General features: G+C 37.9%; 1 protein-coding gene across 1 annotated transcript; it reads left to right on the forward strand.

Annotated features, from left to right (window-relative positions):
- Positions 1-4,764: 4,764 nt before the first annotated feature.
- On the forward strand, positions 4,765-52,617 carry LOC113756006. The gene is made up of 9 exons (XM_027299832.1): positions 4,765-4,792; positions 47,002-47,055; positions 47,519-47,590; positions 47,721-47,866; positions 49,367-51,648; positions 51,739-52,047; positions 52,139-52,226; positions 52,305-52,535; positions 52,600-52,617. The coding sequence occupies exons 1-9, from the start codon at positions 4,765-4,767 to the stop codon at positions 52,615-52,617; spliced, it is 3,228 nt and encodes a 1,075-aa protein (XP_027155633.1).
- Positions 52,618-72,089: the final 19,472 nt, after the last annotated feature.

Genomic DNA, 72,089 nt, shown 5'->3' on the forward strand with positions numbered 1-72,089 from the left:
GTTACAACTTTCATGAAGACACCTCAACCCAGTTTTTAGTGTATCTAAGTCAAATTTGCAAAATACAGAACTAGAACTCCAAAGACCGGTTTATACCTCTAGTGAAAATTTGGCGGCATGCCCTTTGTGTTTACCTATTTTTCAGCCATTTATGGCTTCAATATTTTCCTCAAATCAGTCCCAAATTCACACACAAAATAATCTCATTTAAATAGCCGTTCAATAGGCTCAATGTCGTACAAGTTCAAAATCAAGCAAGGAAAATATCCGGAAATGAAGTTTAAGTCATAAAACAAAAGATAGATTTGACGTCGCTTAGCATATCAGACACAACTGAAGCTACGCTTATTGGATTGGGGTGTAACTTATACCATTTCTAAGCTAAGATAAAGGGCTACAACTTTGATGAAGACCACTCAGTCCAGTTCGTAGTGTATCTAGGTCAAAATTGCAAATTATAGAACTAGAATCTCACAATCAGGCTAGTTAACTGCACTATGCGTAAATGACAATAACTCAAGCTACCGAAGTCCGATTGAGACATTTTTCGGTCCGTTGGAAAGCTAAGACACAGCACTACAACTTCTGTGTTTTGGCCAAATGCTAATTCAGTACGAATCAGGGTGAACAGACTCGGTCAGATTGGTGAAATGTCAAAACTGGCCACAGAGCTTTACCTATGGCAGTCAGGGGTATTTTTGTCTTTTCACGTGCTACAGTGCTCGGATTGAGCTGAACTTTTACAGGAAGCTATAAAATATCATTCCCTACACCTTTCATGTTTTGTACTAAAGCCTAATTCGGCCCCCATCATGGTCAAACAGAACCGGGCAGAACAGAACAAGGAAGAATCTCAATTCTGGAATTTAAGGCATTCAAGATATAACTTCCCATTTCTAGCTTAAAACCACTACTCCTGATGTGAATCCCCGATCTAGACAACCAAATCACCATGGCTTAGGCAGCGGAAATTTGACCCAACTAATCTCTAGAAGTCACAAACAATTTTGATATTATCTCAACCCGCGACTACTCGAATTAACGAACCAAATTGGAGGTAATAGAACGCCACAATCATGGAACTACTCGATTGATAAGTTCGGGTGAATAACTTGAGAAGATTCTCAAGTATTCAAAGGAAACTCTCTTGCCAAAGAAAAAGTGAAAACTCACTAATTGTATTTAATAGCCAAAAACTGATCCCAAAACAAAGAGGAAGTGGGGCTATTTATAGCCCTTACAAGCATTAACCCTAATCCAAAAATTGACCAAACTATCCTACATACTTAAGGAATATTTTGGGCCTCACTTACTAACAAATGGGCCGCAATTAAACTAGCTTAATTACCTAGACTTTCTAAAGCGAGAAATAACCAAAATCAACGAGGAAAATCAAATAATCCTACTAAACTCAAGTATTCGTGCAATCAACTGGTCTTCACTTGAATCTTCCAATTCCCCATGTGCTTGAATGGGCCTTGGTCTTTATATTCTCATCATTCCCCTCCTCTTAAAGGCGATTTGTCCCCAAATCATGACTCTCTTACAAAACAAAAGTGATGAGAGCATGTGTATAGTCACCAAGCAGCCTGCATGTCGCCTTCTTAAGCGAAGAATGATCATGACATCCTTGTGTGGAACAAGGACAACTCGTGGTGGTGGTAGATACATGTTGCGGACAGTAAGATTTCCATGACAATGGTCACACAAGCGACGTCTCAACTCTATGGGTGGATCGTGAGCGGACGCCCGGTGAACCAAGGTTTGGTTGGCTGCGAGTTGTACGCATCAAGACGTGCAAACACTGCATCAAAGGCCAATGTAACTCGACTAGTGTTGGTTGGAATTACTTGACCAGCACTCTCTTCGCAGATCTCTATGGTTGCGGGTATTGTACACTGCAAGATGAAGGATATCTGACCACGAACAACCTGCACAAATGAAAACACGTTAAACACCACCAAGGTGGAACGATCCAGCTCCCAGTGCCCGATGATGTCCTCAGGCTTAGCGAGCAGGATCAATGTTCGCCCTTTCTTTTCCTCGCCTTCTAATCGATCCAACTCCCATTCCCTCTGTAAAACATTTTGGTCATCTCGAACTTGTGTAGGTGAGAGTGGAACAAGTATGATCCTTATCCCTTTATGCATGAACGAGTATTTGTTGGAATGACCTTCATAAGTAACCTCGCGATCAAATTGGCAAGGTCTTCCAAGAATAAGATGGGCAGCTTGCATAGGAACCACGTCACACACCAACTCATCCTCATATCTCCCAATGTTAAACTTCACAGAAACCTGCTTGGACACTCGCACTTCGCCGCAATCACTAAACCATTGAAGCTTATATGGTGTAGGGTGATCTTGGACAGGTAGGTGTAACTTCTTGACAAATAAGGAACTGGCGACATTGGTACAACTTCCTCCGTCGATAATCAAGCTACACACTTTCCCGTTAACTAGACATCGGGTATAGAAGATGTTGGTACGCTGCTCTTCTTCATTTGTGCGTTGAGCACTCAATGCCAACCTTGTAACAAGGCCTAGTCCAACTGGTTGGTCAGGGGCAATTATCTCTTCTTCCTCAACCAATGGTGGCATGCCTTCATACTCATCCTCCTCATCCGTTAGCACTTCACCACTTGGAAGCATGAGCATGGTCCTTCGGTTTGGGCATTGGGACGCGATGTGACCGAAACCTTGACACTTAAAGCACTTAGTGTCGCGGTTTCTAGGTTTAGATGCCCCTAGATCAGCCTTAAATTCGGCCCTTTGGGTCGGTGTTGAAGATGACGAACCAGGCACCCATGCTCCATTCGAAACCCCACTTGCCTTAGCGGACTTTTGCTCGCTCGTGTGGGTAATCTCGCCTTTATACTGCGGAGTTCTCCAATTTCCAGATTGGGCGTTGGAGCTTTGGTGGGGGATACCCCTCCTCTTGAGCCTCCTTTCCACCTTGATAGCTTTGTCCAATAATTCATCCATGTCAAGGTAATGTTGGAGCTCCACAACATCTGCAATTTCAGCGTGTAGTCCTCTCAAGAAACGTGCCATGGTTGCTTCTATATCCTCCCGAACATCAGCCCGCAGCATGGCCATCTCCATCTCCTTGAAGTAATCCTCAACCGTCATACTACCTTGGGTGAGAGTTTGCAATTTATGGTGCAAATCCCTGTGGTAATACGCTGGTATGAAGCGCTTCCTCAGGATCCTTTTGAGTTCTTCCCAAGTGCGAATGAGTGGTTCTTCATGTCTCCTTTGTCTGGTGCGAATCTGATCCCACCAAACGGCTGCGTATTCAGTGAACTCAATGGTTGCCAACTTCACTTTTTGGGACTCTGAGTAGTGGTTGCAGTCAAAGAGCATCTCAATCTTCCTCTCCCATTCCAAATATGCTTCAGGGTCCGACTTGCCTGGGAAGGTAGGAATTTTGAGCTTGATTCCCTTTAGTTCATCATCCCCTTGATTAGGGATGCGTTTATAATTCCGGAATCGGTTTCCATCTGCCATGTCCTCCTCATTGTTCGAATCACCTAACTCCTCCACGTATGGTTGTCTCTTGGAGGCATTCTTGCCTAGGGTTGATTGCTCCACCTTATCCTCCAGTGTATCAATTCTCTGAGCCATGCGATCAATGGCGCCTGTTAATGCTTCAAGAACATGCTTCATGTCATAAGGGTCACCTGTCGCATGAGTGTGAGACATGTTTATAGAGTACCTGCAAGGCTCAACAAACAGTTAGTAGAAACTGCCTCACTCACTCCCTTAGTGTATCACTCACCCTCGTGTATGTCACTCAAAGCGCTCCAATGGACTTACCAAACACCTTTACCTGTTGGGTTAGGTAGTTTGAGAAATGCTGCTCAAGCCCAAATAATTGTCACCAACTTCTTCCTCAAGAGTAATCACAAAAATGTAGGAGAAAATGTAGGAAAGTGTTCCTAGAATCTAGGAAGAGAATATAGGAGAGTTTCCTAAAGTGGATGAGAGAATATAGGAAAGGTCCTAAAAATGGATGAGAGAATTTTAGGAGAGTTTCCTAAAAAATGGATGAGAGAATTTAGGAAAGTTTCCAAAAAAATGGATGAGAGAGTTTAGGAAAGTTTCCTAAAAAGGTAGGAGAGAGAGTGTCCAAGTGAGTACAAAGAGTTATCCAAGTGCTTTACTTAGTTTCCTAATTGATTTTGGAAACAAGTTAGTTTTTGGAAACCTTTTGAAAATCCTCTTCCTCTTGAATAACTTTTGGTAACCTTCTTGAAACAACTTTTGGTAACCTTCTTGAAACAACCTTTGGTAATCTTCTTGAAACAACTTTTGGTAACTTCCAAATTCTACTCCAAGAAAGATTGCTCAAATCAGATTTGGTTCTCTATTCAAAACAATTCGGTTGCCCCTTTCTTTCCTTTCCTTTTTTTTTTCTCTTGCCAACCAATTCCTCTTTTCTTTCTTCTTTTTTTTGACAACAACTATCAACCACGACACAAAACAAGGAAGTCCACAAATAATAACTACCAAGAACTCCAAGATCTTTCAAGAACTTTCAAGGAAGTTGTCAGGAACTTCAAAAATTTCAAAATTGTGATCAAGAATGCAAGAAGCTCAAGATTATTGTAAGTTCTTTTCAAGATTCACAAAATTCCAACAAGTTTTGCCAAAATCCAGATTTGAAAACCAAGTAAACAAGTTGGATAACACAAACAACAAGGCTGGACAGATTTGTATTCGGATGAACAGTAACTATGAACAGTGTTGGTGAACAGTAACGATGAACAGTGTTGGTGTGAACAGTACCGGTGAACAGTGACTCTTTTTTGTTTTTTTTTTTGGTTCTAAACAAACGAACAGATTGGGATAAACATATATGACTCGAAATAAACGAAAGAAAAAAAAAAGATATAACCTAGTGGTTGTCGACTAGCTCTGGTACCAACTAATGTGAAACCCCGATCTAGACAACCAAAACACCATGGCTTAGGCAGCGGAAATTTGACCTAACTAATCCCTAGAAGTCACGAACAATTTTGATATTATCTCAACCCGCGACTACTCGAATTAACGAACCAAATTGGAGGTAGTAGAACGCCACAATCAAGGACATACTCGATTGATAAGTTCGGGTGAATAACTTGAGAAGATTCTCAAGTATTCAAAGGAAACTCTCTTGCCAAAGAGAAAGTGAAAACTCACTAATTGTATTTAATAGCCAAAAACTGATCCAAAACAAAGAGGAAGTGGGGCTATTTATAGCCCTTACAAGCATTAACCCTAATCCAGAAATTGACCAAACTACCCTACATACTTAAGGAAGATTTTGGGCCTCACTTACTAACAAATGGGCCGCAATTAAACTAGCTTAATTACCTAGACTTTCTAAAGCGAGAAATAACCAAAATCAACGAGGAAAATCAAATAATCCTACTAAACTCAAGTATTCGTGCAATCAACTGGTCTTCACTTGAATCTTCCAATTCCCCATGTGCTTGAATGGGCCTTGGTCTTTATATTCTCATGAACTCCTACCGCCTATATAAGGCTACATGCACCATATACCATCCAAACAACAAGAATTACAAATGAACCATTCAAAACCCTAACTCAAAATTCATCACTACAATCATCAAAATCACTTAAATTAGATATCACCAAGCATGAATTCAAGCTACTACATAACTCAAACAAGAGTAAGGGAAAAGGAAAGGATGGTCAGCCATAATACCTCAATAAAAGGGGCTTGAAGAGTTATCCTTCACCTCTCCTTGTGAAATTTAGCTCCCTAAGCTTCCCAAGCTCTCAATTTGCAAGTTAATCGATTTAGTTTTCTTGTTTTCTCACTCAATCAAGCAAAACCCAAGATGGATTTGAAGTTCTCTTCTCCCTTTTTTTCTCTCCTAGGTTCGGCCAAGAGGAATGAAAAATGAAGGGAAAATGAAGTCCAAGAAGGTTATAAGGCTTAGTCCTAATTTGGGTCAAAGATGCATGGATTGATGCCACTTGTCACCACCAATTTCCATCTCAATTTTGTTTCTTTTCCTTTGCTTTAAATGGTCAAAATTTTCGGCCACCTTGATCAGCTTTAGAGCTGATATTTAGGCTCTAATAACAATGAGATTAACTTGATAAAATATTGGTCAAATGGTGTGACAGCCCTACCTCACCCTAAGGCGAACCAAAGGGTTCGGCGGACTGCCTGCCCAACTCTCGCCGGGACTACAGATTTGGAACAAACGTAAACCCTACCAGACGCTCAAAAGAACGTCGAGAAGAAAGCATTCACCGTCCGAAAATCCAAACAAGCATAACAACTTTCTACAACCCTAGAACAGAACATTTCCAAACCAAAATAACTCATGAACATGGTTAAACACTTTTGTATACACATGTTTGCAAATTTACAATTCAAAAGGAAAACGTTGGACACATTTAAGGTTTTCCATACATCGAGGAGCTACACAAAAGAAGATTTAAACTAGCTCAACTCATGCTTCAAAATATCAGAGTCTCCAAAAAGTGATTTCCTGTAAGGAAAACAAGGATAACGGAACGGGGTGAGCTAGAAGTTCAATGAGGTACCAACAGTATAAACAGTAGAATCAGTAGAATTCATGTGAAAGCACTTTGGAGGCACATATTCACATCAAATATGAGAAATGAATGAATGTCACAATGTAAAGGATACAGGTGGCTCTCAGGAGCCAAATCCCCGTTGCTATACTTGATCCAGTCTTGTTGACCCTCCGTCAACGTTCAAATAAAGGAACCAGTCCAGTAGATTACCACTTTAACGCCAAAATCCCGTTCACCAAACATACCCCTTACCGGGCCCGAATGCCAAACAGGAACAGGAATGGTAATACTCGAGTATACCGGAATCAAGAGTCTCAATACCCAAAGATTCCCCCAGGAACAGGCACCCATGGTTTGTCAATTATCTCGACAAAGCCCTCGCTGGCTCGATTTAATTAACTCTCCATGAGGTTGAGCTCAGGTTTAACAGGAAGGTCGTTGGATACTCTTCCAAATGACATCATAACAAGTGCAAGTAACAAGTTCAAGTACATGACAAGTACAAGTAATAGATTCCAGTTTGTTCGGTACAGGCAAGAGAACGAGTGTGATAAAGTACACCCTCGTCTCATACAAGATAAGCAGTCAGGAAAGACATTCAACTAGCAATTGGCAAGTACAGGAAACCAGTTTAGCAATAATTCAGGGGAGTGGTACACTCACCTGATCAAACAAGGATAATTTCAAAAGTTTCCTTCCCAAGTGTGGCTTTACTCGCCGGCACCTCCTAGAACAATCAAGGCAAACACTTAAGACTCGACTCCAAGACCGAGTATGGAATTCGCAAGTGAGACTCGGCTACGAGCCATATGCCTAGTCAAAAGAACCATTAATGCAAAGCAAAGAGGTAATCTCGGAGTGAAAAGGTAACAATTAGTCTTAAAGGCATGAACAACCTCAAAGCCCTACCTACAATGACTGACCAATTCCAAATTTGAAGTAGATAATGAAAGCAAGATCAATACTAGGAAAACAGGATTTTCCAGTTTCGCGCAACCCTATATGAAAAATCATATCTCAAGTTTTGTAAGTCCAAAATTAGTAAAACTTATACCGTTGGAAAAAACAATCAAAGGGTTATAACTTTCCAGAAAACATCCTTATAAGATTCAGAACGCAAGTCAGTCAAATTCAAGCTTCAAATTGCTGCTTTATCCAGTGAAAGACAGAACAGGTACAATATTTCAGTCAACTTTGAAAAATCACCATAAATGGTACAGACATTAACAGGGTCCAAAATTTATACAGTTTATACCGCTATGAATCTAGTTTAAAACGCAATAAACAGAACTCAATTCTGACATTCCTACATCAAGATATAGTAAATTTCCCGAGACTGTGCAGAAGCTCCGCAAAAATTTTGACAACATTTCCCTTGTCTTTCTTTACTTTCCAACCAAACCTCAACACCCACAAATCACAAGCTATCAAACACCTTTAATTAGAGCCACCATAATGCTCGAATACGAGTCATAAACCAAATCCACATTGTAGACACCAAATTTTTAGTGTATTTTTATTTACTATTATTTTTATTTTTCTTGTTAGTTTTTATTTACTTTTAGTCTTTTATTTTTGTTTTAAGTCATTTTAGCATAGAATTTTTGAAAAAAAAAAAAGAAGGAAAACCCGATAGCGGGTTTTGGGCCATTTAAGAGGTTCTAAAAAAAAAAAAAAAAAAAAAAGCTCATGCACCATGCTGCACTGGATCCAAGCCCTTCCTCAGCTTCATATCAGAAACCAGATACGCGCATGTATAAAAAAAAGGGCAGCTGGCTTTTTCTTCGGATTTTCATTGGTTCCTCTAGAGGATTCTCAGTACAAGCGGGATCAAAGGGGCAAGAGCAGGCCACATAAACCCATTTTTGGGGTTTGAGATCTGAGCCTTCGATCGTAGGTTTAGGTTTTGGGGTTCCTTTAAATGCTTGAAGCCGCAGCTAAGAAAAGGGGGGAGCGGGGGAGAGTTTTATGACGGCTGGAGTCTTGGGAGATAGAGAGAGAGTTTCGGAGAGGGGAGAGCCGAGAGAAAGAAACGAAGCAGGGAAAAAAGAGTGAATAGCAAGAGGGTTCTGGGCAAGAGAGCTTCGGTCAGGAAAAAAGAGAGAAAAGGAAAACACTGAGTGAGAGAAACTGAGAAGGAAACCCGAGAGCGGGTTTTCGGCTGTGAAAGCTGGGGAGAGGGATAGACCGAGGGCTTTGTGAAGGAAGAAAGGGCAGCCCAACAAGCTAAGTAGGAGGGAGTTGCAATTGGACAAAAGCTTGGAGATTTCTGGCCAAACAGAGAAGAGAGGAAGGAGCTGCTACTCGAGTTTTGCTGCTAAAAAAAAATCCATCAGAAAATAGCATTGTAAGGCTTCTTTCCTTTTCCTTGCTAAACTATGAGTCGATTCATGATCTACTGCCCCAAGATGTTGCCTTTCTACATTAGATTTTTCCTCGATTGTGTGTTTAGTAGTGATTCGTGAGGGTCGTAGGGAGTCTGTGAGCACGAAGGAAAATCTGGTTACAGCAGCCATTTCCTTACCGTTAGTTGTAAAGCTACGGTCTTTTGTTGCTATTTTACTTGATAGGCTATGATAGGGTCTGAAACTTGTTTGGTGTGAATCATATTCCATCCCTAGGCCATAGTTTGGTAGCAAGACCCCAGCTTTGAAAGGAAAAGACATTTACATAGCCTGTATGTTTGAAACGCTGTATCTTAGCCCGTCCGGATGTCGAAGTCATGCTCTGGTTGTTTGCTGGAACTTTTGATGTGATTGAAATCTGGGATTTGTTGTTCAGTTCATATACCACATGCATGTCCAAACCAAGTTTATCCTCGTACATCTTTGCTGCATCAAAATTGCAGAAAGCATCATTGTGAATGAGAAGTTTTTCGAACCATTTTTGCATGAAAAGTTTTTCCAGAACTTATATAATTTCTTGTGAAGTTTTGTTCGTTGGGATGGTGGTAGTTTATGTGTTTTGTTGCTTAGTGTAACTGCGTGAAGTAAACTGCAGTTTTGCAGCAGATCCTCACGTTGCCTGCTGCATTTTACCCCTACTGCCTTTTGTTATGCTGTCTTCATTCCACTTGCTCCTGTTTGTTTATTTGCTCAAGTAGCTGTTTTCTTGGGTTTCGGTGGAGTTTTGTTGATTGCTCATAAGCCTGCTGTGTTTAGAAGGCACGCAGCTTCCTTTTTTGTTTGCAAAAGCCGAGAAGAAAAATGAATAAAGGGGGGACGTTTGAGCCATGCAACTTGTTTTTTCTGGTTTGGTTTGCTTAAAAGCAACGCATCTGGATTTAGGCTCTGTCAGTTGCACACTGGTGTTGTTTTCCGTTGCTCCCATTTCATTTCCTCCTATACGTGGTTCTGTCCAAAAAGCTGTACCTCATCCTCACGCTCTGCTGCTGTTCTTTTACCGCAGCAGCCCACCAAAAACTGGTTTTAGTCATTCTAGTTTACTAATTAAGCTTTGTGCCTAAATGATCAATGATGAAGTTGCACGCTTTAATTCAAAACTATGAATGTTTTGGTGTGTATGCCGCGTGGGTTGAAGCTGCCAGTTTGCAGCAGGGAAAAACATTTGCAGAAGGCTTCAAGAGTTTACGAAAGTTTGTTGCAGAAAGTTTGTTTCATTCGTAGAGTTTGCATGCATGAAAATCTTCCCTTGTGTGTATGATAATTGATGAGAATCTGAAGTTGGTTTGTGGTTCGAGGAGTTGGTGAATTTATGTGGTATGAATTTGCTGAAGATTAGTAGAAGGAAGTGCAGCAAATTGTTGCAGAAGCCATCTTCGTAGCTTTTGCATGAATTTTGCATGGAAAATCTTCTAAGAATCGCACTTTGACCTCTTGGCTTCCAACCAATGCTGCTATGACCCAATCAATTGAATAATCTCCTCAATTTGGTCCTTGGTAGTTTTAATTTTATAACTTCATTGCTTGTTTGTTTAAATTAATTACTATGCTTTGTTTCAATTGCACTTAAGTCATGACTTTAGGGGCTTTATGATCAAGTGAGCTTTGTTTTGCACATTTCTTTTAATTTTTCTTAATTAAAGTGGTACCTTGACCTTTTTATTGTTTTGAAGCCATTTTTCCTTCATTTGATTACCATCGCGAGGGAGGTATAACTTCTTTTATCTTTTTTGTCTCTCCTCTATGTGATCCAACGTGCTAAGTGAGAATTGCATGTCTACTTTGCTTTCCTTGCCCTTCTTTAATTCCTTTCATTTATTTCATTTACTTTTGCTTTTATTAAGTTATTCTTTTATGGGGTATGTGTACACCTCTTGGCTTGTAATAGATAGGGCTTGGAGAGCATTTTTATTCACTTTTCCCGTTCCCCATTTGTTTTAGTTAGCCAATGTAATGGGTTCATTAGTGTGATTTACATGCCTACGTGCTACGTGTTACTTGCTTTCTTAGGGTCTTGCATCTAGATACCATGCTTATGTGTTATGTGCAATATGTGATTTATGTGTTTATTTGCTTTATTAGCCTTCACATGATTTATTTGGTTTATAATGAATGTGTGGCGTCACCGTGGCTAGTCCAACGCTGGTCATGGTCTTTCCCCTCGAGCTCTCGCAAGTCCAGTGCTTGTGAGAGAATTTTAGAAAAGGGCTAGTCCAATGCTAGACCCAATAGGCCGTCCCCTCTCGTTAGTACATACTTGCATGTCTCACTACATTTCATGCATTTTTCTTAGTTTTCTAGCATTTGGTATGCTCCTCTAATCATTCCCCCTTCATTTTAGGTTTTTGCATCCTCATGCTAGTTATAGGGTACATTTGCTTGAGAGTCCCCTTTTGGTAAGGGAAACGAGCGAGTGTGGCTACAAAATAGCCTTAGCACGCTAGTTCTTACTTCTAATCAAAGGGAAAATTAAAATCATGAAGTTAGGAGTCATTCCCGTACCCGACTTGATGCATTCCTCTAGGTTCATACACTCTCATTTTTATCATATCACTTCCTCACTTTTTTTATCCACATTTTCTCACTACTTATATTTTTCTCAATCCACATGCCATGTTCGCACATTTTTCTTATCACTTATTTATTTTCTACCTCACAAATTGCACCCAATTGCACTTATATGCATCTACTACTATTTTACCATATTTTCATCCACTTGCACACAAACACCTTTATTTGCTCAATTGGCACACATGCACTTTTCTTACATTTGCACACATGCACTTTTCGTACATTTGCACACATGCACTTTTGTTACATTTGCACACATGCATATTTTCTTACATTTGCACACATGCACTTTTCTTACATTTGCACACTTGCACTTACATTTGTATTTTCATTTTCTTTTGCATCCCTCTTACATTTTCACACTTGCACTCATATTTGGATCTTCATTTGCATTACCCGTGACCTCTATGAGAGTTTTCCTTATTGGCCATCACAACTCATGTAATTGGGACCAAAAAGCCTCATAAGAGACATTTTAGATTTAGCATTGCATTTTTCGCATCCATTAGTCATATCCAACATGCAACACATACTTTGGGTAGAAGAATTAGGAAAAGAAGGGCTAAGTCACGCAACTAGCTTTGGCTAGGGTAGGGGAGTGCCTTAGGCTTTGCCTTTGCCTTCTCCCTTATCAAATGTGACCCCCAATCCCTTTCTTTGGTTACGTAGACCTAAAAGTTCTTTAAAAATGGTTTGTTTGCTTTTCTTTCCAAAAAATCACTTTTTCTTGGGTGACTTGGTACACCCTAACTCTATACCAAGTGGCGACTCCATTTCTATCTAAAACCCTTTGTTTGGCCAAACCGTCGCATTTCACAATCCCACGGCCTTTTGTTTTCACTTTCACACACGTTCACATACATATCCCACACACTACTTTCACACCTTCAAAAAGTGGGGCGCGACACACATATCACTAGAGTAAAATCATATGGAACGTATAAGTGAAAAATCAAACTAGGACATATGCGGAAACGAAGTTTGGGTTGGAAAACAAAAGGCAGATTTGCTATTGCTTAGCGGAGCGGAATTAACACAACTGAAGGTATCCTCGTCGGATTGAGGTGTAATTTACACCATTTCGAAGCTAAGAGAATGGGTTACAATGTTGAAGAAGGCCACTCAGTCCAGTTTGCAATGTATCTAAGTCAAATTGACCAAAACAACCCCAGATTATCCAATTCGAAGTTTACTGTGGCAGTCCGGATTCATTCAGTCATATCTCAGCATATACAACTCCAATTCAAGTGATTCCAAAGCCATTTGAAAGATACGATACAAGGCTATAAGTCTTAAGAATACATAATCAACCAAATCAGTAGTATTCCTGGTCAAACTAACCAATTACAGAAGCGGATTAGCAGGTTCGGACATAAACAAGGCAGCAGGGGTATTTCAGTCTTTTCATAGGCTACGTTGGTCCAATTGAGCTGAAAGTTTGCAGGAAACTATAAAATACCATCCTCTAGAACTTTTATGTTTTAACCCAAGGCTAATTCGGCCTCTAACCTAGTCGAATAGTACCGGGCAGAACAGGCTTCATAGAAACCCTAATCTGGAATTTTTGCTTCAAACCAGAAATTTTCCACTAATCATTACAATTATCATACCAAAGCTTCATTCTAACCCATACTAGACCATCATACATGGCCAAACAACATTAAACATATAAAAACAGAAAAATTTTGCATAAAATAAAAAATTCATCAAACACCACCAAAAGTCATGAAAACCTCCACAAAATCACCTAACTAACCTTCACAAGTCATGAATTTATCATTATCAAAGCCAAAGATGGAATTTCTTGACTACTCACCTTGAAATCTCAAGAAAGGAAGCAACTTACACCACTATCTTTCAAACCACTTCACCTATTACTTCACTACCACCTAGCTAAGGGTTTTTATGGAGTGATTTGAAGTTTTATCGGTTAAGTTGTGAGATTGAGCAAGATTGAGTAGAAGAAATTTGATAGCTTTTCTTTCTTTTGTTCTCCAAGAAATTCAGCCAAGAGAGGGAAAAATAAGAGGATTTTTGGCCAATTTTTGGTATTTATTTGGTAAAGGTGGTAAGATGGTCTTATGGTCAAATTCCAAGTCCAATAGCAAAGTGACATTTGTCCCTCTCTTTAATGCTAGGTTATCCTTTTGTCTCTCCACTCTTATCCATACAACAACCTCTAATTATCTCATAACACCCGATAAATTAAACCCAGATCCAAAACCTAACCTAACGGGCCGAATTTTTCTGAACTTTTCGCACTAGCGGGTCCCATGTCCGGTATACGCTCTTAATTTCTCAAAAACTAATCGATACTAGAAAAATCATTTAAAAACTATATTTACTCATAAAAATTATTTTTAAAATTTTTCCGAATAAAGAAAATGTGGAAAAACGTGCAATTAAAAGAAAATAAAACCTAGAAGTTCAGAAAATTACGGGTCCTCACAAATGGTGTGTTCAATCGGTAGTGAACGGTACCCGTCGATTCGGGCCGATTTTCCTTAAATCGCGTATACTAGGGTTTTATCTAATAATTCACTAACTTATTATTATCACTTCTAATCACACACTTAATATCATCTAAAACTCACTCTTAATCACCAAATTTGATACACATTTTGTACCGAATGGTCACACTACGAAAAGGCGAAAAAAAACCCTAATTTACGATAACTCGAAAATGAAAGGGAAAACCCTTAATTCTATGGTTGATTGCAATTACTGAGGGTGTGAATGAGTAGTAAAGCGATTAGAAAGGAATAAATGCCAAATAAAAGGAATTTTAAGCAAAATGTGAGGGATTTTACAATTCCATTGATTACAATTATGGTTTCGATTAAAAATGAGAGATTTAAGAAAACCGGTTAGTCACAAGTAAACTAGGGTTTTTGATTAGACTTTAGGGTTTCTAGTCCCTTTAAAACAAATTTAAGGTTTTAAATCAAACCCAAAAAAAACAATCTCCTAACATTCGGTGTATCACAATTGCAGATGAAGAGGACACGATTCAAGCTCCAAAGGACAAAATCCAACACAACCAGTGAAGGAAACCACTCCAATGCAATATGGATAGCAAGTTCCCCAAGGTCCTTCTATGAGGACTTGAAAATTCATTTATATTTTCTTATAATTCTCTTTTATTTTGAATAAGTTAATTTATAATTCCTTTACTACTAATTTACTTCCCTTAATAGTTGTAATAAATAATAGAGCTGAGAGTTTTACTTTTACATTTATAATAGAGGCGAGAGGTTTTATGGGGTATTGTAGTAGTGTGATCAATTAGTGAGGGGTGTGTACTAAATTTGGTGGATAAGAGCATGTATTAAGTAAGAGGAAGTATGTGATTAAAAGCGCTAAGAGTTAGTTAGTGAATCATAAGTTCAAACAAAAGTACAAGAGAGGCAAAGAAATAGGCTTGAACCGACTCGCGCCGTTTGTTACCTGAAAAAGACACCACTTGACCAAGACTTTCTTTCCTTAATCTTGTTATTTTTCTTTCATTTTCCTTTACCTAATTTTTACCCTAGGTTGGCCAAAATTCTTGACCAAGAAAGAGGGGAAAAGAAAAAAAAACAAGAGGAAAAATGGATGATTGCCAAGTGTTGGCAATCAAAGCTATTTTTGACCAAGAACCTTTCTTCCATCTATATCTTTCTTTTCCCCAAAAATCCCTTCACTTTTCACCCTTCTTGGCCGAACCTTGAGAGGAAAAAAAGAGGGAAGAAAGCTTCAAGTTTCGTCTTCATCTTGTCTTGGTTGAGTGAGGAATCAACAAGAACCACCAATCTAAACCGAACAAAGTTGCAACAAGGTGTTAAGAATGCTTGTAGAGGAGTTATTTATAGAGGAAAACCTTGGTTTTTCAATTTCTTTTGGAGGTTTGAAGGTATTAAGTTGGAAAACTTTCATTCTCTTTCTTATCTTGCAATTTATTGGGAAGCTGACTTGAAAATTGGAAGTTTTATGGAAGATAACCTAGATTTGTGAAGATTGGTGAAATTTTCAGCCTAGGGTTTAATTTTCTAGCCTTGTTTTGCATTTTTCAGCTATAATGTTATGGTATCTAGTCTTGTTATGGACTTGTCTGAAGATTTGTAGTTTTAATGTGACTTTTTAACTACCAAATAAGAATTTTCAGCTTTGGTTGTAAAATTCCAGCTTTAGTAGAGAATTTTTCAGCTTAAATTTATGATGTTTATATGCTAGAGATAAGCTTAAATTAGTTGGTTTTGTAGCCTAGTATAAGAACCCTTTTTATCTTATAACTTGTGGAGTTGATTTGAGCTATTTTACCATGAAGTTTAGCTTGGGAAATTTGAGGAAAAGTTAAGGAAAAATTGGGGAGGTGCTGCCCAATTTTTTTTCTAGGAGGGTAAGTGAGTGAAAGTGGAAGTAGAGGTGTGATTTGAGATCGATTTGGACCTAACTTGCATAAGGATATTTAGGTCACCTTTGATGGTGATTCATAAGTTGAAATTTTGCCAAAAGTACACATTTCTCAAAGAAAAAGTAACGGTCACTTTAAACGAGATTTTCTAATCGCATATCACAAGCTATAAACTTAAAGGCTTCAATCGTTTCTTTACCAAAACCAAAAGAGCGGGCATGTATTTTCTTATGATTTATCAAGTATTATAATGACTATTTAAATGAGTTTTATTTACTTGGTTTATCCTTGATATTATTAAGGCCAAGTCCAGCCTGTGAGGACCCAAAAATTTTCTTATTTTATCTTATTTTACTGGTTTATTTAATTATTTATTTACCTGTTTTCTCCGAATAATTTATTTCAACCATTTTAAATCCATTTACACGAAACAATGTCTCATTTACATTTTTAAAAAAAATCCCGTTAGCAAATTTAATTTTTCGGAGACTCGTTTAGTAAGAAATAGCGAATACACGTTTTTAGAGGTAAAATTCGATCCGAGAGTGTAATAATCTTGGAGATTTGAGAACTCATGTTTTTATTTCTAAAATAATTATTTTTATGATTATTTACCCTCGTATTAGTTAAATATATTATCGTTACAAGAATTCCTTTTAAGTTTCGCTTTATCACGCGCAAATCGGAAGTTCGCGTATATCGAGTCGGAACGGTTAAATGGCGAATTAAGAAATTTATACCAGACTACTAAGAGTGAATAATTATAGTGTTAAAGGAATTACATTGGAGGTTTAGTGCACCAGTGAAACAAACCCGAGAGGAATCGGATACGAAACGCGTGCGCGCGAGCAGTATTCCTAGTTGACTTTTGTAGGATTTTTGGCCACAAAACCCTCAATCTTCCAAAGGAAGATTCACACAACAAACCTCTCTTTTCTCTCTCTTCTTGGCTGGCCAAAAACAGCAAGAGAAGAAGGAAGAAAGCTCACCATTTTATTCCAAATTCATGCTACCATTTCACCTCAAATTTCTCATACAACTCACATATCACTTGGAGAGCAACTTTACCTTGGAGGAGGACACCTTCTTGCGGTTTTCTTGCGAGATTTTTGGTCCAAAATTTCTAGTTTCAAGCAAGGCTAGAGGTATCCACATCAACTCATCCAATCCCTCCATTTGATTCAAGATTTATGATTGTTGGTGAAAGGGTTTGAAACCCAAAGCTTGAACTAGGTAGAGGACTTGAGGAAATTTATTTTTCTTGCTTTTATTGTTAGGCTAGAGGACTTGATGAGACCTCAAGGTATCTGCCTTGGGATCTAATGTGTTGTTTGTGTTGTTTATGTGTTAAACAAGATGATACTGGTTAGGAAAGTGAAAGGAAAAATCGAAGGAAGTTGCGCAAGAGTGATGGCCGAATCTGTCCAGTGAATTTTGTGCATGTATTTCAAATTTTTGTGGGTTGTTTTGCTGTGAAATTGGTTGATATATGTTATATATTGTGTGTAGAAAGTTTCTACCAAAAATCATTTGAATTGGTTGAGCAAAACTTGAAATTTCGAAATTTGAAGAAAACTGGAAAAAGTGTTCTGGCAGTCCTAACAGTACCACTTTGATCGAACATAACTTTTTGTAAAAAAGTCAAAATTGAGTGCCATTTGTGGCATTTGAAACTAGACACTTGTAGCTTTCCAACAGTATAAAAATCACTTTCTAGTTCAAACGGAGTAAACCGTAGTGAATTGATAAAGTCGGCTGTTCTGTTCGGCCTGTTCTGCCTGTCCCATTTGGATGGACATGAGAAGCTGCAACTTGTGGCTTAAATTTGAACTACTTGTGAACTGATTTTGAAAACGTTTTCTTCTGATGAAATGTGGAATTTTGAACATTTTCAATGCCACCAACCATTCTTAATTTAAACTTGTATTGAATGAGATATGGCCGGATTTTCAAAGTGCAATAAAGCTGGAAAACTGGGAAGCTTTTCCTTCTTGTTGGCCGACTGGTCTATTTTGTTATGGGATTTTTATTTCAAAAATTTTGATGTAAATCAACCATAAAGTGTTCATTAAAGGTTTCTAGGACCTTGGTTTCAAAAATGGATAGAATTGGAGTTGATTTCATTGGGTAAAATGTTTGAAAAAGGAAAAGAAAGCAAGAAGACAGATTTGCTCTAAGAATTTCCTAAACTTTGGTAGTTTTGTTAACTACCTTTCCTTACGATTTTTTTTGTGAAATTTGATAGAGGAGTAGTCCTCATATGGAAGTTGAATTCTACCAAATTTGGTGTTATTTCGATGAACCTTCGACATCCAAATAACGCTCCAAAGTTTGCTTTTCAAATCTGAAAATTTATGAACACTGTACAGATTTCACCCAACTTTGAGCTACTATATCTTTACGTTCCAAACTCAAAATTTAGTTCTGTTTGACCTGTTTGAAACTCTGGTAGAAAATCGTAGTATGTTATGAATTTCAAAGGCTAGTTCACTTTCTCTGAATTTTGCCGAATTTTCAAAGATTACCGAAAAACATGACTAAAACTGCCTTGCTTGCTCAGATCAGCCACTTTGAGCTAAAAATTGAATGCCTTCCGTTTGGAATCGTGGGAAAATATCTTCTAGGAACTTTTAGTACTTTGAAATAAGATTTCAACAGTATAAAGTTTTCCATTTTTGGACATACTGAACTCAAGATCTGATTTTTCAAAGATCGTCATGCAAAACTGAAATTTTCCGAATTCATAAGAAATGAGTTTTAAAGAACTTGTTACTCTCGCACGATATTGATAAACTGTTTTAAACTTGATTTCACGGAGGAGACAAGTTTCTCTAGAGACTTTAATTCTTCACTTTTGAACTTCAATTTTCGAGAAATTTAGGTTCTCTTTTATGACATTGACTTAGTCTAAACAAGTGTGCATTTTTCTTGGTTAATGACACTTTATTTTATACTTGAACCTTGGAACATTAGTTTCGATATTTTTCTATGAAATGAGTAGATTTTTGGATATGTTTGACTCCATTAGTTTGGAAAAAAAATATGAATACTCTTTATCTCCCAGAATTTGGATATGAGCTTTAAAGTTTTAGGAAACGAGAACCATTTACTCTTTTCTAGATTTTCGTGCTGAAAGTGAATATAGTACTTTCTTTTAGAATTGAAATTTACTTACCACAACTTGAATCAAAAAATGACTTTTGAGTTCTCTTCGAACATTATTCCAATATTTTAGCTAGAAAAGCTTCTTTAACATGACTTGATTTGAAATAATGCATTCTTAGATATTTTCAAATGCTACCCTCGTGGATTAAGTAGTAAGTGATATTTGCATTCGATTTGAACGTGTTATCTCTTGTGTGAGGGTAACGGGAATATTATTCGACCTTGGCGGAATACCTAGGCGATTTGTGATTGTGCATGTCTCAGGTGATCAAGTGGATCCCGAGGAGCTCGTTTGATTTTGCCTTGCCTTGCTCTACACTCTTGATTTTGGTGAGTGTCAAGTGTATGACTGGTTGCCTAATACTTGAAATGCATCTAGTTGAATACGTGAATGTAACTTGTCGAGACGAGTGTGTACTTTATCGAACTTGCTCTCTTTACTTGACGTGTTACTTGATTTACTCGACTCGTTACTCGATTTACTCGACTCGCTACTTGCAAATATACTTGTACTTGTTGTTGTGTTGTCGAGCGGAGTGAACCTCCTCGACTTATGCTTGTACTCGGGGGACGCCCAAACTCATCGGCTAACTCTGCGAATCGAGCCAGCATGGGCTTGGTCAAGAAGCTTAGTAAACCAAGAGCAGAAACGAAGCTTGATCTATTGGAGAGATCTTGCTTGGCATACTCGCGTAGTATTGCCATGATATACTCGAGAAATATCAAACCCTTGACGAGCGGGCCCGGTAAGAGGTGTAAAGGAGACGGGTTATGAAGTAAGTGGTGATTCTACAGATTTGTTACTTATGTGGTTGACGGAGTGTCAACTTGGAAGTTGATCAAGACATTGACTCGACTACGTGGAATCTAGTTCCTGAGAGCTACGGTATCCTTGAATTGTTTCTGGTTGCTTTTCCTACTTGAAATGTTAATTACTTGAACTCTATAGCCTCTCTTACTGTATAATTGTTGTGACTACTTGGACTACGTGCTTGCATGTGTGTTTCTTCACCTCACAAGCATCAGCTCACCCCGTTAGATTTGTTTTCCTTACAGGAGATTGAAATGGAAAGAATTTTGGATAAGCTGGTTTGATTACTTTTCATTAGTATTTTGGGTTGTATTTGATTAGTCGACTTCTTGTGATTGTACTTTTGGGTAAAGTGATATATTTTGAGAACTTGTGATGTGAGATTGAACACTGGTGTATGGAAGCGACTTTGTTCTTCTGTTCGACTTTTATTATTTGGTTATTATCCTTTAAGTTTGAATTGGAATTATATCGAGTCCTGGCGAGAGCTGGGCAGGCATTCTGCCGATACCCTTGGGTTCGCCCTTAGGAGAAGTGGGGGCGTCGCAGTTGGTATCAGAGCTTAGGCTTCAGATCTTTGTAGTGTATCTTAGGCTAAAAGTTTAGGATACCGGACTGTGGGACTGGTTTGAAAGTTGAATGATTGCTTGTAGGGACGAAAATTAGAGCCTAGGTTTGAATTAGTGGACAATTAGGAATCTTAATTTTGTGAGAAGATATGTGGGATAGTACAAAATGATCAAATCTAGTTTATTTAGTATACTTGGATCCATCTAATCTTTTAACTTTAAATGTAAGTTATGGAGGGTAATGGTGGTATTGAGCCGTCTCGGGGTCGCCTTTCGGTTGTCCATTATCGAGAAGAGTCTAGGGAAGCTCCTTGGAGATATAACTCAACACGCCGAACTAGGACTCCATATGACTACTAGAGGACTTACTCGTACCCAAATAACGTTGTGTTAGCGGTAATCGATGACCGGAGGTAGTTATCCGAGGAAACTAGGGTAGTTCGAGGGGATAATCGAGAACTGAGGGCAACGGTGGATGCCATACTACTAGAGTCCATGAATTAGAGACGGAGATACTTGAGGGGCGAAAAGAGACTGAGGCTCCTTGTGAGCAGCTTCGGGAGGTTGAGAGCCGACTTACTAGGGTAGTACATGAAGTTAGAGACCAGACGGATGAGTCGATGGCTGGGTATGTTACCTTGGTCGAATAAGTGGTGGACGGCAAGATACTTGATGGGGAAAGTGAGGAAGAAATTCCTAGTGCTGAAAATGCAAATAATTCTACTAAAGTAGTAGAGATTTCTGACTCCGCTAATCACTAAGCTAGTGATCTAGTTTACTTTAGTGGTTCTTGTGTAAGATAGTCGGGGTGATGCTTGTTCAAAGGACATTGTATTTTGTTTAACTGTATTATCTATCTTTTGGCGCAATTGAATGTTACTTATGAGATACTTGACTTTATTGCTCTATGATTTCAAATTTATGCTATGGGTTGTACACATTTACGATTATTTCGGTGTCTCTCTTTTTATTTTCGTTTTGCATGATCAAAATGTCATTTTTAAACTTTGCTTATGTGTACTTGAATTACGTCATAATGTTAAATTTATGGATGGCCAAAAAGGTGAAAATGGCCGAGAGCGAGGGATGAAACAACCCCAAACTCAAGGGGATGATTAGGGAACGACTGTTGGATCAAACCAAAACCCTAGAGATGAAGGGGATAACCAAGGATGATAACACGACTAATGTAAATGAACCATCAAGTGCTCATTAAAGGTTTCTAGGACCTTGGTTTCAAAAATGGATAGAATTGGAGTTGATTTTGTTGGGTAAAATGTTTGAAAAAGGAAAAGAAAGCAAGAAGACAGATTTGCTCTAAGAATTTCCTAAATTTTGGTAGTTTTGTTAACTACCTTTCCGTTCGAGTTTTTATGTGAAATCTGATAAAGGAGTAGTTCTCATATGGGAGTTGAATTGTACCAAATTTGGTGTTATTTCGATGACCTTTCGATATCCAAATAACGCTCCAAAGTTTACTTTTCAAATCTGAAAATTTATGAACAGTGTACAGATTTCACCCAGCTTTGAGCTACTAAATCTTTACGTTCAAAACTCAAAATTTAGTTCTGTTTGCCCTGTTTGAAACTCTGGTAGAAAATCGTATTGTGTGATGAATTTCAAAGGCTAGTTCACTTTCTGTGAAATTTGACGAATTTTCAAAGATTGCTGAAAAACATGACTAAAACTGCCTGGCTTGCTCAGATCAGCCACTTTGAGATAAAAATTAAATGCCTTCCGTTTGGAATCATGGGAAAATGTCTTCTAAGAAATTTTTACATTTTGAAACAAGATTTCAACGGTATAAAGTTCTCCAATTTTGGACATGCTGAACTGAAGATTTGATTTTTCAAAGATCATCGTGCAAAACTGAAATTTTCCGAATTCATAAGAAATGAGTTTTAAAGAACTTGTTACTCTCGCTCGATATTGATAAACTGTTTTAAACTTGATTTCACGGAGGAGTCAAGTTTCTCTTAAGAATTTAATTCTTCACTTTTGAACTTCGATTTATGAGAAATTTAGGTTCTCTTTTAAGACATTGACTTAGTCTAAACAGGTGTACATTCTTTCTTGATTAATGACACTTTATTTTATACTTGAACCTTGGAACATTAGTTTCGATATTTTTCTTTGAAATGAGTGGAGTTTTGGATATTTTTGACTCCATTAGTTTGGAAAAAAAAATATGAATACTCTTTATCTCCTAGAATTTGGACATGAGCATTAAAGTTTTAGGAAATGAGAACCATTTACTCTTTTCTCGATTTTCATGCTGAAAGTGAATATAGTACTTACTTTTAGAATTGAAATTTACTTACCATGACTTGAATCGAAAAATGACTTTTGAGTTCTCTTCGAGCATTATTCCAATATTTTAGCTAGAAAAGCTTCTTTAACTTGACTTGACTTCAAATAATGCATTCTTAGATATTTTCAATTGCTACCCTCGTGGATTAAGTAGTAAGTGATATTTGCATTCGATTTGAACGTGTTATCTCTTGTGTGAGGGTAACGGGAATATTACTCGAGCTTGGCTGAATACCTATGTGATTGTGCATGTCTCAGGTGATCAAGTGGATCACGAGGAGCTCGTTTGTTTTGGCCTTGCCTTGCTTTACACTCTTGATTTTGGCGAGTGTCAAGTGTATGACTGGTTGCCTAATACTTGAAATGCATCTAGTTGAATACGTGAATGTAACTTGTCGAGACGAGTGTGTACTTTATCGCACTCGATCTCTTTACTTGACGTGTTACTTTATTTACTTGACTCGTTACTCGTTTTACTCGACTCGCTATTTGAAAATATACTTGTACTCATTGTTGTGTTGTCGAGCGGAGTGAACCTCCTCGAATTATGCTCGTACTCGGGGGATGCCCAAACTCATCGGCTAACTCTGCGAATCGAGCTAGCATGGGCTTGGTCGAAGAGCTTAGTAAACCATGAGCAAACACGAAACTTGATCTATTGGAGAGATCTTGCTTGGCATACTCGCGTAGTATTGCCATGATATATTCGAGTAATATCAAACCCTTGACGAGCGGGCCCGGTAAGGGGTGTAAAGGAGACGGGTTATGAAGTAAGTGATGATTGTACGGATTTGTTACTTATGCGATTGACGGAGTGTCAACATGGAAGTTGATCAAGACATTGACTCGACTACGTGGAATTTAGTTCCTGAGAGCTACGGTAACGTTGAATTGTTTCTGGTTACTTTTCCTACTTGAAATGTTAATTACTTGAACTCTATAGCCTCCCTTACTGTGTAATTGTTGTGACTACTTGGACTACGTGGTTACATGCGTGTTTCTTGGCCTCACAAGCATCAGTTCACCCCGTTAGATTTGTTTTCCTTACAGGAGATTGAAAGGGAAAGAATTTTGGAGAAGCTGGTTTGATTACTTTTGATTAGTATTTTGGGTTGTATTTGATTAGTCGACTTCTAGTGATTGTACTTTTAGGTAAAGTGATGTAGTTTGAGAACTTGTGATGTAAGATTGAACACTGGTGTATGGAAGCGACTTTGTTCTTCTGTTCGACTTTTATTATTTGGTTATTATCCTTTAAGTTTGAATTGGAATTATATCGAGTCCTGGCGAGAGCTGGGCAGGCATTCTGCCGATACCCTTGGGTTCGCCCTTAGGAGAAGTGGGGGCGTCGCAGTTGGTATCAGAGCTTAGGCTTCAGATCTTTGTAGTGTATCTTAGGCTAAAAGTTTAGGATACCGGACTGTGGGACTGGTTTGAAAGTTGAATGATTGCTTGTAGGGACGAAAATTAGAGCCTAGGTTTGAATTAGTGGACAATTAGGAATCTTAATTTTGTGAGAAGATATGTGGGATAGTACAAAATGATCAAATCTAGTTTATTTAGTATACTTGGATCCATCTAATCTTTTAACTTTAAATGTAAGTTATGGAGGGTAATGGTGGTATTGAGCCGTCTCGGGGTCGCCTTTCGGTTGTCCATTATCGAGAAGAGTCTAGGGAAGCTCCTTGGAGATATAACTCAACACGCCGAACTAGGACTCCATATGACTACTAGAGGACTTACTCGTACCCAAATAACGTTGTGTTAGCGGTAATCGATGACCGGAGGTAGTTATCCGAGGAAACTAGGGTAGTTCGAGGGGATAATCGAGAACTGAGGGCAACGGTGGATGCCATACTACTAGAGTCCATGAATTAGAGACGGAGATACTTGAGGGGCGAAAAGAGACTGAGGCTCCTTGTGAGCAGCTTCGGGAGGTTGAGAGCCGACTTACTAGGGTAGTACATGAAGTTAGAGACCAGACGGATGAGTCGATGGCTGGGTATGTTACCTTGGTCGAATAAGTGGTGGACGGCAAGATACTTGATGGGGAAAGTGAGGAAGAAATTCCTAGTGCTGAAAATGCAAATAATTCTACTAAAGTAGTAGAGATTTCTGACTCCGCTAATCACTAAGCTAGTGATCTAGTTTACTTTAGTGGTTCTTGTGTAAGATAGTCGGGGTGATGCTTGTTCAAAGGACATTGTATTTTGTTTAACTGTATTATCTATCTTTTGGCGCAATTGAATGTTACTTATGAGATACTTGACTTTATTGCTCTATGATTTCAAATTTATGCTATGGGTTGTACACATTTACGATTATTTCGGTGTCTCTCTTTTTATTTTCGTTTTGCATGATCAAAATGTCATTTTTAAACTTTGCTTATGTGTACTTGAATTACGTCATAATGTTAAATTTATGGATGGCCAAAAAGGTGAAAATGGCCGAGAGCGAGGGATGAAACAACCCCAAACTCAAGGGGATGATTAGGGAACGACTGTTGGATCAAACCAAAACCCTAGAGATGAAGGGGATAACCAAGGATGATAACACGACTAATGTAAATGAACCATCAAGTGCTCATTAAAGGTTTCTAGGACCTTGGTTTCAAAAATGGATAGAATTGGAGTTGATTTTGTTGGGTAAAATGTTTGAAAAAGGAAAAGAAAGCAAGAAGACAGATTTGCTCTAAGAATTTCCTAAATTTTGGTAGTTTTGTTAACTACCTTTCCGTTCGAGTTTTTATGTGAAATCTGATAAAGGAGTAGTTCTCATATGGGAGTTGAATTGTACCAAATTTGGTGTTATTTCGATGACCTTTCGATATCCAAATAACGCTCCAAAGTTTACTTTTCAAATCTGAAAATTTATGAACAGTGTACAGATTTCACCCAGCTTTGAGCTATTAAATCTTTACGTTCAAAACTCAAAATTTAGTTCTGTTTGCCCTGTTTGAAACTCTGGTAGAAAATCGTATTGTGTGATGAATTTCAAAGGCTAGTTCACTTTCTGTGAAATTTGACGAATTTTCAAAGATTGCTGAAAAACATGACTAAAACTGCCTTGCTTGCTCAGATCAGCCACTTTGAGATAAAAATTAAATGCCTTCCGTTTGGAATCATGGGAAAATGTCTTCTAAGAAATTTTTACATTTTGAAACAAGATTTCAACGGTATAAAGTTCTCCAATTTTGGACATGCTGAACTGAAGATTTGATTTTTCAAAGATCATCGTGCAAAACGGAAATTTTCCGAATTCATAAGAAATGAGTTTTAAAGAACTTGTTACTCTCGCTCGATATTGATAAACTGTTTTAAACTTGATTTCACGGAGGAGTCAAGTTTCTCTTAAGAATTTAATTCTTCACTTTTGAACTTCGATTTATGAGAAATTTAGGTTCTCTTTTAAGACATTGACTTAGTCTAAACAGGTGTACATTCTTTCTTGATTAATGACACTTTATTTTATACTTGAACCTTGGAACATTAGTTTCGATATTTTTCTTTGAAATGAGTGGAGTTTTGGATATTTTTGACTCCATTAGTTTGGAAAAAAAAATATGAATACTCTTTATCTCCTAGAATTTGGACATGAGCATTAAAGTTTTAGGAAATGAGAACCATTTACTCTTTTCTCGATTTTCATGCTGAAAGTGAATATAGTACTTACTTTTAGAATTGAAATTTACTTACCATGACTTGAATCGAAAAATGACTTTTGAGTTCTCTTCGAGCATTATTCCAATATTTTAGCTAGAAAAGCTTCTTTAACTTGACTTGACTTCAAATAATGCATTCTTAGATATTTTCAATTGCTACCCTCGTGGATTAAGTAGTAAGTGATATTTGCATTCGATTTGAACGTGTTATCTCTTGTGTGAGGGTAACGGGAATATTACTCGAGCTTGGCTGAATACCTATGTGATTGTGCATGTCTCAGGTGATCAAGTGGATCACGAGGAGCTCGTTTGTTTTGGCCTTGCCTTGCTTTACACTCTTGATTTTGGCGAGTGTCAAGTGTATGACTGGTTGCCTAATACTTGAAATGCATCTAGTTGAATACGTGAATGTAACTTGTCGAGACGAGTGTGTACTTTATCGCACTCGATCTCTTTACTTGACGTGTTACTTTATTTACTTGACTCGTTACTCGTTTTACTCGACTCGCTATTTGAAAATATACTTGTACTCATTGTTGTGTTGTCGAGCGGAGTGAACCTCCTCGAATTATGCTCGTACTCGGGGGATGCCCAAACTCATCGGCTAACTCTGCGAATCGAGCTAGCATGGGCTTGGTCGAAGAGCTTAGTAAACCATGAGCAAACACGAAACTTGATCTATTGGAGAGATCTTGCTTGGCATACTCGCGTAGTATTGCCATGATATATTCGAGTAATATCAAACCCTTGACGAGCGGGCCCGGTAAGGGGTGTAAAGGAGACGGGTTATGAAGTAAGTGATGATTGTACGGATTTGTTACTTATGCGATTGACGGAGTGTCAACATGGAAGTTGATCAAGACATTGACTCGACTACGTGGAATTTAGTTCCTGAGAGCTACGGTAACGTTGAATTGTTTCTGGTTACTTTTCCTACTTGAAATGTTAATTACTTGAACTCTATAGCCTCCCTTACTGTGTAATTGTTGTGACTACTTGGACTACGTGGTTACATGCGTGTTTCTTGGCCTCACAAGCATCAGTTCACCCCGTTAGATTTGTTTTCCTTACAGGAGATTGAAAGGGAAAGAATTTTGGAGAAGCTGGTTTGATTACTTTTGATTAGTATTTTGGGTTGTATTTGATTAGTCGACTTCTAGTGATTGTACTTTTAGGTAAAGTGATGTAGTTTGAGAACTTGTGATGTAAGATTGAACACTGGTGTATGGAAGCGACTTTGTTCTTCTGTTCGACTTTTATTATTTGGTTATTATCCTTTAAGTTTGAATTGGAATTATATCGAGTCCTGGCGAGAGCTGGGCAGGCATTCTGCCGATACCCTTGGGTTCGCCCTTAGGAGAAGTGGGGGCGTCGCAGTTGGTATCAGAGCTTAGGCTTCAGATCTTTGTAGTGTATCTTAGGCTAAAAGTTTAGGATACCGGACTGTGGGACTGGTTTGAAAGTTGAATGATTGCTTGTAGGGACGAAAATTAGAGCCTAGGTTTGAATTAGTGGACAATTAGGAATCTTAATTTTGTGAGAAGATATGTGGGATAGTACAAAATGATCAAATCTAGTTTATTTAGTATACTTGGATCCATCTAATCTTTTAACTTTAAATGTAAGTTATGGAGGGTAATGGTGGTATTGAGCCGTCTCGGGGTCGCCTTTCGGTTGTCCATTATCGAGAAGAGTCTAGGGAAGCTCCTTGGAGATATAACTCAACACGCCGAACTAGGACTCCATATGACTACTAGAGGACTTACTCGTACCCAAATAACGTTGTGTTAGCGGTAATCGATGACCGGAGGTAGTTATCCGAGGAAATTAGGGTAGTTCGAGGGGATAATCGAGAACTGAGGGCAACGGTGGATGCCATACTACTAGAGTCCATGAATTAGAGACGGAGATACTTGAGGGGCAAAAAGAGACTGAGGCTCCTTGTGAGTAGCTTCGGGAGGTTGAGAGCCGACTTACTAGGGTAGTACATGAAGTTAGAGACCAGACGGATGAGTCGATGGCTGGGTATGTTACCTTGGTCGAATAAGTGGTGGATGGCAAGATACTTGATGGGGAAAGTGAGGAAGAAATTCCTAGTGCTGAAAATGCAAATAATTCTACTAAAGTAGTAGAGATTTCTGACTCCGCTAATCACTAAGCTAGTGATCTAGTTTACTTTAGTGGTTCTTGTGTAAGATAGTCGGGGTGATGCTTGTTCAAAGGACATTGTATTTTGTTTAACCGTATTATCTATCTTTTGGAGCAATTGAATGTTACTTATGAGATACTTGACTTTATTGCTCTATGATTTCAAATCTATGCTATGGGTTGTACACATTTGCGATTATTTCGGTGTCTCTCTTGTTATTTTCGTTTTGCATGATCAAAATGTCATTTTTAAACTTCGTTTATATGTACTTGAATTACGTCATACCTTTATAAATGTTAAATTCATGGACGGCCAAAATGGTGAAAGGGGCCGAGAACGAGGGATTAAACAACCCCAAACTCAAGGGGATGATTAGGGAACGACTGTTGGACCAAACCAAAACCCTAGAGATGAAGGGGATAACCAAGGATGATAACACGACTGATGTAAATCAACAATCAATTGCTCATTAAAGGTTTCTGGGACCTTGGTTTCAAAAATGGATAGAATTGGAGTTGATTTCATTGGGTAAAATGTCTGAAAAAGGAAAAGAAAGCAAGAAGACAGATTTGCTCTAAGAATTTCCTAAACTTTGGTAGTTTTGTTAACTACCTTTCCGTACGAGTTTATACGTGAAATTTGATAGACGAGTAGTCCTCATATGGAAGTTGAATTGTAGTAAATTTGGTGTTATTTCGATGACCTTTCGATATCCAAATAACGCTCCAAAGTTTGCTTTCCAAATCTGAAAATTTATGAACTGTGTACAGATTTCACCCAACTTTGAGCTACTATATCTTTACGTTCAAAACTCAAAATTTAGTTCCGTTTGTCCTGTTTAAAACTCTGGTAGAAAATCGTAATATGTGAGGAATTTCAAAGGCTAGTTCACTTTCTGTGAATTTTGCCGAATTTTTAAAAATTGCCAAAAAACATGACGAAAACTACCTTGCTTGCTCAAATTAGCCACTTTGAGCTAAAAATTGAATGCCTTCCGTTTGGAATCGTGGGAAAATGTCTTCCAAGAACTTTTAGTACTTTGAAACAAGATTTCAACGGTATAAAGTTTTCCATTTTTGGACATGCTGAACTCAAGATCTGATTTTTCCAAAATTGTCGTGCAAAACTGAAATTTTCCGAATTCATAAGAAATGAGTTTTAAAGAACTTGTTACTCTCGCTCGATATTGATAAACTGTTTTAAACTTGATTTTACGAGACTTTAATTCTTCACTTTTGAACTTCGATTTTCGAGAAATTTATGTTCACTTTTAAGACATTGACTTAGTCTAAACAAGTGTACATTCTTTCTTGGTTAATGACACTTTATTTTATACTTGAACCATGGAACATTAGTTTCGACATTTTTCTATCAAATGAGTGGAGTTTTGGATATGCTTGACTCCATTAGTTTGGGAAAAAAATATGAATACTCTTTATCTCCCAGAATTTGGACATGAGCTTTAAAGTTTTAGGAAACGAGAACCATTTACTCTTTTCTCGATTTTCATGCTGAAAGTGAATATAGTACTTTCTTTTAGAATTGTAATTTACTTACCATGACTTGAATCGAAAAATGACTTTTGAGTTCTCTTCGAGCATTATTCCAATATTTTAGCTAGAAAAGCTTCTTTAACTTGACTTGACTTCAAATAATGCATTCTTAGATATTTTCAATTGCTACCCTCGTGGATTAAGTAGTAAGTGATATTTGCATTCGATTTGAACGTGTTATCTCTTGTGTGAGGGTAACGGGAATATTACTCGAGCTTGGCTGAATACCTATGTGATTGTGCATGTCTCAGGTGATCAAGTGGATCACGAGGAGCTCGTTTGTTTTGGCCTTGCCTTGCTTTACACTCTTGATTTTGGCGAGTGTCAAGTGTATGACTGGTTGCCTAATACTTGAAATGCATCTAGTTGAATACGTGAATGTAACTTGTCGAGACGAGTGTGTACTTTATCGCACTCGATCTCTTTACTTGACGTGTTACTTTATTTACTTGACTCGTTACTCGTTTTACTCGACTCGCTATTTGAAAATATACTTGTACTCATTGTTGTGTTGTCGAGCGGAGTGAACCTCCTCGAATTATGCTCGTACTCGGGGGATGCCCAAACTCATCGGCTAACTCTGCGAATCGAGCTAGCATGGGCTTGGTCGAAGAGCTTAGTAAACCATGAGCAAACACGAAACTTGATCTATTGGAGAGATCTTGCTTGGCATACTCGCGTAGTATTGCCATGATATATTCGAGTAATATCAAACCCTTGACGAGCGGGCCCGGTAAGGGGTGTAAAGGAGACGGGTTATGAAGTAAGTGATGATTGTACGGATTTGTTACTTATGCGATTGACGGAGTGTCAACATGGAAGTTGATCAAGACATTGACTCGACTACGTGGAATTTAGTTCCTGAGAGCTACGGTAACGTTGAATTGTTTCTGGTTACTTTTCCTACTTGAAATGTTAATTACTTGAACTCTATAGCCTCCCTTACTGTGTAATTGTTGTGACTACTTGGACTACGTGGTTACATGCGTGTTTCTTGGCCTCACAAGCATCAGTTCACCCCGTTAGATTTGTTTTCCTTACAGGAGATTGAAAGGGAAAGAATTTTGGAGAAGCTGGTTTGATTACTTTTGATTAGTATTTTGGGTTGTATTTGATTAGTCGACTTCTAGTGATTGTACTTTTAGGTAAAGTGATGTAGTTTGAGAACTTGTGATGTAAGATTGAACACTGGTGTATGGAAGCGACTTTGTTCTTCTGTTCGACTTTTATTATTTGGTTATTATCCTTTAAGTTTGAATTGGAGTTATATCGAGTCCTGGCGAGAGCTGGGCAGGCATTCTGCCAATACCCTTGGGTTCGCCCTTAGGAGAAGTGGGGGCGTCGCAGTTGGTATCAGAGCTTAGGCTTCAGATCTTTGTAGTGTATCTTAGGCTAAAAGTTTAGGATACCGGACTGTGGGACTGGTTTGAAAGTTGAATGATTGCTTGTAGGGATGAAAATTAGAGCCTAGGTTTGAATTAGTGGACAATTAGGAATCTTAATTTTGTGAGAAGATATGTGGGATAGTACAAAATGATCAAATCTAGTTTATTTAGTATACTTGGATCCATCTAATCTTTTAACTTTAAATGTAAGTTATGGAGGGTAATGGTGGTATTGAGCCGTCTCGGGGTCGCCTTTCGGTTGTCCATTATCGAGAAGAGTCTAGGGAAGCTCCTTGGAGATATAACTCAACACGCCGAACTAGGACTCCATATGACTACTAGAGGACTTACTCGTACCCAAATAACGTTGTGTTAGCGGTAATCGATGACCGGAGGTAGTTATCCGAGGAAATTAGGGTAGTTCGAGGGGATAATCGAGAACTGAGGGCAACGGTGGATGCCATACTACTAGAGTCCATGAATTAGAGACGGAGATACTTGAGGGGCAAAAAGAGACTGAGGCTCCTTGTGAGTAGCTTCGGGAGGTTGAGAGCCGACTTACTAGGGTAGTACATGAAGTTAGAGACCAGACGGATGAGTCGATGGCTGGGTATGTTACCTTGGTCGAATAAGTGGTGGATGGCAAGATACTTGATGGGGAAAGTGAGGAAGAAATTCCTAGTGCTGAAAATGCAAATAATTCTACTAAAGTAGTAGAGATTTCTGACTCCGCTAATCACTAAGCTAGTGATCTAGTTTACTTTAGTGGTTCTTGTGTAAGATAGTCGGGGTGATGCTTGTTCAAAGGACATTGTATTTTGTTTAACCGTATTATCTATCTTTTAGAGCAATTGAATGTTACTTATGAGATACTTGACTTTATTGCTCTATGATTTCAAATCTATGCTATGGGTTGTACACATTTGCGATTATTTCGGTGTCTCTCTTGTTATTTTCGTTTTGCATGATCAAAATGTCATTTTTAAACTTCGTTTATATGTACTTGAATTACGTCATACCTTTATAAATGTTAAATTCATGGACGGCCAAAATGGTGAAAGGGGCCGAGAACGAGGGATTAAACAACCCCAAACTCAAGGGGATGATTAGGGAACGACTGTTGGACCAAACCAAAACCCTAGAGATGAAGGGGATAACCAAGGATGATAACACGACTGATGTAAATCAACAATCAATTGCTCATTAAAGGTTTCTGGGACCTTGGTTTCAAAAATGGATAGAATTGGAGTTGATTTCATTGGGTAAAATGTCTGAAAAAGGAAAAGAAAGCAAGAAGACAGATTTGCTCTAAGAATTTCCTAAACTTTGGTAGTTTTGTTAACTACCTTTCCGTACGAGTTTATACGTGAAATTTGATAGACGAGTAGTCCTCATATGGAAGTTGAATTGTAGCAAATTTGGTGTTATTTCGATGGCCTTTCGATATCCAAATAACGCTCCAAAGTTTGCTTTCCAAATCTGAAAATTTATGAACTGTGTACAGATTTCACCCAACTTTGAGCTACTATATCTTTACGTTCAAAACTCAAAATTTAGTTCCGTTTGTCCTGTTTAAAACTCTGGTAGAAAATCGTAATATGTGAGGAATTTCAAAGGCTAGTTCACTTTCTGTGAATTTTGCCAAATTTTTAAAAATTGCCAAAAAACATGACGAAAACTACCTTGCTTGCTCAAATTAGCCACTTTGAGCTAAAAATTGAATGCCTTCCGTTTGGAATCGTGGGAAAATGTCTTCCAAGAACTTTTAGTACTTTGAAACAAGATTTCAACGGTATAAAGTTTTCCATTTTTGGACATGCTGAACTCAAGATCTGATTTTTCCAAAATTGTCGTGCAAAACTGAAATTTTCCGAATTCATAAGAAATGAGTTTTAAAGAACTTGTTACTCTCGCTCGATATTGATAAACTGTTTTAAACTTGATTTTACGAGACTTTAATTCTTCACTTTTGAACTTCGATTTTCGAGAAATTTATGTTCACTTTTAAGACATTGACTTAGTCTAAACAAGTGTACATTCTTTCTTGGTTAATGACACTTTATTTTATACTTGAACCATGGAACATTAGTTTCGACATTTTTCTATCAAATGAGTGGAGTTTTGGATATGCTTGACTCCATTAGTTTGGGAAAAAAATATGAATACTCTTTATCTCCCAGAATTTGGACATGAGCTTTAAAGTTTTAGGAAACGAGAACCATTTACTCTTTTCTCGATTTTCATGCTGAAAGTGAATATAGTACTTTCTTTTAGAATTGTAATTTACTTACCATGACTTGAATCGAAAAATGACTTTTGAGTTCTCTTCGAGCATTATTCCAATATTTTAGCTAGAAAAGCTTCTTTAACTTGACTTGACTTCAAATAATGCATTCTTAGATATTTTCAATTGCTACCCTCGTGGATTAAGTAGTAAGTGATATTTGCATTCGATTTGAACGTGTTATCTCTTGTGTGAGGGTAACGGGAATATTACTCGAGCTTGGCTGAATACCTATGTGATTGTGCATGTCTCAGGTGATCAAGTGGATCACGAGGAGCTCGTTTGTTTTGGCCTTGCCTTGCTTTACACTCTTGATTTTGGCGAGTGTCAAGTGTATGACTGGTTGCCTAATACTTGAAATGCATCTAGTTGAATACGTGAATGTAACTTGTCGAGACGAGTGTGTACTTTATCGCACTCGATCTCTTTACTTGACGTGTTACTTTATTTACTTGACTCGTTACTCGTTTTACTCGACTCGCTATTTGAAAATATACTTGTACTCATTGTTGTGTTGTCGAGCGGAGTGAACCTCCTCGAATTATGCTCGTACTCGGGGGATGCCCAAACTCATCGGCTAACTCTGCGAATCGAGCTAGCATGGGCTTGGTCGAAGAGCTTAGTAAACCATGAGCAAACACGAAACTTGATCTATTGGAGAGATCTTGCTTGGCATACTCGCGTAGTATTGCCATGATATATTCGAGTAATATCAAACCCTTGACGAGCGGGCCCGGTAAGGGGTGTAAAGGAGACGGGTTATGAAGTAAGTGATGATTGTACGGATTTGTTACTTATGCGATTGACGGAGTGTCAACATGGAAGTTGATCAAGACATTGACTCGATTACGTGGAATTTAGTTCCTGAGAGCTACGGTAACGTTGAATTGTTTCTGGTTACTTTTCCTACTTGAAATGTTAATTACTTGAACTCTATAGCCTCCCTTACTGTGTAATTGTTGTGACTACTTGGACTACGTGGTTACATGCGTGTTTCTTGGCCTCACAAGCATCAGTTCACCCCGTTAGATTTGTTTTCCTTACAGGAGATTGAAAGGGAAAGAATTTTGGAGAAGCTGGTTTGATTACTTTTGATTAGTATTTTGGGTTGTATTTGATTAGTCGACTTCTAGTGATTGTACTTTTAGGTAAAGTGATGTAGTTTGAGAACTTGTGATGTAAGATTGAACACTGGTGTATGGAAGCGACTTTGTTCTTCTGTTCGACTTTTATTATTTGGTTATTATCCTTTAAGTTTGAATTGGAGTTATATCGAGTCCTGGCGAGAGCTGGGCAGGCATTCTGCCAATACCCTTGGGTTCGCCCTTAGGAGAAGTGGGGGCGTCGCAGTTGGTATCAGAGCTTAGGCTTCAGATCTTTGTAGTGTATCTTAGGCTAAAAGTTTAGGATACCGGACTGTGGGACTGGTTTGAAAGTTGAATGATTGCTTGTAGGGATGAAAATTAGAGCCTAGGTTTGAATTAGTGGACAATTAGGAATCTTAATTTTGTGAGAAGATATGTGGGATAGTACAAAATGATCAAATCTAGTTTATTTAGTATACTTGGATCCATCTAATCTTTTAACTTTAAATGTAAGTTATGGAGGGTAATGGTGGTATTGAGCCGTCTCGGGGTCGCCTTTCGGTTGTCCATTATCGAGAAGAGTCTAGGGAAGCTCCTTGGAGATATAACTCAACACGCCGAACTAGGACTCCATATGACTACTAGAGGACTTACTCGTACCCAAATAACGTTGTGTTAGCGGTAATCGATGACCGGAGGTAGTTATCCGAGGAAATTAGGGTAGTTCGAGGGGATAATCGAGAACTGAGGGCAACGGTGGATGCCATACTACTAGAGTCCATGAATTAGAGACGGAGATACTTGAGGGGCAAAAAGAGACTGAGGCTCCTTGTGAGTAGCTTCGGGAGGTTGAGAGCCGACTTACTAGGGTAGTACATGAAGTTAGAGACCAGACGGATGAGTCGATGGCTGGGTATGTTACCTTGGTCGAATAAGTGGTGGATGGCAAGATACTTGATGGGGAAAGTGAGGAAGAAATTCCTAGTGCTGAAAATGCAAATAATTCTACTAAAGTAGTAGAGATTTCTGACTCCGCTAATCACTAAGCTAGTGATCTAGTTTACTTTAGTGGTTCTTGTGTAAGATAGTCGGGGTGATGCTTGTTCAAAGGACATTGTATTTTGTTTAACCGTATTATCTATCTTTTGGAGCAATTGAATGTTACTTATGAGATACTTGACTTTATTGCTCTATGATTTCAAATCTATGCTATGGGTTGTACACATTTGCGATTATTTCGGTGTCTCTCTTGTTATTTTCGTTTTGCATGATCAAAATGTCATTTTTAAACTTCGTTTATATGTACTTGAATTACGTCATACCTTTATAAATGTTAAATTCATGGACGGCCAAAATGGTGAAAGGGGCCGAGAACGAGGGATTAAACAACCCCAAACTCAAGGGGATGATTAGGGAACGACTGTTGGACCAAACCAAAACCCTAGAGATGAAGGGGATAACCAAGGATGATAACACGACTGATGTAAATCAACAATCAATTGCTCATTAAAGGTTTCTGGGACCTTGGTTTCAAAAATGGATAGAATTGGAGTTGATTTCATTGGGTAAAATGTCTGAAAAAGGAAAAGAAAGCAAGAAGACAGATTTGCTCTAAGAATTTCCTAAACTTTGGTAGTTTTGTTAACTACCTTTCCGTACGAGTTTATACGTGAAATTTGATAGACGAGTAGTCCTCATATGGAAGTTGAATTGTAGCAAATTTGGTGTTATTTCGATGACCTTTCGATATCCAAATAACGCTCCAAAGTTTGCTTTCCAAATCTGAAAATTTATGAACTGTGTACAGATTTCACCCAACTTTGAGCTACTATATCTTTACGTTCAAAACTCAAAATTTAGTTCCGTTTGTCCTGTTTAAAACTCTGGTAGAAAATCGTAATATGTGAGGAATTTCAAAGGCTAGTTCACTTTCTGTGAATTTTGCCGAATTTTTAAAAATTGCCAAAAAACATGACGAAAACTACCTTGCTTGCTCAAATTAGCCACATTGAGCTAAAAATTGAATGCCTTCCGTTTGGAATCGTGGGAAAATGTCTTCCAAGAACTTTTAGTACTTTGAAACAAGATTTCAACGGTATAAAGTTTTCCATTTTTGGACATGCTGAACTCAAGATCTGATTTTTCCAAAATTGTCGTGCAAAACTGAAATTTTCCGAATTCATAAGAAATGAGTTTTAAAGAACTTGTTACTCTCGCTCGATATTGATAAACTGTTTTAAACTTGATTTTACGAGACTTTAATTCTTCACTTTTGAACTTCGATTTTCGAGAAATTTATGTTCACTTTTAAGACATTGACTTAGTCTAAACAAGTGTACATTCTTTCTTGGTTAATGACACTTTATTTTATACTTGAACCATGGAACATTAGTTTCGACATTTTTCTATCAAATGAGTGGAGTTTTGGATATGCTTGACTCCATTAGTTTGGGAAAAAAATATGAATACTCTTTATCTCCCAGAATTTGGACATGAGCTTTAAAGTTTTAGGAAACGAGAACCATTTACTCTTTTCTCGATTTTCATGCTGAAAGTGAATATAGTACTTTCTTTTAGAATTGTAATTTACTTACCATGACTTGAATCGAAAAATGACTTTGGAGTTCTCTCCGAACATTATTCCAATATTTTAGCTAGAAAAGCTTCTTTAACTTGACTTGACTTGAAATAATGCATTCTTAGATATTTTCAAATGCTACCCTCGTGGATTGAGTAGTAAGTGATATTTGCATTCGATTTGAACGTGTTATCTCTTTTGTGAGGGTAACGGGAAATATTACTCGACCTTGGCTGAATACCTAGGTGATTTGTGATTGTGCATTTCTTAGGTGATCAAGTGGATCTCGAGGAGCTCGTTTGATTTTGCCTTGCTCTTGCTTGACATTCTTGATTTTGGTGAGTGTCAAGTGTATGACTGGTTGCCTAATACTTGAAATGCATCTAGTTGAATACGTGAATGCAACTTGTCAAGACGAGTGTGTACTTTATCGCACTCGCTCTCTTTACTTGACGGGTTACTTGATTTACTTGACTCGTTACTCGTTTTACTCGACTCGCTACTTGACTTGTTCGTACTTGAAAATATACTTGTACTCATTGTTGTGTTGTCGAGCGGAGTGAACCTCCTCGACTTATACTCATACTCGGGGGACGCCCAAACTCATCGGCTAACTCTGCGAATCGAGCCAGCATGGGCTTGGTCGAGGAGCTTTGTAAACCATGAGCAAAGATGAAGCTTGATCTATTGGAGAGATCTGGCTTGGCATGTGACACCCCCACTTCTCCGAAGAGCGAACCCAATGGTATCCGCGGAACGCCTGCCTAGCTCTCGCCAGGACTCGAGACAGATCGATTCAAGCTTAACGATATATAACAATTAATACTAGTCAAATAAGAAAAAGTCGCTTCCATAATCGAATTTTCAAGTCTTACACCACGAGTTCAAAATACATCAATTACCCAAAATATACAACAGCCAAAATGTCTTGTCGATTACGTTTGAAACCCTAATACAAAAGTATATCCAAAGGGTTCCATCGAGTTTCACTCCTTCCATTCCTGTTAAGGAAAACAAATCTACAGGATGAGCAATTGCTCGTGAGGCCATGAAAACACGTTGTTCGAGTAACAATCCCAATATTCAAGTAAATTACAATTCAAGCGAGAAAAGTAAACAGAAACAATTCAAGGATATAGGAGCTCTCAAGAGCTATTTTCCACTTGCTTCGCCATAGCTCGATCCGGTACCCCCTCGTGATGACACTCCGTCATCCGGGTAGGTATTATATCCGTAGAAACTTCACTTATTACTTCCTCTGTCCAACATTCCGCCCTCTCGGATCCGTAACCAAACACGCACGAAAAAGGTGATACTCGTCGAGTATGCCGAACGAGATCTCAAGAGATCAAGTTTTGATTTTTAGAACACGCACGAAAAGGGCAATACTCCACGAGTATGCCGAACAAGATCTCAAAAGATCAAGTTGTGTTTTGTTATTCTCTTGATTTATCAAGCTTCTTGACCAAGCTCATGCCGACTCGAGTTGCAAGATTGGCTAAGAGAATTGGGCGTCCCCATAAGTCGAGGAGGTTCACTCTACCCGACAACACGACACGCACGACATGCATGACACGCACGTCAACACGACATGCACACGAAATCAAGTATATTTTAGTCGACGAGATTTACTCAAATCGACTTTGAAAACCAAGTTAATGCAAGTAAAGTTCGAGTAAAGGAGAGCGAGTGTGATAAAGTACACACTCGTCTCATCAAGTGATATTAACGTATATAAACAGGTAAATCAAGTAAACACGACAAGTCATGCACTTGACACTCACCAATTCAAAGTAATTCGAGCCAGTAAAATCTTTAGTTGTCCCCTTCAGGATTCTCTTCAAAACTCGATTGAGTACCTGAAGTAATTAACAAGCATTTTCACTCATAATCATGCATTAATCAAGAAAGGAGTTACACTCATCTAGACTAGTCAATACCTCAAACCAAGAATCTTAGCCACTCAAAATAAAGGTTCAAAAGTGAGGTTTTATTAACACAAGGAAAACTGATTTCCTTCATGAAATCGAGTTTAAAGCGACCAATTATCATCAAGAAGGAATAATGAGTTCTCAAATTTTCATTTTCTAAGAAATCGGTAAATTTCAGCTTTGCGTGTCAAACTTAGAAAAATCAGATCTTGCACTCAGTAGGTCCAAAATTGGAAAACTTGGTACCGTTGGAAACTTCTTCCAAAGTACTAAAAGTTCCTAGAATACATTTTTCCATGATTCCAAACGGAAAGTATTCAAAATTTAGCTCAAAGTTGCTGTTTTGGGGCACTTGAGACAGGTTTAGGTCGGTTTTTGGCCAACTTTGAAAATTCGGAAAAATTCACTTGATTTGAACTAACCTCTAAAATTCGGAACTCTATTAGGGTTGTAATCCAAGTTTAAGACAAAATAAACGTAACAAGAGTCGGAGTGTTGAGCACCAAGATATGATAGCTCAAAGTTGGTGAAAAACCGAAACTGTTAAACAAAATTCCAGATTTAAACTTCAAACTTTGGTACTTTGGTTAGGTATCGAAACGAACTCGGAACGGCACCAAATTTGGTATGAATACACTAACATATAAGGGCTACTCCTATACCAAAATTAATATAAAAATATGTATGAGAACTCGGTTAACGAAACCACTAAAATCCCAAGAAGTTCCAAGGCAAATCTGCCTTGGACTTCCGTTTTTCCGTTTTCAAGCATTTGGCCAAGGAAATTCCTTCAAACATGGTTCATTGGTGTATAAAAGGTCTAATAAAAATTCCAAGATAGGTTTGGTAGGTGATTAGCGCCAAGAATCTCGAATTAACAAGTCTCAATCACGTTTAGTAACAATGCTGCCCAAAAGGAGGGTTTTCCTTCAAGAAGTCAGTTTCGAAATACGGCCATAAATCACTCAATTCAACTCGGAATTGGACATAGTTGGTGGCGTTGGAAAACACATTTATAAAGATACAATTTCTCAGAAGAAACCATTTTCAAAATCTGTCCACAACTAGTCCACATTGGAACCTCAAGTTGTAGTTCATGTTCTGCCTTCCAGGGAACTAACGAAACAGGGCAGCCAAGTTCAAACGGCTGGGATGGATTACTCATGTGGAATCCAGATGTGTATTTTATACCATTGGAAATCTGGGAATGTCTAGTTTCCAGTGCCACAAACGGCACTCAATTTTGACATCGGAGTAAAACGTTATGGCCAAAAGAAATGGACTGCCTGGACAATCCGGGAAAATTTTCCAGTTTTGCTAAACCTTTGAAATCACTACAATTGACCAACCAAATCATGTTATTTTCCAATAAAACTTTCTACACCATTCATATAACATGTATACATCACAAACAAGTCATTAGAACCTCAAAATTTCGCACCTAAGTACGCGAACATGGCAGGGGTAAAATGGTCACTTTTGTTCATTGCACCTTCCTTGAATTTCTACCAACAAGCCAACATTATTCCACTAATTTAAGCACTAAACCAACATTAATAGCATCATCATTCATCAAACCAGTCCATCCAATCCAAGTGGGAGTTCATAGAGCCCACACATCAATTTTCCAACATGAATCAAGCTACCCACATGAATATATATATGCTTATACGTGCAATATAACTTCCATAATGCAAGATTTGATGGGTTGATCGTCCATTACCTTCTTAGATGATCAAGACAGAAATTTTTGGTCCTCCTTAGCCCAAGAAAAACCATGGAAGGCAAGCTCTTTTGTAGCTTAAGATGTTCTCCAAGTGCTTAGCAAAGTGTGGTTGAATTTTGGTGTGATTTGGTGAAGATTTAGCGGTGAAATAGAGAAGAATTTGGAGCTGTTTTTCTTCCTCCTTGGTTTGGCTGTCTTGAGCAAGAGAGAGAGAATTGTGTGCCGAGGAAAAAGCTTCTTGAGGAAGTTTAAGTGTGTGGTTAAAGTGGCCTCAAAAGTCAACTCTCTCCTCGCGCGCACACGCGCGTTTCGTGCTCGATTCCTCTCGAGTTTGTTGCACTAGTGCATTAAACCTCTAATGCACTTTCATTCATATTATTATTATTCACTCTAAGTCGTCCCAAAATAATGGTCTAAGGTCCCTCAAATAATCGCGTGCGTAAAAACGCTAACTTCCAATTTGTGCGCGATAGAGTGGAATTTTCAAGAAATTCTTATAACGATAGTATAACTATTTAACACTTGAATACTTAAACATAAAAATACCTATTTCAAGACTAATGTATAAGTCTTCAAATCTCCAAGTCACTGTACTCTCAAATCAAATATTATCTCCAAATGCTTATTCACTAAATCTCACTAAACGAGCTTCCGAAACTTAAATTTATTAACGGGACATTTTAAGAATATATGCAAGTCATAGTTCCATATAAAATGGTTCAAAAAGGGTTGAAATTAATTATTCAGAGAAAATGGGTGAATAAATAATTAATTAAGCCATTAAAATGGAATTATAAGTGAGGAAAATTCGGGTCCTCACAACCTTCCCTGCTTAAAAGAATTTCGTCCTCGAAATTCACACTTAGGATAATATCGTTTCCCCTTAATAGTCACGCTTATCAAAATTTTCGAACTCAATTGTCCAAAACCATTTACTAGAATTTGATTTTCAAATTTAACAATTTTGGAAATGGCCTGGTTTCTTTTGTCCCAAACGACCAATCAAATTTTTGTCCAAATCAAGTCAATCATAATATACAAGATAAAATCGAGGGTTTTAAATGTTTTTTTTTTCATGATCCGAAACTAAATTTTCTTAGTAAGAAACTTCAAATAATGTGTTTTGCAACCATCATCAATACATATTGCAAATTCCTCAAATTCGTTTAAGAAGATTACTCATGCAACTCAATGCATGGCATTAAAACACATTTATAATAAAATAACATATACATGGAGGATATTTCAAAAATTCTCTCAAAGTTTCGAGCTAAGAGTTGCGCTTGAGTAAGCGTATATTCTAGAAAACACTTTTAAGAAATATGGTAAACATGCAAGTTCATATATGCATAAACTTCGATCCAACACTTTTATCACTCTTCACCTCTAATTCGAGAGCTAATTCTAACGTTGCATAAATCTCGGTCATTTTACTCTCCAATTCACAACAAATTTTCATTCTTAGTCCTAATAAAAGATTCGAAATTAAGCTCTACCTCATTTTCGATTCTCACGCAGGTTCAAGATGTATATACAAGTTACAAATACATTCAGAATTAAAGTATAATTCTTTGAATATATCAAAGGTCATAGTACAAGTCAAGAGATCACAAACAAGTCAAGTATGCCAAATATAGGACATAGACAACTAAATGTCACAAAAACAAAAGTACATACAGGCAAATTACAAAAGACCTCACGGCGTGCACCACCCTTACTATCATAGGCAGAATCAAAAGGAGAAAAATCATAAACCTAGTTAGGGTAAAACTAGAAAAATCCACGATACCAAGCCACATCATTCAAATAATTATAAATTCCAAATTCCATCCAAAACCTAAGCCACTTTCTAAATTCTTAGTCTAAAACTTCCAACGAATACGAGCTTTCCTTACTAAATTCAAGATGAAAATCCTTATACAGGCTAAGGTAATGAGGCAAACCAAAAGAAATGCAAAAGTGTCTCATTTCAAGCTCAACTACATTCCACTTCTCTCTGGTCAATATTGTCCCACACTCGGTTAAAATATTTTTCATCCGATATCCCACTTCTCTTACTACACGAACTAGACGTCCGTTGACCTCTTGCACTTGCTCTCGCAAAACATTAGTCCGTTCTTATTTTTCATAATGGAGATCTCAAGTCCAATACAAGAATCCTTCGTGCTCTGACCTTTGCCATCAGAACTCATCTCAAAACCACTTATGATTTCTATTCACATTATAATACACGAGGCTATATCCCTTCCGAAGTCACAAGCATTCCCTCAGGAAAAGCATTTAGTACTCAAGTACAAGAATCCAAAACTAAGAGAATTTGCAACTCAGGCCGTACACTCCCAAGTGCAAATCCATAAAGTTTAAGATCCCTACCTGACGTACATATCGATCTACCTCAAGTAGCATGATAAAGGTTTTACGCTTACCACTTTCATAGTTCACAACTTATGCACAAGAAGAACACTTAGTCCTTTATACATATTCACATAATTGGGACCATATCACCACTTGGCCCAAGCTCACTCCGCGCAGAGACCACGCAAAACTGCTCTGATTTTTATCTCTACAAGTAGTCACTTAACTTTCAAACCAGTCCCACAGTCCGGCATCTTAAACTTTTAGCCTAAGATACACTACAAAGATCTGAAGCCTAAACTCTGAAACCAACTGTGACACCCCCACTTCTCCCAAGGGCGAACCCAAGGGTATCCGCGGAATGCCTGCCCAGCTCTCGCCAGGACTCGAGACAAATCGATTCAAGCTTAACAATATATAACAATTAATACTAGTCTAATAAGGAAAAGTCGCTTCCATAATCGAATATCCAAGTCTTACACCACGATTTCAAAATACATCAGTTACCCAAAATATACAACAGCCAAAATGTCTAGTCGATTACATTTGAAACCCTAATACAAAAGTATATCCAAAGGGTTCCACCGAGTTTCACTCCATCCATTCCTGTTAAGGAAAACAAATCTACGGGGTGAGCAATTGCTCGTGAGGCCAAGAAAACACACATGCAAGCACGTTGTCCAAGTAACAATCCCAATATTCAAGTAAATTACAATTCGAGCAAGAAAAGTAAACAGAAACAATTCAAGGATATAGGAGCTCTCAGAAGCTATTTTTCACTTGCTTCGTCACAGCTCGATCCGGTACCCCCTCGTGATGACACTCCGTCATCCGGGTAGGTATTATATCCGTAGAAACTTCAGTTATTACTTCCTCCGGCCAACATTCCACCCTCTCGGATCCGTAACCAAACACACACGAAAAAGGCGATACTCGTCGAGTATGCCGAACGAGATCTCAAGAGATCAAGTTTTGATTTTTAGAACACGCACGAAAAGGGCAATGCTCCACGAGTATGCCGAACAAGATCTCAAAAGATCAAGTTGTGTTTTGTTATTCTCTTGATTTATCAAACTTCTCAACCAAGCCCATGCCGGCTCGAGTTGCAAGATTGGCTAAGAGAATTGGGCGTCCCCATAAGTCGAGGAGGTTCACTCTACCAGACAACACGACACCCACGACAACAAGACATGCACATGAAATCAAGTATATTTTAGTCGACGAGATTTACTCAAATTGACTTTGAAAACCAAGTTAATGCAAGTAAAGTTTGAGTAAAGGAGAGCGAGTGTGATAAAGTACACACTCGTCTCATCAAGTGATGTTAACGTATATAAACAGGTAAATCAAGTAAACACGACAAGTCATGCACTTGACACTCACCAATTCAAAGTAATTCGAGCTAGTAAAATCTTTAGTTGTCCCCTTCGGAATTCTTTTCAAGACTCGTTTGAGTACCAGAAGCAATTAACAAGCATTTTTCACTCATAATCACGCATTAATCAAGAAAGGAGTTACACTCATCTAGACTAGTCAATACCTCAAACCAAGAATCTTAGCCACTCAAAATAAAGGTTCAAAAGTGAGGTTTTATTAACACAAGGAAAACTGATTTCCTTCATGAAATCGAGTTTAAAGCGACCAATTATCATCAAGAAGGAATAACGAGTTCTCAAATTTTCATTTTCTAAGAAATCGGTAAATTTCAGCTTTGCGTGTCAAACTTAGAAAAATCAGATCTTGCACTCAGTAGGTCCAAAATTGGAAAACTTGGTACCGTTGGAAACTTCTTCCAAAGTACTAAAAGTTCCTAGAATACACTTTTCCATGATTCCAAACGGAAAGTATTCAAAATTTAGCTCAAAGTTGCTGTTTTGGGGCACTTGAGACAGGTTTAGGTCGGTTTTTGGCCAACTTTGAAAATTCGGAAAAATTCACTTGATTTGAACTAACCTCTAAAATTTGGAACTCTATTAGGGTTGTAATCCAAGTTTAAGACAAAACAAACGGAACAAGATTCGGAGTGTTGAGCACCAAGATATGATAGCTCAAAGTTGGTGAAAAATCGAAACTGTTAAACAAAATTCCAGATTTAAACTTCAAACTTTGGTACTTTGGTTAGGTATCGAAACGAACTCGGAACGGCACCAAATTTGGTATTAATACACTACCATATAAGGGCTACTCCTATACCAAAATTAATATAAAAATATGTATGAGAACTCGGTTAACGAAACCACTAAAATCCCAAGAAGTTCCAAGGCAAATCTGCCTTGGACTTCCGTTTATCCGTTTTCAAGCATTTGGCCAAGGAAATTCCTTCAAACATGGTTCATTGGTGTAGAAAAGGTCTAATAAACATTCCAAGATAGGTTTGGTAGGTGATTAGCGCCAAGAATCTCGAATTAACAAGTCTCAATCACGTTTAGTAACAATTCTGCCCAAAAGGAGGGTTTTCCTTCAAGAAGTCAGTTTCGAAATACGGCCATAAATCACTCAATTCAACTCGGAATTGGACATAGTTGGTGGCGTTGGAAAACACATTCATAAAGATACAATTTCTCAGAAGAAACCATTTTCAAAATCTGTCCACAACTAGTCCACATTGGAACCTCAAGTTGTAGTTCATGTTCTGCCTTCCAGGGAACTAACACTACAAAAAATTATTTCTTTCGTGACAAATTTTTCATGACAAGAAACCTTTTCGTTAGGAAAACCATGCTTTTTATGACAACCCGTCAAGCAAATATCCTTCAAAAGGTGCTGCTACTTTAAACGTGTTTTTCTATTTATTTCATTGTCTAAAATTACTTTCCCCACATCAATTTGTCAGGAAAAGTTTTCATTCTCCCTCCATTTTTTTCCCACCAATTTTTTTCCCCTCTTGGACCGAAAAGGAATTTAGAAGGACATCTTGTCCTTATGACATAGACACCGGGAAATTCAAGAAGCACTTTTCCCAAATCTCTACTTTTGGAACAACAACAACAACAAAGTACACTTTCTCCAAATCTTCAGCTTGTCTTCATCTCCAACAACAGAGAACACCAACGAACTCCTCCGAACTTGTCTTCATCTCTTTCAACAAGAGAGACAACACGATGGTCTAAGGTGATGTAAAAATCAAATAATCCTTCAATTTTGTCTTGAATCAGCTCCCTTTCTCCGAATCCCCCTTCAATTTTGTCCTTAATTGACTGTGAAATGACGGTCCTACAGATCATCAGTTCAAGTTCGGTGTCAAATATTTTCTCTGCATAAAAATTGACTCATTTGTGATCTAAGTTTTCAGAAATTGTTTTGGAGAACCTCATTTGGCCCCTTAAAGTTTCAAATTTGATTATTTCATTATTTTGGTTGAGAATGAGGAATTTAGTGCAAATTTGATAGGCCCCCATCTCCCTGATGTTCACAAAGGAACGGTTCTTGGAAAACTTGTTCTTGCGTGTGAAGAGTTGAGAATTCTGCACATGTACATATAAAATTGATTTGCCAGTTCGTTTTTGGCAGTCTGGTGCATCAGCTTTCGGAAAATTCAGGGTCAAGGATTGACTATTCTTGGAGGTGAGTCCTTGACAGGTTCAGTTCCCATTGGGCAGATATGACTTGTAAATTGCAAAATGAAATATTACTATATGAGCAAAATGGGTCCTATATTTTGGATTAACTCCAGAGTAGATCCAAACTTATGGTGCAATGTTCACATCTAGGTGTGCTAGACGCTTGTCTTGTGTCGAACATTTTTCCTGATTTATCCTTGTTATTTGTCTTTCAGTTTTTTGTCATACATGTGATGGGCAACCGGCTTTCAACAATTTTATCTACTACAATTTTCTTTGATTTTTCAATGTCTGAAACCTTGTTAAGGATTCATCTCTGATTGATCATTTAGTATGAGCCTTCAATGTGATGGCAGAGATACATGTTCAGTGTTTCTGGTTTGTCCTCTTGTTTTGTCATGAAAGTGTCTGAATGAAACTGGAATTTGTTTCCTATTTTTCTTCATTATTTGTTTCCTTTCATGCAGACCTTGTTCTGAAAGACAAGATTGTTGTTTATGATTTGGCTGGCCAAAGGATTGGATGGGCTAACTATGACTGTAAGTTCCCATATCAAGAGCATTTTCCAGCCGTTGGCTTGATTTTTACAGTGCCTTCTATTCATCATTTATCTGATTGGATTAAAAGGGGAAACTTGGATTAAAAGTGAAATTGTTTTCTCTGATACAGATACACTTGAAATTCAGTTTTTAGTTCAAGATTCGCAGAATTTGGGGTTATGTATGACATCTGTTTATACATGTACAAACACGAAAATGGGCCAAATGGGAGAGGAAAAAGTGGTGTTGCCGGAAGGGAAGAGTAGGTGCGGTGCGGTATCAAGTGGGGAAGGTAGTGGAATTTTGAGAGGTTTGGGTTTTAATATGGGAATAGTCACATTGACAGATTGGCACAGGTCTAATTTAATATAGGACGTGGGAGCAATTCACGCAATAATGCGACACAGTCAAGTGTATTTTAGATATTTTGGCTAAGGGCCCCTACTTATAAATTTGGAGCTGATCTCATGGATAAATATTTATGGTGAAGTTGGCTAGTTTGATATTATGTCATGGGGAGCATTAAAAATTTGTACCAGACGAAAAATGCATCAGCAACTAGCCTATATTGTTAGGGGCTTTTATCTATTGGTTTGGGTATTTGGAGTCTATGGTGAAAATGGACCATCTGGTTTTAGAGGTTTGGTTGGAATGGGAGCTTTTGGTTCTTTTTGTTAAGAGGACGGCTATACATCCATCGTGTCCAACTAAATCCATGCAAGAAATGTAGGAAGTAACATAAAAAAAAAAAACAGTTTCACAATCATTAGCTCTTTCTGGTTTTCTGAAGTACTATAATATCCTTGCAAGTTTTATACCATAGGTTTTTTATGCCAGTTTTCAGTTAGCATTAGTAGGCAGGAAAAAGAAGGGAAACGTAAAGAAGTGCAGCACTTGTAAATTCTTTATCTAGTGTGACAACTTGATTATTACTCCTATTGGACAAAAAGTGATAGAATGTGACTGAACCACTACTGTTTGTCTTCCTTGCTATAGTTCCTGATCCATAACTTGACATGTTCCAAAAAAAACTAGCCCGCCATCAATTGCTGAACCTAAGTAACCTAGCTAACTAGTTGGAATGGATCTTTGAATGTTCTAAGTTTCAGAAGAAATCTTGATGATTTAATGTGGATCCTTATCCAAAGTCAATCCTGTTCACAATAAAATAGTTTTCAGTCTACCTTAGCAGAGAAATATCTAATTTCGCATTTCTTCATATTCAGCAGAACAGACCTGCATTCTCACTACCTTGATAGAGAAGATAAAGAACAACCAGAGAAAAGATTGCATAATTTGAGGTATGTGGTTATTTGGTAGCTTACCATAAAGAATGGAAAGTGTTTATCATGACTGCTAGTTTCTTGCAAATTATGTTATGGTTTACATCCTTATTTGTGTAAATCAAGTTATGGGTTATGATGTTTAATGTTTTCTATATACTATACAAGAGCATATACAATTAAACAATAGGAGAATAGTACAATCAGGAATGTGTTTTTAGTTTTATTGAGTAGTATACCATTTGGTGTAATCAGTGAATAATCTAATGTGTTTTCAGTTTTATTGAGTAGTATCGCATTTGATGTAATCAGTGAATAATCTAAGTAGCTTGGAATTCATAACTAAGCCATAAAAAGTAGGTAAATTGTGAATAATTCTATGTCTTTTTGCCTCATTTATCTTTTTATAGCTAGAAATTGTCTTTCCTCCTTTTTGAGTTATTCATCTTAACAATGCCTTGAGTTTAGTAAGTTAAGACTTTTCTTATTCTAGGTATCGGAAATGGATAAGAGCTGGATAAATGATCCAAATATTTTGTCAAGTCATTATAAGTCTGGTCTTAAGGATTTTATTGAATTTGCTAAGACCAATGGTATGGGATTGGATGGAAAATTATTTTGTCCCTGTAGGAGATGTAGGAATTCAAAGAGAAAAAGCATTTCTCAAGTTGAATCAGATTTGTCAGAAAAAGGCTTTTGTATGTATTATAAAAATTGGGTCTTCCATGGGGAACCATTTTCTGCACACTCTTATATGTCAAGTGGAAAGAACAATAGCCTTGATGAGAATGGTGTTGGAGGTGAGACAGATTTCATCAATGAAACAGAATATAATGACTTTGATATGAATGAAAATGGTGAATCTGATGAGTTACCTGATTTATTGGATGAGATAAGAAATGCACATGAATCAGGGACATCGAGTGAATGGGATTCAAAAAATTTTGACAAATTGTTAAATGATGCACAAAGAGAACTTTACCCGGGATGCAAAAAATACTCCCTGCTGCGTTTCATTGTTTCCTTTCTCCATATCAAAGTGATGAACCATATGACTAACAAGGCATTTGACATGATGCTAGAATTTTTAAAAGATGTGTTACCAGAAGGAGAAATACTTCCATCTAGTTTTTATGGGGCCATGAAAATTCTATCTGGTATAGGTTTGGGGTATCAAAAAATTGATGTCTGCAAATTTGATTGTGCATTGTTTTGGAAAGAAAATGAAAAGATGGACAAGTGTCCTATTTGTAAAGAATCACGATGGAAAGTCAATAATGGCAAGAAAAAAAAAGTTCCACAGAAGGTGATGTGGTACTTTCCATTCAAAGCTAGGTTGCAAAGACTTTTTATGTCTTCTAAAACTGCTGAAGACATGAGATGGCATGAGGAGAAATGGGTTAAAGAGGAAGGTATCATGAGACATCCGGCTGATTCTATTGCTTGGAAGGATTTTGATAAGCAATATCCTGATTTTGCTAAAGATTCTCGAAATGTAAGACTTGGATTGGCCACGGACGGATTCAATCCATTTGGTAACATGAGCAACTCATATAGCATGTGGCTAGTTATTCTTGTACCTTACAATTTGCCTGCATATAAGTTTATGAGAAAGGAATTTCTTATACTATCACTTCTTATTCCTGGTCCACGTGCCCCTGGAAAGGAGTTAGATGTGTTCTTAAGGCTAGCAATAGATGATTTGAAAGATTTATTTCATGGAATCAGCACTTATGATGCATATAGTGGACAAAACTTTCAAATGCGTGCAGCAATTTTATGGACTATATCAGATTTCCCTGCATATGGCTATTTGTCTGGATGGAGCACCAGTGGGTATAAAGCATTTCCATGTTGTCTTGATGATACTGCTTCACAAAGACTAAGAGGCAAAATATGTTTCATGGGACATCGTCGCTTTTTGAACCATGACCACCGTTGGCGAAAGCAAAAAGCTCATTTTGATGGAACTATTGAAACACGCTCCAAGCCAAAGGAATTTTCTGGAGAACAGGTTTTAAGACATTTAAATTCCTTGGCTGGTGTCTTTGGTGAGTTTGGTAAGAACCCAGTTACTCGGAAAAAAGGAGTTGATAAAATTCAGGGTAATTGGAGGAAAAAAAGTATATTTTTTGAGTTACCATATTGGGAAAAACTCTCCATGAGACATTGTCTGGATGTGATGCATATCCTTAAAAATACATGTGAAAGTTTAGTAGCAACATTGTTGAACATTCCTGATAAGACAAAAGATACTAATAAAGCTCGTGATTATCTACTTGACATGGGAATAAGGCACGAACTACACTTACATGATGATGGTACAAGGAAAACAAAGCCTCCAGCCTTGTATGTGATGTCTTCAAGTGAGAGAAAAGGATTTTGTAATTTTTTGAGTTCAATTAAGTTTCCTGATGGGTATGCTGCCAACATTTCCAAGTGTGTTAAAGATGGTAAACTGATGGGACTTAAAACACATGACTACCATGTCCTTTTGCAACGACTTATTCCAGCCGGCATTCGTGGGTATTTGTGCAAAGAAGTCAATGAGGCAATTTTTGAGTTAAGTGAGTTTTTTCGAGATTTGTGTTCTAAAACCCTTAAGATGGATGACTTGGAAAGGTTGGAGAAAAATGCTCCATTAATATTATGTAAGTTGGAAAAAATCTTTCCTCCTGCCTTCTTTGACATTATGATCCATTTGATTGTTCACTTGCCAAAGGAAGCAAAACTTGGTGGGCCAGTACATCCTAGGTGGATGTTTCCATTTGAAAGGTACTTCTTCCTTATTTGTTTGATTACAAATTTTGTTATTTTACTTAACATTCTGTTTTGGATAGAAAATTAACTAATGCTTTTGAAAAGGTATCTTGGATCCCTTAAAAAGTATGTCCGTAATCGTGCTCGTCCTGAAGGCTCGATTGCAGAAGGATATATTGCAAATGAGTGCCTAACATTCATGTCCAAATATCTCCATGGCATTGAAACAAAATTCACCCGCAAGAGACGCAACTATGACTATAATCAGGATAAGGCAGAGGAGCTGGTGGTTTTCTCACTAAGTGTTCGCCCATTTGGACTTGTTACACCTCCTACTAAATTATCTCAAGTTGAACTAGATGTGGCTCATAAATTTATATTGAATAACTGTGATGAAATAGAAGAGTACAGAATGTAAGTGCAATATGTATTTCAATTTTATATTTTCGATATTACTTCTTGTGGTTTATTTTACTTTATATTGGTAATACAATCTGAATTTCAGTAAGCATAAAGAGATGCTGCAAAGGATTCATCCTGAAAATGTTGATAGCAGACATGAAGATCAATTCACAGAGTGGTTCAAAGATCATGTAAGTTATACATATTATAAAAATAAGTTTATTAGTTATTGAAAACTGACTAATAGAGTCTCGTTTTCTATTTTATAGATAAATCAGTTACACATTGATAAATCATTGGATGTTTCTGAAGAGCTGTGGGCATTAGCAAATGGTCCTATACCTTTCATGACAAAGCATTACTCAGGATGCATTGTAAATGAAGTTCGTTTCCACACAAAAGATCGGGATGATTGCCGTACAACACAGAATAGTGGCTTAGTTGTTGAGGGTGACCATAAAGGAAAACACATTGACTTTTATGGCTTTGTTAAGGCTGTGGTTGAGCTGACCTTTTTTCATGCATACAAGGTAGTCTTGCTTCAATGTGAATGGTATAACACAGGTAGCACAAACACAATAAAGAGTGATAGGCACTTTGTGAGAACCCGTAAAACCCTAATATTTTCCTAGGGTTTATTTTCCCTTAATTGCATGTTTTCTGCATTTTCTGGCTTAGAAATCTTTTCTTAGTGGATTTTATGAGCAATTATAGTTTTAAGCTATTTTTTCTAGCATTGGAGAATTTTTAGAAAATTAAGAGTGAATAGTGGACGTGGGACCCACTAGTGCGAAAAGTTCGGAAAAATTCGGCCAATAAGGTTAAGTTTCGGATACTGTGAAAATTTTATCGGGTGTTAAGTGATAAGTAGAATGGGTGATGTGATTGATGTGAGAGAGAAAAGAAAGATAGGAAGGCATTTAATAAGGTGACAAGTGTCACCTCCTCATTGGTTGAACCTTAAGAATTACTATTCAATTTCTTGACTTTTTGACCCAAGGTTTAAATATCTCAAAATTCATAAAATTTCCTCATTTTTCTTTCTCTTTGGCCGGCTCTCTCTCACTCTCTTACAAGAAGGAGAACTTCTTCAATCTTCAAGTTTTCTACTAGTAAATCATCTCAATCAAGCCATAAACAAGATTTCACTCCATAAAACCTTATCTTCTAGTGATAGTAAGTTGTTTGGTGAACTTTGTTTGAAGCTCTAAGGTGGCCAACATCTTCCTCTCTCTTGATTTCTTGGTAAGTGTTGCTTGAACCCCTTACTACCTCTAATAATGCTTATTTTGTGCTTAATGGGGGCATGAGTGAAGGAATATGTGATTTACCCCTTGATTTGGCTTGTTTTGGTGAAGTTTTTCATTTATTGGGAATTTTTCTGGTTTAATTGGATTATGATGGTGTGGTTGTTTGTGATGATTGGCAATGGACTATTATGGCTCTAGTGGATGTGAAATGTGGTTATATGCAACTAATTTTGGATTTGGATGGAAAATTGGAAAGTTAGGGTTTGAAAATCCCCAATTCTGTCCGGTTTTAGATCACTAGGTTAGAGGCCGAATTAGACTTTGCTCAAAACATGAAAGTTGTAGGTATTGATGTGGTGGAGATGCCTGTAAAATTTCAGGTCATTTGGATTAATGTAGAATGAGTTATGACGAAATTACTGTAGCTGTTCTGCTTTGGACAGAATGCGAAAACTGCGATAGTGATTGGCCATTTGGACTGGTTTTGGTTTGGATTTTGAAGTTGATGTCTTCTGATGAACTGTAGCTGAATGTCTTAGCTAACGTATGCCTTTGGAATTTCGGTATTTGGACTTGTATGGACTGAGATATACCGATTACAGTTTTCTGTGTTTTGCAAACCTGTTTTGGTAATTCTGGTTTAGTATTTTGCAATTTTGACCTAGTTAAGCTAGGAACTAGATTGAGTGCCCTTCTACATTGTTGTAGCCCTGTTTCATAGTTTCGAAATGGTGGGTCTTACACCCCCAACCGATAACCGTAGTGAAATTGACGCCATTACCGCATTCTAAGCTCAAACACGGTTTTTCTATCGAGGCTTAAGTTAAGGCCATATATTAATTTCTGGTTTGCTATCATGCCTACTTATGCATGTGAAACCCTATTGGGGTTGTGTTTAGCATTGTTTGATGACTCGTTCTCGAGTCTCATTGCATTTGTTGTGTGATTCTAGGGCGTGACGGTAGCTCACGGCGTCTTGGTGATCACGGTGTATGAAACACCATTTTCTCACTTGGTGAGTATACCACTCACTTGATGGATTACTATGTGGCTTTGTTAAATGTTATGTGATGCCTTAATGGCCTACTTGGATATTGAAATTGATCAAGGTGAGGGTGTACTTGACCGCCCTCACCTCTTTTGTTATTGTCACTGATTGGTTACCGTTTTATTGCATTACTGGACTTGATATATTGGTTGGTAAATTCCATTTCATGGAAACCGAATTGATGTCGTTTGGACGATGTCCAACGGCCATACTGCATTACTGAGCTCAACTCCGTTTGGTAGTCAATTGGATCGAGCCGGCGAGGGCTTGGTCGTGAAGATTGAATTGCCACGGGGACTGTACTGGGGAACCTTGTGGTATGAGACCCTTGGTTCCGGTAAACTCGAGTATTACCAAAAGCTACTGAAATGGAGTGCGGGCCCGGTTGGGGTATGTTGGGTGGAAGGAATGGAAGTAAAGAGTTGTCTACGGTTTGGTATTTTAACATTGACGGAGAGTCAACGAGATTGGTTCAAGATTGCAAGCGTGGAAATGGGCTCTTGAGAGCCGACCGTATCCTTTTACCATTTTGCTTCATTGCTTATTTGTGCACTTTAAATGAAGGTTCAGTCTTATATGACTTTGATTGCTTATTGGGTGGTATACCACTGGGCCTTGGCTCATTCCGTGTTATTTGTTTTCCTTACAGGAATATAAATGCTTTTGAAAATGGACTGGATAGTCAATTGCCATACTGAGCTTGTACATGTCTTTTGTATCGCTCTCGAAGTGAAACCCTAATGTAACGGGTTCATTTCCTTTTGATAGGCAAATCGAATGTGTACTCCTTAATGAATGGTTGGCATGCCATTATGGATGTAAATGATGATTTCCATTGTATATATATGTTTATATGTTGAATTGATGTTTGGATGAACTTCGGAGCGAATCGGCTTTCAAACGGCAAAAGAGAAAAAATTTGGCAAAAGCTCACTGGCCTGAATCCGGCCAGGAATCCGGCCAGAAACTGGCCGGATTGAAGGCCGGATTGCCTGAGAAAAATTGGAAACCCGGCCAGTTGCTCACTGGCCGGTATCCGGCCAGACAATCCGGCCGGATTGGGTGGAACTTTGGAAAAAAAAATCGAGTTGCTCACTGGACAGTATCCGGCCAAGAATCCGGCCGCTAATCCGGCCAGATTCCGGCCGGATTCTGGCGTGTCCAGCACTATTCATTTCGGTTTTAAATTTTCGTTTTTTTTATTTTGTGTTTTCTGACTTGTTTGCGCGCAATGGTATGTTCCGGAACGTTATAGAACGACGTTAACTGTACCGTAGTCCTGGCGAGAGCTGGGCAGGCAGTCCGCTAACCCCTTTGGTTCGCCTTAGGGGAAGGTGGGGCTGTCACACACTTTGTGACCATCGATATTAGATCACGTTGGTATCAAAATGATCCATTTGTTTTACCAAATCAAGTCCAGCAAGTCTTCTATATTGGTGATACAAAGTTGGGGAGACATTGGCGAATTGTACAACGTGTTCAACATAGGCATTTGTGGAACCTACCAGATTTGGAAGAGAACGATGGAGATGTGCTCAATGCAGATACAAGTTTTTTAGATGAATTATTGCAGCAAAATGAAACAAGAACTGTTCTGCCTATTGTCGAAGATGATGAACTAGGCCTCTTAAGCAGACAAGGTGTTGAAATTGAAGTTGTTCTGGAGAATCCTTTGCATACTTCCACTGGTGAAGAAGAGTATGGTGAAGAAGACAATGTTTTTAAAGAAGATGGCATGCTTATTGAATCTTCTGATAGTGATGAAACCATTGACATGGATATAGATTTAGATAGTGCTTAAGAAATAGCATAGAAGTGCCAAGTGAAAAGGTTTTTGGCATTGGAGAAGAAAGTGTTACTTTTTGTGGTTTTACCCAATATTGATCAAATTGATATCTTTTTCATGGTTTTAACTCTTTGTTAAGTTTTTGGTATAACTTAAATTTTGATCTCTGTTTATAATTTGACATCAAAATTTTACTAATTTGACTCCTTTTTTATCATATACTTTGTTATTGCAGATGGCACCTTCCGGGAAACGGTTGAAGAGAAACTGCCCACCCAATACCAACTTGCAATCTGAACAACCACCAACTTCAAACTCAACTTTGGAGCATCAATCAGCTACCACAGGTGATGATATCCAGATTAATTCAAATAATAGTAATCCTACTCAAGCATTGGCGAATGGTAAGTGAAAATGCTGAATAATGATTTACTTATTACCATTCAATGTATGCATCCTTTTTGTGATAATTCATAATAAGCATCAACTAGAATGTTTAACATTTGTTCTCAGAACAAAGAAAGCAAAAAAAAGGCAGGGGCCCAACCACGGGAAAAGTTATCGAGAAGATGATACGAGCTAATGTAAATGCCATTCAGTACTAAGATGTGTACATATATAATATTACTGTCTATTCAAGATTTTTTTTTTATAATCAGTTTCCTAGAATTTCAATTGGGGTATACCTGAATGATGCTTCATTTGTTAATATTAGGGAGGCAAGCCATTGGAAATTGTCTTTCCTGAAGGATGTTGCAAACCAATCAAGTATGCTGCTCAACTTGCTAGTGGTATAGGTTATGTTGTAAGGCACCTCTCTTCACTGAAGGACATACGCACATATGATGACATACCAAATGAGAAAAAACAGAACCTATATGGTGGCTTGATGGTACCAGATTACACCGTTGTCTTTTATAATGACATTTAGTGTGTTAATATTTATTTTGCTGACTTGACCAATTCTAAAAATGATCTATTTCTTAATGGTAATTTATAGGGATGGTTTGACTTCAAAGATTGGGAAACTGATCCTAATGTGGAAAAGTATGTGGATGACATGCTTCAGAATAGCTATAGGCAGTGGAGGAATACTATGCACATAGATTATAAGATGTTGAAGGCAACTGGAAAAGATCCACTTACCTCATGTCCTTATGACTGGATTGAGCAAGATGAGTGGAAAAGTATGTGTGATTGGTTCAAAGATCCTATATTCAAGGTGATTGGTTCTAGTTTTGTTTACTTGCATGATCTTAATTCTTTTGTTGCCTTTTATGTTTTGTCTAACTATCTTTTTGGTATTTAATAGAAAAAATCAGAAGCCAATACAAAGAACCGTGCCATGTTACCCTATCCGCACACTGGCGGTTCAAAATCAAATCATGTTCGAGCACAAGAGATGGTATATTACTGATTTTTTATTTCCATTTTGGCTTATATTTATACTAGGAAGAAAACTAGAGCTAACTCGTGATCTTTTATGCTATAAAATAGGTTCCACCAAGTGCAATTGATGCCTGGACTGCTGCTCACATAAAAAAGGATGGCCAATTTGTGAATAATACTGCAAAATCTCTCGATGTAATTTTCACTATAGTCGGCTGATTCTAGTAACTTTGTTTTTTATTAGTAACAGGACATTTACATATATATTATACATTTAATGACTCTTTGAGTTATGTGAATCTAATATGTACAGGATGAGTTAAAAGAAGAGAGAAGGCAATGCATCGAGAATGGAGAAATTGTCAATGAAGTTAAAATTATGGAAAATGTCCTAGGAAAGAGGGCTGGTCGTGCCAAAGGGTTGGGTATGGGGGTCATACCACCCCAATCTTCTCGCAAACCCGAATCTTCAGCTAATAGAGCACTATTTGAAGAACTAAAACAGTGCAAGGAGAAGATTCAATGCTATGAGGAGCGAATTCAAGCACAAGATACCCAAATCCAAAATCTTGTACAAAGCCAGCAAGGGATACAGGAAATGCTGCAAGAATTCCTCATTTGGAAACAGAAGCAGTGTGGAGGTTCTTCCTAGTAATGGTGAGTTTGTAGATCTTTATTCGAAACAAATATATTTATGTGCAGTTACTTACTATTGTGGAACAACTTGGTTACTTCAGCATAGTAATTATTCTTGTATTGCTTGTCCTCATGATTAGGTGGTCCTTAAGCAATTTGTAGTGATCATCCATGCATCATAACAAAAATACATCTTTTCCATGCCATTCTATTGTTTCTCTGATTTCAGATTTTTCTTGGTTTTATTGTACAGGTTTGGGATGAACGTTTGGGACTGCTTTTGGCTTTTGGCTTTTGAGTTTGGGATAAACTCAACATTATGGACTGCTTTTGGCTTTTGGACTGCTTTTAGCTCATACTGAAGAATTCCTCTATTTTGATATCATCCATCTCTAGTATGTTGTTGACCATGGAATTGAAGTCCATCTTTTGATTTTAGCACATGTTAGGTATATGGCAGTTATCTAGGGAGAAATAGCAATATATATATTGGTTTCAAATCATGAAATGTAATGATATGTCAATGTTTGACATGGTTAACTTTTGTGGTTTGACATATTATGGTTGCCTACTAATGAAATTTGTGAAGTTTTGGTTGATATTTTGCTTGCATACTTTTATATTTTGATTGGGTGGAGTGTTTTAGTAGATGATATTATTACTTTGTTGTCACTAAAATTGCTAGGCTTAAAAATGCTAAATGGTGAAATTAGAAACTAATATATTATAGTGATGCAGCTGTCGTCAGGAAAAATGACATTGAATTGTCATTAAAGTACGTCCAGCAAGTTTCAATGCATGACTTTTCTTGACAATCGAAAATTTAGTGACAAAGTTCAGGGTCTTTCCTGACAAAGGTTCGTCAAGAATATGAGGTCTTTTCCTGACGACCGAATCGTCACGATTACCTTTCTTGATGACACGTCACAGAAAATGGAACTTTTCCTGACGAGAATTCCACTAGTTGTCAGGAAAACCTTTTGCCGACGGCGTATAGGTGACCAATCTTCTCTGACGACATTAGCGTCACGAAAACTTTTCCCGACAATATACGCAACTTTTCTTGACAAAGATTGTTGTCACTAGAAATATTTTTTTTTGTAGTGTAACAAAACCGGGCACCTAAGTTCAAACGGTTGGTATGGATTACTCATGTGGAATCTGGACATGTATTTTATACGGTTGGAAAGTTGGGAATGTCTAGTTTCCAGTGCCACAAACGGCACTCGATTTTGACATCGGAGTAAAAAGTTATGGCCAAAAGAAATGGACTGCCTGGACAATCCGGGAAAATTTTCCAGTTTTGCTAAAGCTTTGAAATCACTACAATTGACCAACCAACTCATGTTATTTTCCAATGAAACTTTCTACACCATTCATATAACATGTATACATCACAAAAAAGTCATTAGAACCTCAAAATTTCACACCAAAGTATGCGAACATGGCAGGGGTAAAATGGTCACTTTTGTTCATTGCACCTTCCTTGAATTTCTACCAGCAACCCAACATTATTCCACTAATTTAAGCACTAAACCAACATTAATAGCATCATCATTCATCAAATCAGTCCATCCAATCCAAGTGGGAGTTCATAGAGCCCATACATCAATTTTCCAACATGAATCAAGCTACCCACATGAATATATATGCTTATACGTGCAATATAACTTCCATAATGCGAGATTTGATGGGTTGATCGTCCATTACCTTCTTAGATGATCAAGACAGAAATTTTCGGTCCTCCTTAGCCCAAGAAAAGCCGCGGGAAGGCAAGCTCTTTTGTAGCTTAAGATGTTCTCCAAGTGCTTAGCAAAGTGTGGTTGAATTTTGGTGTAATTTGGTGAAGATTTAGTGGTGAAATAGAGAAGAATTTGGAGCTGTTTTTCTTCCTCCTTGGTTCGGCTGTCTTGAGCAAGAGAGAGAGTGAGAGTTGTGTGCTGAAGAAAAAGCTTCTTGAGGAAGTTTAAGTGTGTGGTTAAAGTGGTCTCAAAAGTCAACTCTCTCTCACACGCGCGTTTCGTGCTCGATTCCTCTCGAATTTGTTGCACTAGTGCACTAAACCTCTAATGCACTTTCATTCATGTTATTATTGTTCACTCTAAGAAATCCCAAAATAATGGTCTAAGGTCCCTAAAATAATTGCATGCGTAAAAACGCGAACTTCCAATTTATGCGCGATAGAGTGGAATTTTCAAGAAATCCTTATAACGATAGTATAACTATCTAACACTTGAATACTTAAACATAAAAATACCTATTTCAAGACTAATGTATAAGTCTTCAAATCTCCAAGTCACTGTACTCTCAAATCGAATATTATCTCCAAACGCTTATTCACTAAATCTCACTAAACGAGCTTTCAAAAATTAAATTTATTAACGGGACATTTTAAGAATATATGCAAGTCATAGTTCCATATAAATGGTTCAAAAAAGGTTGAAATAAATTATTTGGAGAAAATGGGTGAATAAATAGTTAATTGAGCCATTAAAATGGAATTATAAGTGAGGAAAATTCGGATCCTCACATGGCATACTTGTGTAGTATTGCCATGATATACTCGAGTAATATCAAACCCTTGAGAGCGGGCCCGGTAAGGGGGTGTAAAGGAGACGGGTTATGAAGTAAGTGGTGATTCTACGGATTTGTTACTTATGTGGTTGACTGTGAGAACCCGTAATTTTCTCATTTTCTAGGTTTTATTCTCTTATGGCATGTTTTCTGCATTTTCTTTATTAGGAAAATTTTTTCCGATAATTTCCGATAATTTTATATGATTTTTCTAGTATCGGTTAGATTTTTAGAAAATAAGATTGTATATCGGACGTGGGACCCGCTAATGCGAAAAGTTCAGAAAATTCGGCCAGTTAGGTTAAGTTTTGGATACTGGATTTAATTTATCGAGTGTTAAGAGATAATTAGAGGTTACCAAGTGGATTGGTGTGAGAGGGAAAAAGAGATAGAGATGCATTAAATAGGGTGACAAGTGTCACCATAAGATTAATTCTTAAGTTTGACTACTATTCATACTTTTACACTTTTACTAAAATAACTCAAAAATTGACCAAAATTCACTCCAAATTTGCAAGCTCATAGCCGGCCCTCTCCAAGAAAGAAAGAAAGAAAACTCTTCAAGTTTTTGCTTAAATCTTGCTCAAATCTACCAAATCAACCACTCAAACTTGCTTTTGTTCCATAGAAAACCTTAAGTGAGTGATTGTGAGGTGTTTAGTGGAGTTGTTTGGAAGGCTAAGGTGATTAGTTGCTCCCTCTCTTGTGTTGCTAAGGTGAGTAGTGAAGGAACCCCTCTCCTCCATCTAATGATGTTTAATTCATGATTTGTGGTAGCCTAAGAAGGAATTTTGTGGATGATATCGTGATTTTGGTTGAATTTGGTGAAGTTTTATAATTATTGATGATTTTTCTGTTTTCATATGATTATTATTATGTGGTCATATATGATGATTGGAAATGATATTTAAGGAAGCTAGCAGGTGAGAAAAGTGGTTTATTGCAAGAAATTTCTGCTTTGGAAAGAATTTGGAAAGTTAGGGTTTCATTATTTTACATTCTGCCCGGCACAGTACCTCATAGTTAGAGGCATAATTGGCCTTGGGTTAAAACAGTAAAGTTGTATAGAATTATATTTTAGAGTTTCCTGCAAAATTTCAGACCAATTGGAGTAGCGTAACTTGTGAAAAGACCGAAATACCCCTGCTGCCCTGTTTTCACCCGAACTTGAGAATTGCTTCTGTAATGGGTTATTTTGGTTGGGAATACTTCAGAATTGGTTGTTTAGGTCTTCTTAATAAATGTATCCTGATGTCTTAGCTTTCGAATGGCTTTGGAATTACTTGATTTGGACTTAGGTAGCCTGACTTATGATGTTTGAACCAGAATGCGGTTTGTGAACCTGTTTTTGCGGTTCTGGTGTAGTATATTGCATTTTTTACCTGGTTACACTCGAAACCGGACAGAGTAGCCTTCTTCAACATTGTAGCCCTATCTCTTAGCTTCGAAACGGTGTATCTTGTACCTCCATCCGATAATCGTAGTGCCAATGGTGCCAAAACCGCAAAATGATGTCAAAAACTATTTTTTTGGGATTAGAGCTTAATTCCATTTCTGGATTTTCCTGGTTTACTCTAGTGCTTATACATTCTAGTGGAACCTTATTTTGGTGGTATGTGGATTTGGTTATGACTTGTAATTGAGTCTTATTACGCTTATTTGAATGTTCTAGGACGTGACGGTGGTCCAAGACGCTCTTTGAGCGGAAGTTGATGAAATTTCACTTGCTTGCTTGGTGAGTGTACCACTCACTTGTTGTTTACAATGTGGCTTTGGTATATGTGAACTTGATGCCTTGAAGGCTTATTTACTCCGTTGAACTTAATTAAGTGAGGGTGTACTTGATCGCCCTCACCCATTTGGTATCTCATATGACTGTCTACTGTTTTACTGTAATGATTGAATGATACATGAAATACTGAATTGGTTCATGAATTTGGTGTCGCTTGGACGAGTATCCAACGACCATTACTGATACGACTGAGCTCAACCCCATTGGTAGTCGATTGGATCGAACCGGCGAGGGCTTGGTCGTGAAAATTGACGAGCCATGGGGACTGTTATATGGAATCTTGTAGTAGTGAGACTCTTGATTCCGGTATACTCAAGTATTACCAAATTTCTACTGTTTGGAGTTCGGGCCCGGTAGGGGTATGTTGGGTGGAAGGAATGGAAGTAAAGTGGAGCCTACGGTTGGTTACTCTTAAACATTGACGGAGGGTCAATGAGGTTCGATCAAGAATGCAAACGAGGAAAAGGGCTCTTGAGAGCCGCCCGTATCCTTTATCACCACTATTGATGTGTGCCTTTGCTTACTTTTGATGAGTTGGAATGAAAATCTTTATGCTTATGTGAACTTTGCTGCTTGAGTGGTATTATCTCACTGGGCGTAAGCTCACTCTATTCCCTTTTGTTTTCCTTACAGGAAAATAAATACTTTTGGACTGGATTTGATAGTTGGTTGCCGAATTGAGCTAGATGGACATATCTTTTGTATAGCTCCTTGATCGAAACCCTAAATGTACTTTTGGGTCCGTTTCTCTTTTGATTTGGCAAACCGTACATGTATCCACTTTTGAATCACTTTTGTATGCCACTTGGATTGTATATGCTTAATTTCAACATGTAAATATTTGCTTGATGTTTGGTTGGGTTTTGACGTGTCGGTTTCTATTCATGGCCGACTCCGGTTTCATTTTTTTTTATTTTTTTATTTTGACTTGTTTACGCGCGGTTGTATGTTCCGGAACGTATTAAATCGCTCTAAACTGAACCGTTAGTCCTGGCGAGAGCTGGGCAGGCAGTCCGCTAACCCCTTTGGTTCACCTTAGGGGAAGGTGGGGCTGTCACATTGACGGAGTGTCAACATGGAAGTTGATCAAGACATTGACTCGACTACGTGGAATTTAGCTCCTGAGTGCTACAGTATCCTTGAATTGTTTCTGGTTACTTTTCCTACTTGAAATGTTAATCACTCGAACTCTATAGCCTCTCTTACTGTATAATTGTTGTGACTACTTGGACTACGTGCTTGCATGTGTGTTTCTTGGCCTAACGAGTATCCGCTCACCCCATTAGATTTGTTTTCCTTACAGGAGCTTGAAATGGAAATAATTTTGGAGAAGCCGGTTTGATTACTTTTGATTAGTATTTTGGGTTGTATTTGATTAGTCGACTTCTAGTGATTGTACTTTTGGGTAAAGTGATGTATTTTGAGAACTTGTGATGTAAGATTGAACACTGGTGTATGCAAGCGACTTTGTTTTTCAGTTCGACTTTTATTATTTGGTTATTATCGTTTAAGTTTGAATTGGAATTATATCGAGTCCTGGCGAAAGTTGGGTAGGCGTTCTACCGATACCCTTGGGTTCGCCCTTGGGAGAAGTGGGGGCGTCACACAGCCCCAGGCAGTATTGACTCTAGCTGGGGGCTGGGCCTAGGCCTGATTTGGATATGCAATAAATCATTGGTAAGTGTCTCCAACTACATGACCAAACTTGATACTTGAATGCAATATTTTTTTTGATGTGATTGGATATTTCTTGACTTGTTTAGTCGGGCAAGAGTGTATTTTATCGCACTTGTGCTAATGTGATTTATTACTGTGCACTGGTTACAAATGGTTTGATGTAAACATGTATGACTTGAATACTGCCTGGAATCCCAACCCTACTAGTTAGTTGGTCAAATCGAGCCAGTAAGGGCTTGGTCGAGAAGACTGGCGAACCATAGGTACTGTTTGTTGTTTATTGCATAATCCACTGGATTCGATATACTCAAGTAGTATTACCACCACAGTTAATATTGGAGTTCGGGCCCCATAAAGGGTTTGATTGGTGGATGGTGATTGGAGTTAAGTGGTGCTCTACTGGACTTGTTATACTACTTTGAAAGTTGACGGAGGGTCAACTGCTTCTTGTCAGGCTACGGCCAAATTAGCTCGCAAAGGCGACCTGTATCCTTATATTTGAAAATGTTGAATCCCTGATTAACTGGTTGCTTGTAGTGTTATTGCTTACTTTCGTGAACTTTTGTGCTCACTCACTTTAAGATTTCAAGTTTTCTATAATAGCCAACTTACTACTTGTTTTGCATGAAATTTTGGAACCTCACCGAGGTTTAACTCACCCCATTAGTTTTATTTTCCTTACAAGGGGTGCGAGCATAGGTGTAAGGCGAGAAAAGGCTGGTTTTGGCTAGACTTTTGACTTTTATAATTATATTAGCGCTAGTGCTCGATTTGTGAGGCCCCTACTTCTCCTTAAGGCGAACCAGAGGGTATCCGCGGGACGCCTGCCCAACTCTCGCTAGGACTCATGGCAATATCCGATCAAGCTTAGCACAATACAATTCAACAACACTAGATAAGTAAGAAAGTGCTGAAAACTTCCAAACTTAACACTATATATATATAACGATTATCCAATCCTTATATCAAATTCCCAAAAGTTACATCAATACCTGAAATATACAACATCCAGGTACATCAAATATCCAAATCATATATTAGGTTCCCAAAAGTACAACCAGTAAGAGGTCTAACCCAAAATACATTAGAAACCCTAAGCCAAAGGTGCATCAAAAGGGTTCCTCCAAGTCTCATTCCATGCCCAATCCTGTTAAGGAAAACAAATTTATAGGGTGAGCAAAACGCTCGTGAGGCCAAGAACATACATGCAAGCACATAGTCCAAGTAACAAGCTCAAATAACAGGTCAATAGATAAAGTACAAGTAATTAACAATTCCAATAAAATGTAAACAGAAACAATTCAAGGATATGGTAGCTCTCAGGAGCTAAGTTCCACTTGCTTTGCCAGGGTCATTCGTATACCTTCCCACGATGACTCTCCATCAACCGGGTTGGTATTTCCAATCCATAGATCTCCACTTACTTCTCATGTCCGTCCACCGTACATACCACTCCGGGCCCGCACGACATTTATAGGGCAATACTCCACGAGTATGCCAAGCGAGATCTCTCAAATAGATCAAGCTTATCATGTAATCTCATGGCTCACCGAGGTTCCCGACCAAGCCCATGCTGGCTCGAGTCCCAAGGTCGGCCTATGAGTTTGGGCGTCCCCCATGTAACATGTGTGAGTCGAGGAGATTTACTCCAGCGATATATGCAGCCATAGCATATTTTCCAGGTCAAGACATGTCAGGTCAAGCAAGTCAAATCAGGTCAAGCATGAATCATTTATTTCAAATGAGAACGAGTGCGATAAAGTACACCCTCGCCTCTATTTTTTCAAAATCTCAAGTCATTGGTAACAGGTAAGCATGTATCAAGTTCACAGGAGATCAAGTAATCATACACTTGACACTCACCAAGTAAACAAGGAAGAAATGTCACTTGAAGTTCAGGCGTTCACCGTGGGATACTCTTGAAGGTCCTCGTGCGAGCCTGAGCAATTAATAGTGAACTATCATTCATAAACCCCAATTATCACGCATGATTGTACGCTTGTACAATCCAAGAAAATTTCATGAAAGCGCGCCTAAATTACTCGCAAATCAAGCCTCAAAAGTGGGGTTTTTAAAGCACAAGAAAATCAAGTTTTCATCTTTGAAATCAAGAGTAAAACGTTCAAGTGATATCGAGGGAAGAAGGAGAATTCGAAAAACTCCATTTCCTTAAGTTTTGAAAATTTCAGCTTTGGTATGAGATCTTTGAAAAATCGTATCTCACTCTTTACAAGTCCAAAATTGGAAAACTTGGTACTGTTGGAAACTTCTTCCAAAGTGCTAAAAATTCCTAGAATACATTTTTCCACGATTCCAAACGGAAGGTATTCAAAAATTGGCTCAAAGTCGCTGTTTTAAGCTTGCTAGACAGTTTGGGGGTTGGTTTTTCGCCAAATTTGGAAATTCGATAAAATTCACAGAATTTTAACTATCCTTTCAAATTCACCGTGGAAAGCAGCCCCTTTTTGTAGCTTAAGATGGTCACCAAGTGTTTAGCTAGGTATTGTTACAATTTGAGGTGAAATGGGTGATGATTTTGTGAAGAAATGGAGAAGAAAAAATTGAAGAGCTCCTTGGTGGTTTCCTCCTCTTGATGGCCGGCCAAATAAGAGAGAAAGTGAGGGAGTGTTTGATCAAAGGAAGCTTCCAAGAGAAGCTTTAATGTGTGGCCCAAGTTCACCCAAAAGTCAACTCTCCTTCGCACGCGCACGCGCGCGTTTTGTGCTCGATTTCTCTCGAGTTTATTTCACTAGTGCACTAAACCTCTAATGTACTTGTATTCATATTAATATTATTCAATCGTAATAGTCTAAAAATAATGGTCTAAAGTCCCCCAATTAAATCGCGCGCATAAAAACGTTTACTTCCAATTTAAGCGCGATAAAGTGAACCTTCCGAGAAATTCTTATAACGATAATATAACTAACTAACATTTGAGCACTTAAACATAAAAATACCTATTTTAAAACTAATGTACATGTTTCCAATTTTTCAAGATCATAGTATCCTCAAATCGGTTATCGTTTCCAAACGCGCAATCACTATTTTCACTTAACGGGCTTCCAAAAATTAAATTTTGAAACGAGACACTTTAAACATATAAATAAGCTATAGATCCATGTAATTAGGTCTAAAGAGGTTAGAAAATAATATTTGGAGTAAATGACCAAGTAAATAATTAAATAAGCTAGAAATAGGAAATTAAATAAGTAAATTTTGCGAGTCCTCACATGAGTCGAGTATTAATTCCTCAATTAACCTTTCTTAATCTTACCATTGATCATTCTTAACTCTCCAATATTAATACACTCCCGATTCAAGTATAGCCTCGAAAGACATGCACTCATTGTTCCGAACTAAACGAATTTTTGAAAAGTGAATTTTTTCAACAGAACGCTTTACAAATAGACAAGAGGCGTCGTTCCATATAAATACATTTTAAATAGTCGCAATAAATAATTCGGAGAAAATGAGTAAATAAATATTTAAATAAACTAGTAATATTCGATAAATAAGAAAATTTTCGGGTCCTCACATCCTCCCCTCCTTAAAAGGAATTTCGTCCTCGAAATTCACACCTAAGACAATATCATTCTCTTAATGGTTAAGTCTACCAGATCAATCACTAACTTACGTTTTTTCAACCCATGCTTCACAATTTCTATTCATTCAACTAGCAATCAAACCTTGATTTTCCTCATTAGATATTTTAATTTCCAGGTCATAGGGCAACATAATCGGCCTTATGTCTACCTCACATAGGTAACGCCTTCACTGTTAATGCTACTATTACCGCCACTAACTCCAAATCATGAGTTGGCTACTTTCTCTCGTGATATATTAACTTTCTAGAGACATACACAATCGCCTCATCATGTATCGTTAGTATAAATTCTAATCCATCCTTTAAAGCATCTGGATAAATCACAAAACTACCTCCTCCGCTTGGTAGGACTAACACAAGTGCATCAGTTAAACACCTTTCACTTTTAAAATTCTTCCTCACATTTAGAATCCCAAATAACTTGCCAAGTCTTGCACTCTTAGAAAATTCCTTGATCAAACCAAAGGAAAGGTTCGACTACCTCCAAGAACTCCAAATTTCGGTAGGATTTTCTAGTCGTTTCCTCTTAAACAACTTCCACCGTAACTGAGTCAATAACAATTCCTTCGTTAGATATTGTATAACATAGAAAGGCTATTTCCTTCCAATCGAACTCACATTTATCGAACTTAACGAAAGTTGGCGCTCTCTCGAGGTTTGTAAAACTATCATCAGGTGTTTTTCCATGATTTTTTTTCTAAACCTTAGAGTTTACCGGTATATCATCAATAAATGCCATCACAAATTAATCCAATTACGATTTAAAACCTTGATGCATTAAGGAAATAATTGCTGCTAGTGCATTAGTCAACCCAAAGGGCATAACTGAAAAATTCAAGCATCCCCATCTGGAATTGGAAGTGGTCTTAAACACATCAGTTCCTAGGATTCCCGATTGGTAGTAACTCTACTTTAAAATCCCTTATTCGCTGCTCCTGGCCCTTGATTATAATTCTCGTTTACGTGAGGCTACGGAGTATTTGTTCCTAATAGTCACATCATTCAAGTCTCGATAATCTATATTTATATAGCCTCAAGCGTCCATTCCAAATATGATATCCGGTCCTTAATCGTTAGTCTCATTCAATCCATCAAATATTTCCTTTCACTAACCCAAATCTCACCACTTTTAATATCTCAAATTGGCGATCAAACATTGGATCCCAATTTCAATACCAAGTTCTCGATTTGGTCACGATCCCTGGTCGCCTTCAAGACCTCAGGGTGGTCTATATTCTCAAGCAGAATCTCGACCACGTCTAACAACGTTCGTTTCTTATTATAAATCTAAAAGTGTAGGGCAAGATTTGAACATACATGTAAGTCATAAAACCAATCAAAAGCGGAGCAAAGTTTCATATGTTATAAAGATCATAATAGGTACATCAAGTTGGGATAGGTTTATCAAACCATTTCAAAAGGGGAAGGGAAACAACAAGATTCTAGCAAAACATGCCGAGTTACCAAGATACAAAATAACAAAAGACTTTCCCTTATACAAAAGATTAAATCTCTAAAAGTGCCAGTCTAGTTTAGGGTAAAGTTACAACCTCTATCTCTCGAGTGGAGTTATCTACCCCCACTCGAAAACTTCTAGCACTTAGACCCCTATCTGACACTCGATTATTTTGTGACGAATCTAGCCGGCCGTTGAGTATTTCCTCTTTTTAGATGCACTGGGGCAATTCGAAATCTTATACTCGATACTACCGCACCTCAGACACTTTCCTTGCTTTATCCAGCACTTGTCCTCGGTGTGGTTAATCTTGCCACAGTATCCACAATTTGCGTGAGAAGTGACGGCTTGACCTGTTTGAGGATTTTACTTGTATTCCTTCTCTAATTCTACATTCTTACGTAGCAACTCAGTTTTCTCTGAATATTCTTGTTTCCACCGTCCTTCCCAGTAGCCAGCCAATTTCTTTTGAATTTCTACCTCATTTCGAAGAATGTTCATCTTTTTACGCATTTCTTCCAAAGTTGTCATCTTACCAATTGACTTAAGTTAAATACTAACCTGCCAGGCAAATCAAAGGATCAAAATGAATAACTATTCATAATGGAAGCTCGAGTCATATTACTCTTGCATTCTTTCACTTATAGGTTACCTCGGCATATAAATCTTAACTATTCTCTGCTTAATACGGGCAAGTTCTTAGGTTTCCACGAGATTACTATCATCATTTACAAACATAACAAGATACGGGGCCTTATTCCTTATGATGGAGGTTCCATGTCTTAGTTCACTTTCCAATACTTATCTACAAAGTTGTTTGAGAAGAAATCATAATCTCTTGCTCTCACTTGTGCCTTATTGTATCCTTTCAAATCAATCTTACTATTTCGAAATTAGGTTCTCCGTGAAGCCTAGATAGGCAAACTTCAAGAATCATTCCATTTTCACATCTCGCTGGGTCCCCAGGTTGGTTGATTGGTTTAGAGCTTTAGTGCTCCACTAATCGTGCTAGGGCATCAATCGTCTGGTTAATAGGAATAACTACGCGATTATTTCCTTCATTTCTAGGGTTTTGGTTCAGTCCAGCAGTCGCTCTATAATCGTGCCCTTGAGTTTGGAGTTGCTTAACCCCTCGTCCTCAATTCTTTTTCACTCCTTTGGCCACCCATAAATTTAACATGTTTAAAGGCATGACATAAAGTGAGTGCACATAAACGGAATTTGAGAAGTGATACCTTTATCACGCCAAACAAATACAAGAATAAAAGGGAAGACACCGAAATAATCGTAAATGTGTACAACCCAATCATGGATTTGAAATCATAAAGCAGTAAAGTCAAGCATGTCACAAGTAACGTTTAATTGCCTCAAAAGGTAGGGAACATAGTAAAACAAGATACAAAATGCAATGGCTTTTAAGCGAGCGCCACCCCATCTATCTTTGGTAAAACTATTAAAATGGTTTAAATCACTAACTTAGTGATTGGCGGAGCCAAAAATCTTCACTACCTCCGTAGGATCATTTTCATTTCCAGCACTAGGAGTTTTAGATCTCATGTCCCTTATCTAATATCTTATCATTTTCCACTTGTTCAACCAAGGTAACACACCCAGCCATCGACTTATCCATCCTGTCTTTAATTTCAGGCACTACCCTAACAAATCGGGTCTTAGCTTTTTAAACCTTCTCACAAGGAGCCTTTGTCTTCCTCGCTCCTTAAGTATCTCAATCTCCACTTCAGGAATTCTAGTAGTTTAGGGATCCGTAATTGCCCTCAGTTCTCGATTATCCCCTCGAATCACCCTAATTTCCTCGGATAGCCACTTTTAATGATCGACCACTATTAACACCCCATTATTTGGGCGCGAGCGAGTCCTTGGAAAATCACATAAAGTCCTAGTTCTGTGAATTGGATTATCTCTCCAATGCTCCCTTAGGTCTTTCTCGATAATGGACCACTGGAAGGCATCCCGAGACCATTCAATATCACCCTTACCTCCTATAGCTTACCCTTAAAAGTAAAAGCTCATATAGATCCAGATATATTCAATAAATTAGATCTGATCATTTCGTACTATCCCACATGTATCACACAAGATCAAAACTCCTTGTCATCCACTAATTCAAACCTAGGTTCTAATTTTCTTTTTCACAAGCTGTCACTTAACTTCCCAACTAGTTCCACAGTCCGGCATCTTAAACTTTTAAACCTAGGATACACTACAGAGATCTAAAGCCTAAGCTCTTATACCAACTGTGACGCCCCTACTTCTCCCTAAGGCGAACCAGAGGGTATCCGCGAAACGCCTGCCCAACTCTCACCAGGACTCATGGCAATATCTGATCAAGCTTAGCACAATACAATTCAACAACACTAGATAAGTAAAAAAGTACGAAAAACTTCCAAACTTAACAATATATATATATATAACGATTATCCAATCGTTACATCAAATTCCCAAACGTTACATCAATACCCGAAATATACAACATCCAGGTACATCAAATATCCAAATCATACATTAGATTCCTAAAAGTACAACCAGTAAGAGGTCTAACCCAAAATACATTAGAAACCTTAAGCCAAAAGTGCATCAAAAGAGTTTCTCCAAGTCTCATTCCATGCCCAATCCTGTTAAGGAAAACAAATCTACAGGGTGAGCAAAACGCTCGTGAGGCCAAGAACACACATGCAAGCACGTAGTCCAAGTAACAAGCCCAAATAACCGGTCAATAGATAAAGTACAAGTAATTGACAATTCCAATAAAATGTAAGCAGAAACACTTCAAGGATATGGAAGCTCTCAGGAGCTAAGTTCCACTTGCTTTGCCAGGGTCATT

The sequence above is a fragment of the Coffea eugenioides genome, unplaced genomic scaffold, assembly GCF_003713205.1.
Source record: "Coffea eugenioides isolate CCC68of unplaced genomic scaffold, Ceug_1.0 ScVebR1_18;HRSCAF=85, whole genome shotgun sequence".
NCBI classification, from domain to species: Eukaryota; Viridiplantae; Streptophyta; class Magnoliopsida; order Gentianales; family Rubiaceae; genus Coffea; species Coffea eugenioides.

What these genes read in the sequence shown, in the direction of transcription:
- LOC113756006 (XM_027299832.1), top strand. Translation starts at nt 4,765, where the DNA reads ATGAACAGTGTTGGTGTGAACAGTACCG. An exon ending in TGGATGTTTCCATTTGAAAG is followed by an intron (nt 51,649 to 51,738) that starts GTACTTCTTCCT and finishes GCTTTTGAAAAG; the next exon opens with GTATCTTGGATCCCTTAAAA. An exon ending in CAGAGTGGTTCAAAGATCAT is followed by an intron (nt 52,227 to 52,304) that starts GTAAGTTATACA and finishes TCTATTTTATAG; the next exon opens with ATAAATCAGTTACACATTGA.